The 72,089-nt window shown below is 38.3% G+C and overlaps 3 protein-coding genes across 3 annotated transcripts; 2 read left to right on the top strand and 1 right to left on the bottom strand.

The window, feature by feature from the left end:
- Positions 1-44,305: 44,305 nt before the first annotated feature.
- On the top strand, positions 44,306-46,876 carry LOC118484011 (MDIS1-interacting receptor like kinase 2-like; the record flags this gene model as incomplete). The annotated part of the gene is made up of 1 exon (XM_035979882.1): positions 44,306-46,876. A coding segment is annotated over exon 1 (2,571 nt), but the record flags the coding sequence as incomplete, so codon positions are not given.
- On the top strand, positions 46,869-47,655 carry LOC110888271 (MDIS1-interacting receptor like kinase 2). Its single transcript, XM_035979249.1, has 2 exons — positions 46,869-47,050; positions 47,142-47,655. Exons 1-2 carry the CDS (start codon positions 46,879-46,881, stop codon positions 47,447-47,449), a joined length of 480 nt encoding a protein of 159 aa, XP_035835142.1. The 5' UTR covers positions 46,869-46,878; the 3' UTR covers positions 47,450-47,655.
- Positions 47,656-66,965: 19,310 nt separating this feature from the next.
- On the bottom strand, positions 66,966-67,656 carry LOC110888273. Its single transcript, XM_022135805.1, has 2 exons — positions 67,209-67,656; positions 66,966-67,132 (listed from the first exon to the last, which is right to left on the bottom strand). The coding sequence occupies exons 1-2, from the start codon at positions 67,654-67,656 to the stop codon at positions 66,966-66,968; spliced, it is 615 nt and encodes a 204-aa protein (XP_021991497.1).
- Between the last annotated feature and the right edge of the window lie 4,433 nt (positions 67,657-72,089).

Genomic DNA, 72,089 nt, shown 5'->3' with positions numbered 1-72,089 from the left:
GTCGAACAAATCGACGATCCTGGGCAGTTCATGGCGATTCTTAATTGTTGCCAAAATAGTGTTGCGGCAATCAATGCATAAGCATAATGAACCGTATTTCTTATTTAATAATGCTGAACCTTTAGAATTATGATTCAGGCTTTAAGAACCTTTATCTTAAAAACTCATCTAATTAGGGTTTCTATTATTCCCTAATTGGTGGTACTAATCGACACGGAGATCTCACAATACTGCAACCCTAAGCGGGATGTTAATCTTAACTCTACTAGTCTTCGGAGGTAAACAGGGTACTTCTTTGGGGAAGATAGTCGAGACACAAGGAGATTACAGAGATTTTCCAAATCTTAAGCTCCGGTTCATCTATCTTTGTCTGTGTCAAATAAATGACACATTTTCTTTACGAAGCATTGATACCCTAATTAAAGACACTTACATGGACATTTCTATACTGGATATCTTCTTTAAATACCATTAGCCGACTTTAGTACAATATGACCATTGGGATATTTCAGTGGTCCCGTGCATTAAACCTCCATACTGATCAAGCATGGAAGCAATCTATGGAACACATTAAGATACACCAATCCTCATATGGCGCTTTTATCATACAGTCTGGCATTCGCAGTTGATAGAAATCAATGAGATAATAAAATAAAATAACATATATTGACGTACTCCATCTGGAGAAGGAGTACTCTAGAATTTTACGAATAAAGATTCTGACAGGAAAGAAAGAAATGGTTCCTATGATTTCGCCTGTAAGTTTTACCTCACACTTGATATTTGGGGTTCATACGGAAAAATCTTAAAAGTTTTCTAAGCTTGCGGTTTTTATGAGAGACTCAGTAGCACCTGAATCCAAACATAACTCTTAGCAATAAAGTCACAATAAGGGGTTTATCTGGTGTCGTTATTTATGTGAACCGCCTCTATTCATTCAACAGAATGGTTAGGCGCCTCCATTCTTAATCCTTCTACACTTAGCTGTAAAATCTTTGACAAATTTTAGGGCAGTCTCAGCTTTGACTGGTTTATTTCTTAATCTATATAACCTGAGTAGCTGAGATAGATCCATAATGGATTTATAAGAAGCAGACTTTGACGTTTTAACATGCCTTCTTATTTCCAATACTAAACCACCTATATATATATATATAGGACAAAGATCCGTTAGGATCCACCTTTTACTGCGAGAACCGCGAGAACCAATGTGAACACAACCAAAAATGCCTAAAAATAGCTAAAAAACACACAATTTTTTTTATAAGAAAATCGCTACTTTTAGTAGGCAAAAAAATTTTTTTTTGGCTACTAAAAGTAGCGATTTTAACATAAAAAATATTAAAAAAAATTAGATTTTTGTTTGATTTTTTTATATTTTTTTAGGTTTTTTGGGGGTTTAGTTTTTAGCATTTAGCTTGGGGGGGGGTGGGGGGTTTAGGTTTTTAGGGGGTGGGGGAGGGGGGTTTAGGTTTTTGGGGGGGGGGGGGTGGGGGTGGGGTTAGGTTTTTTGGGGGTTTTAGTTTTTAGCATTTAGCTTGTGAGGGGGGGGGGTTAGGTTTTTTTTTTTTTTTTTTTGGGGGGGGGGTGGGGGTTAGGTTTTTTTTTAGGTTTTTTTTTAGCTATTTTAGGTTGTGTTCACATTGGTTCTCGCGGTTCTCGCAATAAAGGTGGTTCTCGCATGAACCTTACCCTATATATATATATATATATTGCATTATGCTTAGATTCTGGGTTTACTGAATGGGTACTATCCCAGACAAAAGCTAAAGTCTAAAATGTTCTGATTACGGTCTAGATCCATCATGGTGAGAATCAGGAAATTCTTATTCCACCTTTTCCATTCTAAGTTGTAGACAACTTGAACCATCTCCAATTGTGTAGGAGTATTCTTTCTGAAATTTCATTAAAGTCTTCCACCAATTAAGGGCACTGCCCTTGAATGACTGTGATACATATCTCACAATGTCTCTCTCAGCACAATCATTGATGTCCATAATGGTTTCTGTTTCATCCAACAATTTTACGCAACCAATGGCCCCTTTTTCGCCATTGAAGTCTCTTGACTTGCAAGAGACAAAGTACTTTTAAGTACATCCTTCAGAGGAACACGGCTCCTTGCTATATGTCATCTAATTTGGGTTGTCCTTTGCATTCGAAGTGTGAGCAAAGCTCTTCTCATGAGCAGGGTAGTATGATTTAGAGCAAGTAGCATTCGGCTTTTCGAACCTTTTCAGATTCTTTCCCATGGCCTTTCTAACAGCTGCATTAATCACAGCTTGGAGATTATCTCCATTTAACCTTGAGGTTCACCTTTGTAGCATCATTAGCATTTGTCGCATCATCTGTATTGTGACTGTTATGTGTCTCATCCAAGTTTGCCATACTCGAAGCTCAGCACTAAACACCAAAATTAAACAATTGCTAGTCATCATCCTGATGACCTGACATAGATTAGCCACGACATCCATAAACCGTATAGGCTATTACATTCCGAACATTCTTAATGAGTGTTATTTGAATGTACATCCATTACATTTAGCCTAGGTCACAAAAGGACCATCAATGGCAATTAAGGTTTGGAGCGAGTCCATTTCCTATTTGACAGAGGATCATAATGTCACAATTGTCCTTGACAAGAGATTGAAGGCTAGCCTTACATGACTTTTATTATATATACACATATGGCATAGAAGCCCGTTGCGGGGGACGTAGAAAGATATGGCATAAAGCCTAGTCATGTAGGACATAAATGATTATACGGCACGAAGGCCTCGTCGCAAAGGACATTTAGATATGGCACTAAGGCCTGTCACGGAGGACATTAATTTATAAGCCGCAATCTTATTAGATTAGGGGTTTTAAGATTTGGACCTAGTTCTTCACCGTTGGACAGGGAGTCATAGACTACCATTGTCATCGTCTTTGAAAGGCGATTTATTTCGCCAAATCCTAGGGCATCGTTAATGAATGCTTACATATATACATATATGTATATATATAATTATCGTCATTGAGTATATCAATCATGATCTTATCGATCTTGTAGACTTTAAGGCTTGGGCATTACCCATCACCTTCGACGATGTACCAATATAGTATATAATTTGTAGGTGATATAGCTCCTATCGGTGATTCAGGATAATGCCACGAAGGGAAATACAATAAACACACTTATATATAGGAAGTACCAGCGGCGTATCCACCATGTGTTTATTGTATTACTCTAGTTTCGTTATCTAAATCACCGTCAAGATACATATAATCATAACCATCGAGTCGAAAAGTACTTCTTGAAATCTCACTATGAAGATAGGAATACCTAAGACTGTACTTAAAATATCCTATAAAATAATATGATCATCGTATTAGATGATATTAATCATGATCGCACTGATCATATAGACTGTTAGGGTTGGGTATAACCCACTACTTTGAACAGGGGATCATAAACACCACCACTAACTTTGTCTTATCTCCAATAAAATGAAGTATAGCCCGTAGGCATTTCATCACTAGGGATGTTAATATTATGATCATCATACTGATGATATTAGTCAGGATCACATTGATCATATAGACTATGGGATTTGAGCATAGCTCACCCCCCTTGGGCAAAGAATCACGAAAGATTACAATTGCCTCGTCTCAATTGGACAATATAATATAGCCCTTAGGCAAAACATCATTAAGGATGTTAAATTTTTTTTAATCATCGTACTGATGATTTTAGTCATGATCGTATTGATCATATAGACTATTAGGCTTGAGCACAACTCACTACCTTAAACAAGGGATCGTAAAGATCACAATGTCTTTGTCACAAATGGACAATATAATATGGTCTGTAGGCGAAACATTACTAAAGGATGTTAAATAGCATGATCATCGTATTAGATGATATTAGTCATGATCACACTGATCATATAGACTATTATGTTTGGACATAGTCCAACATTTGTAGACAGGGGGTCATAGACCACAACTGTCATTGTCTTATTAGACAACAAGTATAGCCCGTAGGCACTCCACCACTAATGGATGTTTATGGTATGATCATCATATTGATGATACTTGCCATGATCTACTCTGATCATATAGGCTTTAAGGCTTGGATGCAATCCAATACCTTGACGGCTGGTGTTGTCTCTCATGTCACACTGCCAGGAGTGTTAACATGTCCTCAGATGTTAACAAGATTAATTTGTCTTAATGGTTACACAATATTACCATGATCGTATTGATCATACAGGTTTGGAGGCTTGAACATAGTTCACCACCTCTAGATAGAAGGGGTATCTCCCTTAACTATCATAGTAGAAGGAATAATCATCCTTAACTACCAAAAGTTTTGGCCAATTAATGTGGACTTGCCACTTGGCAGGGGTAAACCATTAAGAAGATCTTTTGAAATTATTTAGCTGATCGATAAAGTTCGAATAAAATTCACACTAATGGATGATAAGGGACGATATGAATACCTATTTAAAATTTCTGAAATTTTTAATAAATCATTAGGAAATTGACTATAGTGCCTTAAACAGGACTTTTAGTATCATATTTGTCCATAGAGGACCAAAAAGAAATTACAAGTCCGTATAGGGACTATATTAAAATAGTTTGCCCATGAAGGGGCTATAACGAAAAGTCATATTTACAAAGAGGTTATAATGAAATATCATGTCCACTAAAGGACTTATAATGAAATCTCTTGCTCACGAAAGGACTATTTAGAAATAACATATCCCCATAGGGGTTTAATGAAATAATACGTCCATAAAAGGACTTAAAAAAACAAGTTCATTAGAGAATTATAATAAACAAACGTCCACGTATGGACTACATAGGAAGATAAGTCCTTATTGGGACTTTGAGGTAATACTAGTCCATGCAGGGACTAAAAGAAAATAATAGTCCGTAAAGGGATTATAAAATATGTCCGCATTGTGGACTTTTAGGATATAACATGTCCATGAAGGGACGTTAATAAACAATTGTCCTCGTAGGGACTTTATGTCGAAAGGTACGTCCTCAATGAGACTTATTAATGAAACAATATGTCCTTAAAGGGACTATAATAAAATATCATATCCATAAAGGATTTTATTGGAATAATATGTCCACGAAGGGACTATGATGAAATAATACATCCTTTAAAGGAATGTAATGAATTTTTTTTTATGTCCGCCAGGGGACCTTGATAAAATATTATGTCTACGAAAAGACTTTTAATGAAATATTGTGCCCATGAAAGGACTAAATAGCAAATGCCCATATAGGGTCTTAAGTCAAAAGGTATGTCCATACAGGGACTAAAATAGAAGAGATAGGTCCTTGTAAGGACTTAAAAGACAAAGAACATTATGAAAGAAGGATTCTCTAACGCCTCCCTTGCTCCATTTTGATTGTTTCTCTTCTTTGTTTACTGTACACGGTAGAGATACTGAAGATCTCAATGAATAATGTAAATATTCCAATCAGGATTCGTTATAGAAGTAGAATTCAAGGATTCAATGGTTAAGGAATGATATGGATCACGGATTGGGTTTTAACCGATACAATCCAAATCTGGGATTTCAAAATTTAAAGGTAACGAATAGGGATTATCAGGATCCATTGGTATTATTTTCAAAACGCGAGCCTCAAGGACCACCTGGTATGGACTCCACTGGCGCAGACTTTAAAATTTGAGCCTCAAGGACCTCCGGTATAGACTCTGAAGTCTGATTGCAATTCAAATGGGTTTGGTTTTGAGAATGAATCTATAAAGGTCTTCCTCCAAACCGGTCGCACACTTATTCTAGCCGTATTATGAAACTTGGCATTTCTTGGCTTCGGATGAAGAGAATCTCTATCAACAGCCTCCTTGCTTGGCGACTTATTCAAAATACATAAAATCAAAAACAACGTTTACTTAATAGGGATGGGAGCATTCCTATGTTAAGTATAGACTCAAAAGGATCTAAGGAATGTGCTACTGTGTCATTGAGATTAAACACAAAAGACTAGTGTTTAATTCACTCAATGTTGGCTCTGATACCAACCTGTCACACCCCGATATTTCCACGTATTACCGGTGGGCCCGGTGGGGAGTATCGTGACGTAGTTGATATCATCATGGTCAAATTATCACAGTTTAAATGCACAGCGGAAGTCGAAAGATAAATATATTACAAACCGAATGAAAAGTAATATCAAGTATTACAAACGGAATGTATTGGATCCATAGGCGGATCAAATAGAAGATAATTGTTCAACAGATCTTAAGTAACCAAGCTTGCAAGACTTTTATTTATTCACTCAGGAGTAGCCAGCCTATTCCGTCTAGTACATACACTTTAACCTTTTGGAAAATACGTCAGTTTACACTGGTAAATACAATTAACTGACTCATTTTGAAAAGAGTTTAAGAAAATTGATTTGAATGCACAAGGCACAAAATATCTTTTATAACTTGGGACAATTATTTAAAAATAATCTTGTATACAGTTTTACTTATTTGTCGTCCGTCAGGGCCGGTTAGAAGAGCCGGACAAGATTAACTGACACGCCATAGGTATAATGCCCACAAGGTTAATTCCTTAAAGTGGGTTACCACTTTTTACATATACAACTATCAGGTGTATGCCTACACCCCGTGCTTAAGTCGTGGCCATTTCAATGAATGATGCCAAGGATGTCCGGGACATGGTCATTAACCCCCACGGGCCATATACCAAATAAAACAGATTAAAACGGGTTATGTAAATATATTAATCACAATCCGATTTAAACAACTACATACCCGACCAAGCGGTATTATTATAATACCGTATCCCAAGCCCGTATAGGGAAAATAAGTTAAAAGTATTTATCCGAGGCAAATATTCAAATTTATCTCAACCGTATTCAATCAACAAGTGCAGATAGCTTTTACTGGGCTCCTAAATCTGGAACGAAGGTTTTTATAACCTATTAGATTCCTAACGGGTCTTAATTAAGCCTAAACTTAGACCGGTTAGTTTTAAAGGAAGATACGGTTCAAAACGCACGATTAAGCGAAGACCGGATTAGAATGTGGTTTAGACCCGACAAGTTTGTATACTCGCTTAATATGGGTAAACTAAACACATTCTGGATTTTGAGGTAAAAATGATAAGGTTTGACCCGTTTTGGCTAATTTATGCAAACTAGTTACATAAACCGCACCGAACGCGAAAATTGCATAACGGGTAACCAAATGAGTCATTAACAGGTTTCCTAAGTTAATATGCCTTACATATGTTGTGATATCAGTAGGATACCTTCCATCCTGCCCAAAATGGATTTAAACTCAAATTATGCCCCGTAGGGGTATTTTGGTCATTTTAAATCTTATAAAAGAGTTTAAATATTAATCTGAGATTCAGGTCTGATATAATCAGTAAAAATACTTAATTTAATAAGTTATATCAGTAGGGTATTGCATATATGTTAAGTTTATCATTTATAACCAAACTATGCACCGAAGGGGCATTTTGGTAATTTCACATAGGCTTTAAAAGGTCAAATCTGGAAATCTGGGTTTAAAACTTTTGCTTACTGTTAAATTATAAAAATTTACTTAAAACCTCAGTAGCAAAAGGTTTGGTATCAAAAGGTTATGTAAAACTCATTTTATGAGCATAAAGGGTATAACCGACAATTACCGAATCAAAGCTAGAACCCTATGTTCCGCTCAGCTTAAAAATAAATAAAAATCTTAAAAAAATCCCAAAATATTATATCACATCAGTGGGTAAAAATTTTGGTATAAAAATTTGGGTTTAAATAGGTTATATGCTAATTGTGCCGTTTAATTAATAAAAAGCTTCTTAATTACGATATTGAGCATAACTCCTAATCTAGGCCTCAAACTGATGTCAAATTTTTAGGACATGTTTATAATTTAGTAACAAAGGTTTTTGCCCTCTCAAATTTTCAAAAAATCTTGTTTTAAGGTCAAAATGGCATAATGGTCAACATTTAGGCATATAACGGAAACATGCAAATGAATCGGATAAATTAGGAACCAAGTTGTATAATCATAGAGGGTTATACTAACATATAACCTGGTCATAAAAGAGCTCTAAGGCATATCTAAACTAAGCTAAATCGGATCAGAACTGAAAGTCAAAGCAAAAGTCAACTTTTACGACTTTCGGTTCCGAACCGAGCCTAAACTCAGAATTGTCGGGTTGAATATGCTTAGACATGTTCAACTAATATTTACCAAGTTATTAAAGTGAGAAACCTGATGTTATGGCTTCTATGTTAATAGTTATGAATTTTATTTAAAACTAACTCGTTTGACTTTTATTTTAATTATTTTGACCCGACAATTTAACTAAGTAAACGTGGTAATTAGGAGGTACCCTTATGAGGGTTTAATACCTATCTAATTATGGTCACGTAGCAATGTTCGTTGCGAACAATGGCTTAACCATTTAAAAGTCAAAACGTTTATCGAAAACGCTTGACTTTTCGGCTATAAACGCTAAATAAAACAAACTAGTCACGAAAGGACACTTACAAAGGTCCAATGGATTGAAAGAGGTTCTCAAGAAGCTCGAGATCCTCACAGAATTCAGAGAGCAAGCAGAATAGAATGATGGTGTGAAAGAACAAGTGAAACCCACCTTCTTTATATAGTTTTCGGGACCTCAAGGGATCGTGACAAGTGTCGGAAGGTGCAACCAGATCAAAACATGTGTAAAACCACTTTTAAAATCAGTTGGCAGCCCATAGAATCGAGATATGAGAGTATGGAAACCATTTTCAGCAAAAACCAGCAACTAAAACCAGTTTTCTGCATCTGATCTTGTCTCGCGGCTCGTGTAGGTGATCTGTGTGGCCTTACGCGGCCCGCCTAAGGTTCTGGTCTAGTCCAAAGTTTGGTAAACTTGCAGAAATGGTCCCTGTCATCATATAAGTGTGTTTCTGACACATCTAAGGCCTGTTAACCTTATTTCAAGGCTCTACTATGATGCATAAATATAGGGGACATGAAACAAGCTCAAAAACATGTCGAATGTCGGTCCGTTTGGCCGTACGGTCACGTTGTTCGACTAATTACGACGAAACACGAACGGACGCGAAAAACGATCCAAATTACGCGAGGAATGGAATTTTATCAAGCCAAACACTAAAATAAAATATTTTAGTGGTTACATAAATTTTTTGATGTCCGGATATATTCAGAATGTAAGATATGCGCGAAAATGAAAACTTTTGCACTTTTTGACGCTTTTAGTCACTGATTGACTTAAAAGTTTATTTTTGTGCACCAAACACCTTTAAGCCTATATCTAAGCTATGTAAAGGATATTTAGGGCATGTTTAACTCATGATCATATTCCGGAAGGTTCGATATTATACGAATCGATAGACTTTTGCAGTTTGACGCAATTAGTCCCTTAATAGCACAAAGTAGCGCGAAATGTCGTTTATTGATATCCAAGCCTTCCATGGCCCATAATGGGTATTCCCAAGCATGTGTTTAAATATTTCTACACTCTCATTTGCTTAAATGGTCACCAAAAGGCGTAGATTCAAAAGTTGACGCTTTTGGTCCCTTTAATGCGCAAACTTGCGTATATCATCGTTTAATAGCATCGAAGCTTTATCTAATCCATATTAGGCATTCTTGGGAGTATTATAAAACATCACGATGCTTTGGGTTCGTTAAAAGGCCATTCAGAGGTATAATTAAACATATTGACGCTTTTAACCCCTTAAACTTGTGAAGTTGCGCGTAACGTCACTTAAAGGCACAAAAGCCTTAAATGACCAATAATTGGCATTCCTGGGAGTATAATCAAATATCATGAAGCTTCCGGTTTGTTAAAAGGTCACTCAGAGGTAAGAATTAATATGTTGACGCTTTTAACCCTTCATTGTGCAAACTTTCAATTAATTACGCAAACGGCTATTCTTTATCAACAAGTGGCCCCTATCTGATTAATGATTACTATGCAACATTACTCAGAGGCTTATAATAAGGATGTTAACACTTACAGTCCTTCTATAATCAAAGTTTTTGATTTTTCGCAAAATTAGTCCCTCAAATTCAACGTTCGACTTTATTAGGGTTTATTACACGTGTCAATACATTATTGGACGTGATTTTACGAGGTGTTACACGGGGGTTTTCGCATGTGGTATTTTGGGGGTGTGACAAAAACCCTTTTAAAAATAGAAAGTTTAGAGGATTAAAACCTCTGAATTTGTATGAACCTTGTTTTTAAGCATACTTAATCATAGTCTTGAATAGTGGCATAAGGACATAGGAATGTATGAAGAAAACATTAGTTTTCTTCCAAAAAAAAAAGATAAAAATGAGCAGAATTATAGGTGCACTTTGGACCTCAAAAATGGTGAGGTTTCACCTTAGTTTACCCAAGCGAACTTGTGAAAACCTTCCTAGAGGTTATCCAAGTGTTAAGAAGAAAGAAACAAGAAGAAAATTGAAGTAGAAGTGAGTTAAAACTCACTTTTTATGGCTGGAACTTTCAAAAACGTGGCTGAAACTCAGCTGAGTTTGGGAGGGATTTTGAAGTGTTTGGAGGCTTGTAAAAGTGGAATAAGGAGTGGGGAAGTGCTTATTATATAGGGAAGGGATTAGGGTTTCAATGGGTTGGGCTTTGGAAGTGTTTAGAAGGGGTTAAACCTTGAAACAAGCCCACAAAACCCAACATAATGGGGCTGTTTGGCGCTGACTTTAGGGGCTGCCATAATCTTTTTTTTTAACAGTATAATGTACATTTGAGGTGCATTTTATATAAATAACATGTTACATAAAGTGTAGTTTATATCTCACATGTTATCAAGGCCCAAAATGATTAATAAGCATGTTCTAATTACACAAACATGTGAATAAAATAAGTGTGTGAAACATAACATATGTAATAAGTATGAATGATTCATATTCAGGTATTAATCAAGTGAAGGTTATGTAACTTAATCTTATAATCGAATAACCATGTGATTGAATGTATGGAAGATTTACGAATTACAAATACACGATCGTCGTTTATGAGTTAAACTTATGTTTAGGGGGATTATGTAACAACAAACGTACGTATCAAAGTATAAACAATGTATAAATGATGTACAAAAGATTCATTTCATTACGATCAATGTCTCGGATTTACAATGGCTTGAGACGAAATACGGTTACAAAGGAAACAAGTTTCCAAAAAATAGAATTACGATACAAACTTTCTAAAAACGGAAAGCTGCGAAAAGCGAGGCGTTACACAGCATGTAACGCGTAACGGGTGAATCAAGTAACTATCAACAATGATACAACCTAACCACATGATTGTGAGTAGAGTATGTGCGATACATGTTCACCAAAGCAAACACATGAAGTAAAGTATGTGATCCTTAGCAACCCCTGAACAAACAGGTGCTGAGTCGAAACTATAGTATTATCGTTGCTAAAGGCGGCCGGGCAAGTAATCATTGTGTAAGCATAGCAACAAGCATTCAGCAAATCACGTATAGGATGCGGGAGCGGTTAGCGTTTATAAAAGTGTTAAGCGTTATGTGTTGTGTTTTTGATAGAGAACGTATGTAACACCCAAAAGTGCGTTAAGAGAAAAAGGGTTCGAGTATACTCACAGTGCGTGTCTACTAAGTAAACACAGCCTGAGATGGATTGAAGGGAGTGCCGTATCAGCATGCGTGCAGGGACAGAATGCGTAAGTCTTCCAAAGTGCTGAAACGGTCGAAAATTGGAGTGTCGGTGGGAAACAGAAGCTTTGTACGAAGTTGTGCCTTCGTACGAAGGTGGAGTCTTCACACGAGTGTTGCTTCCATTGTTCAAAATCGAGTGTTCTTCACGTCTGTCTTCGAAAAATCGAGTGTTCACCCCTTCAACCTTAAGGTACTGATTAAACTTAGAGTCGGAGAGGTCTTCGTCTGAGTCAAGTATGAGAATCGGGCTGTGATGTGTGAAGTCAGGGCCTTCGTACGAAGGCAGCCATGTATGCCTTCGTACGAAGGCAGCCATGTATGCCTTCGTACGAAGCTAGGCTTCGCACAGAACAATCCAATTCACAAACGTGGCTGTTTTTGGCGTTTGGAGCAGTGTTTTCGCTTGAATCGGATGTAATTTCGAGTCCTATTCAAGCCAGTTTCGACACTACCTCATCCCACTATCCAGTGAACGAAATACATGTCTTTTTAGGTCTGTTTTAGTGTAAAATCGAGTTTGAAAATGGTTTCCACTTAGAACTAACACTCGGTGAGTGTGAGATCTTCAGATCTACAACTTGGGAAGCCGAAGATAAACCCAAATCACTCATTCAAGTGTAGATCCGTGGTAAATGAAGAAGATTTGATGAAAAAGATGAAGAGTTTTATGAAAAAGATGAAGGTTTTTGTAAAAAGAAGAAGTTTAGTTGAAAAACATGAAGTTTCGATGAAGATAGAAGAGTTTTGATGAAATCGAAGTGAATCTTGTAGAAAATCGTAGTGGAAAACGTTGTGTAATCCCATAAAACTGATAAATCTTACTTGCAAACAACCGGACAACAATTCGGCTTCATTTCGGTGCAACAGGTAGCAAGTGACTGAAATGGAGAAGGGCTTGGCTATTTTTGGAGGAGGCTGGCAACCTTTGTTCGTAGCTAGCTGCCTTTGTATGAAGCTGCTGGCTTCATTCGAAGGTGCCAGTTTGGTGAGAAAGTTCTTCGTTTCGCGTATAGGATGTTCGTTTAATGCGTTTTGTTGCGTTAGTTAGTATTGGTACTTTAAGTATTTTAGCGTAACATTGAGTATCGAGTCGCGTTGCATTTTAGAGTGATAAATCGAGTTTTGCGAGTAGCGTTTGAGCGTTTTGATCGATGTAATCAACACATATAAAGCACACACAAGTAAAGCATACAAGAACACACAACATAACATTACTACTATTAACAACGTTTGCGATTTAGCGTGAAAAGCGAGTGCGAAGGCGAGAGTGGTTACCGAACAAACAAACACACTCGGCAATTAAAGTAGCATAATTCTATGTGATTCATGCGTTAGCGTTGAGCGTTTGCGATTATAAAGCGTTTAAGCGTGCAGTGGTGCTGTGTGATGAAAATGTATTTAGTATAACATAAACCTTTATTTATATCGAATCTCGGAGTACAAAACGGTTACAAATCGAAGCAAGTAGTAAACGGATAACAATCCGAAAAGTCGGGTTGTTACAATTGGGGTGTTCAAAGCTGCCCTGGGCATCGTCACCGGTTGATAGGGATGAGATTTTTTACCGAAATACCGGTACCATACTGGTACTGTACCGATGCCATACCGTACCGATCATAAACGGTACCAGTATCGGAAATAGATTTTTCGAAATTCGGTATCGGTAAAAACGGTATCGGTACCGGTATTTTTCGGTAAATACCGGTATTAATACCGAATTTAATAATGACTTTATGTATTTTGCTATTATCTTAGATCCCACTATGAAGTTATATTTTCTTAAACATTGTTTTACAAAAACCAATATTAAAATTTTTTTGTTTGGTTATTTTTAATCAATTATGATGATTTATTAGACACGTTGAAATTTAGATGTTAAAAGTCGAACCCATGAATGTTTACCTTTTGTTTTTTTTTACTACTTAATATGTTTACCCTTTGTTTACATTCCTCTATATATTACTCTAGTTCAATTAATAATGGAGGGATGGCTTACACAAGAATTTTTTTAGGTATAACAATGGATGACACCAAGGCGGTACCAATATGGTAAAGTACCGAAATACCGGTAGCGATACCGGTAGCGATACCGGTAGCGTACCAATACCGAATCTATAAACACGGTACAGTAATCGGTATCCACATTTCCTCAATTTCGGTAACGGTATTTACGGTAGCGGTACCGGTATCGTATCGATCTCATCCCTCCCGGTTGGTGAGGTGGTGTGGACATCGCCGTTGTGAGGGCCGCTGAATACAACAGGGGAAACTGGAAATTGCCTCCTGGTGAGAAATACTGTGTTGCCGTCACGTCCGCGGTCGTGTAAACTGGCTGGGCTGGTCTGTAGTAGTGACTCCTTGACCCTGAGGTCGGCGTAAACGCAGGGGAACCAGAACTTAGGGGTACCCCCTGTGTTGAGACGGTCGAAACCGCTGTCATCACCGCCATAGTAGTGGGAGACAGCGTGGTCCCTGGTATCGAGAGAAGGAAACCTGCTCTTGAAGACGTTGTGTCCACCGGCCCCCGCTCATAACCCGGGGGTAATTCTGCATCAGACTCGAGTGCCAAAGACCTAGTGACCACAGGGGCCGAGATTGTCGTCGTAGTATTCGTCGTCGTTGTGCTTCCTCCTTCAGCAACAAAAGTTAGCACGGTGCTAGAGATTGCAATACCGTTGTTCGGAGCACTCATCGTGGTAACAGGTTCTTTAGTATTTGCAAGTCTCATGGATGGCGCCAATATAAGAACGGTACCTGAACACATCCCTGAACTGGTTGATCCGATAAGAAGTGATTCGATCCTTGGTTTGCAAAACAAAACACCGTTAGGACTCGTTACAGGAATGGGGTTATTCCTGTAACCACCCTCCGGCGTGAGAATAAGTATATGCTTTGTGGGAGTAAAGAGAATGTATTAAGAGAACAATGTGTCTTACCTTCGTGATGAGTCCCTCTATTTATACTTATGGGTGGTTTTAGGGTTTCCACGTATTTTGGGAAGTCAGTTTGGCAACTCCTATTTTATCGGAGATTTATATGTATGGAGATATGTGAGAATATCTTCCCTATTTATGACTTATTTAATGGTTGGTGTTTGACCCGGAATGACCGGATCGGGTCATTCCTCCACATTATGTTTAGGGGCAAAGGTTTATTAGGGTCGGTGTGTCCCCCCTTGTTTTTTTTACTCGTAGTGTTAATTTTATCAAAAAATCTGAAAATGTTTTTTTCGCTGTGTGAAATACTTGATTTTGAGACCCCAACCCCCCTCCCACACCACACACAGTAATTTTTCATTCAAGCTCAGCCACCGGTTATGCTAGTTTTTACGCATAAAATGCATTCTCTTTTTAGTGTTATGCTAATTTTTCCACATAAAATGCATACTCTTTTCAGGTTAAGCTAATACTTGACTCTATATAAAATTTGTGCATTCTCTCACTATCAGCCGTGAGGAAGGTTTTTTTTTTTTTTTTTTTTTTTTTTTTTTTTTTTTTTTTTTTTTAACAGTGAACTTTATGTATAGGTTACCGCACTCTTCAAATCGGAGAGTCCCGTATTGCTTCAATTTGGCCAGATTATGTTGTTTTAACCGGGCTCACGCTAGCTTCAAAGTTTGGCTTTTTTGGGCGTTCCCCCAGGAAACCATACCGCCGGCTGCCACTTGACAGTCGTTGTGTCACCATAAGAGTAGAACTCTCTGACGTAACACACTGTGGGACGAAACCCGGTTGGGCTCGGGAATCGAACTGACAACCTCTCACAAGGCCTAGTCCAAATCCTTTATTCACCCCAATATGACACAAGTGGGAATTGAACTTGAGTCTTCATTGGAAAACCCAAACCTCCTACCACTATGCCACAAGTGGGGAGATAGGCGTGAGGAAGGTTGGGCACCCGGGTTACGCTTCTGTGCGTAGCTAATACTCTTACGTGTTTTTTCTCGAAGACAAAATTTGAGATAAATTGTTGAAAAACGGGACATCATCTCAAAGTATACGTTATGAATTTAATGACCCTGGTCCATGTTAAATATTAAACAAATAAATAAAAAGATTTGAATAAATATGTGGAGAAGTCAAGTATTGCAATATTTATAGTCAAATGAATATTTTGGTACACCGTTTAATCAACATGAATCTTTTGATTATTTTCCGTAAATAAAGTTTGTAAATCCTGCAAAGGGCAATTTAGCTGTTAAAAAAAGCAGTTTGTAAATAAAAGTTCTTAAAGAAAATGAAGTTAAAAAAAAACTTTGTAAATAAAGTTCGTAAAGAAAATGAAGTCATATATATGTTTGAATGGTAAAACATGTTAATTCCACAAAAGAAAAATATCTTTAGTTACAATCTTGAAAATTAAACGCGTTTGAGAAAGCATATATACCATTCAAAATGATGAAAACAAGCAAACCGAACCCAAGACATACTCTAGTTGATAAAATGAAATCCAAACTAGTTGCTGTTCTATGTTGCATCTTGTTGATTTTAACTGTTTTAGCAACTGTGACCCAAGGATCTGCATGGAGGGCGTTCAGATTTCCTCAAGGTTTGTGTAGATATATCTTTTTGCATTCTTAATATTGTCCATGATTGACTGAAATAATCTTTTCTCTGAACTGCAATACTGCATGATCCAGATTTACAGCGTATACTTGAAGTAGAACCACCTACAGATCTTGGAGCTGACCCACCTTCATATTTACTGACGCTTATCGCCCATCCACCGTCAAATGGATTTGCCGAATACGAATACGTAGAGTCTCCTCTGCCAAATAACTAATTTCATTAGATCCAAAAGCCAATTATTATTATGTTCATATTAAATAGAAATGAAATCTTTTGATGTTTGTGGTTTCGGGTTGGTGTTTTCAGTTTATGGGGTTGGTATTTTCCTCTTGTTTTCCTATTTCATCTATCCATGTTTCAGACAGTATTATACTGTTGTTGGTTGTTTATTTGTTGCTGTTATTTTGGTTATGTACTTTTCATATAAATAGCCATAAGCTTATGAACACAGAAGTGCAGAACAGAATAAACCAACTAAAGAGCGTATTGTCACACCCCATGATCAGTATCTCCCTCCTACTCAAAGACGAAAGGGTGCAATTTTAATTTACTGAGTAAATGGCATGATTAGATCAAACATATTCATATTTAAATCTAATTGGAAAAACCCGATATCCACACTAAAATGTGATGTTTAATTAGTTTAGAAGCCATGTCATACACAAAGTACTCTATTAGGATTCACCATATGATCATATAACATTAAATTCACAAATTTAGGTCTAGTTTAAATTACAACGGGTTGGATCAATTTCAATTTCAAGTTGAACTTGTAAGCACATTTAGCTGAACCTAATGGTTTTTGCGGATACAACTGTCTTCGAGGGTTCATGTGTCTGACATGATTTTCGAGTTCGCAACTTGGCATGATTTTCTAGTTCGTAACTTGGCATCATATTAAACCAGCTAACCCGTGACATGGCCAATCTAACATCTTAATTCCTTCGTCAAGTTGCCGATTAAAACCAAGAAAACACCAAAGAGGACCAACAGCATAGGTAAAACCACTCGGCATATTTTTTACGTGTCACCATAAAATATGTAAAATGGTATATTCTATGTGCAACTAATATCTATGTTGCAAGTTGCAACATGATACGTTGCCTGTGGTGGGAGCTGCAACTTACATAGAGACTTAGAAAGTTAATTATTTACTTGAAAATGTAAACAAAATAGTGCATCTATAAAAACAAGGGTAAATTACACTTTTCGTCCATTATGTTTATATAGAATTCCAATGGATACTTTTTAACTTCAACAATTACAGTTACAATCCTTTATCCATAAAACTCATTACACCCTAGATCCTTTTGGACTAACCTGGTTAAAATTTTAAGTTAAGTCTGGTTATATAAGGGTAGTTTAGTCCTTTTACCTAATAATTTAAAGTATATAAATAAAAAATAACATTTTAAAACTTAGAGAAAAAAAATATAAAAATACACATCCCCCAGCCCCTTCCCCTCTCTCGGTGCAAATCACCACCAACACTAGGGGGCCGAGTCGAGCCGAGCTAGACCCAGCTCGAGCTCGGCTCGAACTCGATTCGAGCTGACTCGGATCGAACTCGAATTTCAAATCGAGCTGAGATTTGAGGCTCGAGATCGACTCACCATATGATCATATAACATTAAATTCACCATATGATCATATAACATTAAATTCATAATATGATCATATAACATTAAATTCATAATTTAGGTCTATGATCATATAACATTAAATTCATAATTTAGGTCTAGTTTAAATTACACAGGGTTGGATCAATTTCAATTTCAAGTTGAACTTGTAAGCACATTTAGCTGAACCTAATGGTTTTTGCTTATACAACTGTCTTCGAGGGTTCATGTGTCTGGCATGATTTTCGAGTTCGCAACTTGGCATGATTTTCGAGTTCGTAACTTGGCATCATATTAAACCAGCTAACTCGTGAACATGGCCAATCTAACATCTTAATTCCTTCATAAAGTTGCCGATTAAAACCAAGAAAACGCCAAAGAGGACTAAGAAATGGTACCCAATTCCAGATCATGGGTGGTGTAATTCTTTTCGTGCACCTTAAGTTGTCGTGATGCATAGGCAATCACCTTGCCCCTTTGCATCAGTACGTACCCTAATCATGTGTGTGAAGCATCACAGTAGACTAAAAAGTCTTCAATACCATCAGGCAAAGATAGTACAGGGGCATTACTCAATTTCAGTTTAAGAATCTCAAAAGATTCTTTCTGTTTTGGCCCCCAATCAAATTTTGCATTCTTGCGAGTCAATGCAGTTAAGGGAGTGGCTATTCTCGAGAAGTTTTCAATGAATCTTCTATAATAGCCAGCCAATCCTAAGAAGCTACGAATTTCAGATGGAGTCTTGGGTGCTTCCCAATTCATTATAGCCTCAATCTTAGCGGGATCCAGTTGGATACTGAAGGGGTATGGTCCCAAAAACCTTGCGCAAGCACATAGGACCATACCTTAACTTCATTCCAAAAGCATCTTAAATAAGACCCTGTGCGGCCACGCAGCGGTTCTAAACAAGATTTGGAAAAGAACAGTCTTCGATGACCATGCGCCGGAGAAAAGAAGGACAAGTACTCAACTAACACCCTTATGCGGGCTCGCGCAAGGGCAAAGTTAGGCTTGAAGATAAACTCCTAAACATCTCCGCGCGCCTGAAATCAAGACTTGAACAAAGGAATCTTTTCTGTTATAACCGAATGGATAGGTGGCAAAGGCACAATGGTTTACGGCTATAGATCTTCTAGAAAGCCTTAAATGCTCATCGTGCATGGTCATTCAGTTACAACTGAATGTGACGTGGCACAATCTTAGACGCTCATCTAAATCGCGATGATGGCACCAACTTGAAGAAAGATCTATACAAAACCACTTTCCATGTGGCATCTCCCCAGTCGTTGATCAAACCCATGATCCTTGTGCATAGATAAGGGGTTAACTATTAACGGGAAGTGAGGTAACCGCCAACGGAAAAGTGCCTCCCGTTACTATCTCCGTTACACCATTTTCCCGCCAAAATCCGGGTATAAATAAGATACACCAGGTATGATCTCATAAGTTACTTCACTTACTCTCACACTTACTACTTCATCTTCTTCCTTTGAGATCACTGTACTTATTCTCACGCCGGAGGGTGGTCATGGAGAGAACCCCCATTCTCCCCGTGGCGAGTCTAACGGCTTTCTATTTTGCAGCGATCGCCAGAGAAGTAGTCTAACTAACCTCTGAATCGACGAGGAGATTAACCCTTTTTATGCAGAGACAAAACCCCCCGATCTAATTGATTCCGGTCAATTTAGATCACTGTTTCTCCATTGGCGCCCACCGATTCTTCTACTTTCATTTTCATCTTCTCGATTGATTCATTTCCTCTTCACTTCTGTTTTCAATGGCAGAAGCCCCGTCGAATCATCCACTAGGCCCTCGACCAGAGAACAGTAGCAATTTTGCTCATGCTCGTGTCGAGGGGATCGTGGAAGAAGCATCTGATGATAACGATGTTCAGAACAACGTTAATAATCCTGGTACGCTAGGAGTACAGCCTGAAATCCCGATCAGCTCAATTTTACCTCCTGGCGAGACTCCAATCTCTTGGTATGTTAAGTCCCAAGGTGCGTTGAACGCCGTTTATGCACAGCTTTGTGCATAAACTGCTCAACCAGCATCGCAGACGCGTAGATCTGCAGCTCAGGTGCGAGCTCCATCTGCACCTCGAGTGTTGCATTATGATTCACCGTCACACATGTCGGTCGACGATACAGAAGTTTACTCCCAGTCTAGCACCAGATATGAGTCTACTCATTCTAGATCTAGACGACGAGATCACCGTGAAGAGCATTACTCTCAAAAACGCCAATCGGTTCATTCACGGTTGGGCCAGCGTTTCTCACAAAAGCGGGACACCCAAACTGATGAATACGATAGAACGTATAATGAAGACGACAACACAAGCATTTTCAATCGGATACAGAAAGATCATGCAAGTTACAAACCAAAAATATGTGCGGTTTATAACCCAGAAGCGGATTATGACTACAATCTGATTTATCAACCAGCGGAAGCTGTTGAAAACTCAAAGTTTGTCAGAGAGATTGCACGGGCTCCCCTCGAGCGGGCAAAATTACCTTCAAATGTAGGAAAGTTCAATGGATTGTTAGATCCTGATGATCACCTGCGCGTGTTCACCAGCGCCGGGGCTAATTGGCGGATGGACTCTACCTATGTGTTGCCACTTGTTTGTCCAAACCCTTACAGGCGTCGCGCGCCCTTGGTTTGGCAATCTATCAGTAGGTAAGTTAACATCCTGGGTTGATCTTAAGGAAAAATTTCTAGTTCATTTCAGTCAGCAGCGACGTTCCATTCGAGACTCCGTGGATGTCATGAACATCTGGCGAAGGGACGATGAATGTTTGGAGGATTTCATCACGAGGTATAACAAGGAAGTTTTGGAAATTGGTGATGTGCACGAATACTTAATCCGCGCACTGTTTAAATACGCGGTGAGATGCGACGACATGATCAAGGTGTTGTCGGGAACTGAGTGTTTGCCGAAAAGCTGGGAGAAGTTGATGGCAGCAGCCAAAGTCTATGCTCAGACTGAGCGCAATCTAAGCTCCAACAGACCACCATTTCCCCAAAACCGCCCTCAAGACATTGAGCGAAAGCAGTGGTCGAAAGTTCAAGAAAAGCTGGAAAGACTCAACTTCAAGCGCATACTCTTCAGAGGATGCCCGCGCAACAATCAACAAGATCACAGCTCAAAAGGAAACCAGGCAAGAAAACCGCGAAAGACAATGGACACCTCTCACCAAGACGCCTGCGGAGGTACTCAGCACCGAAAATTACCAGTTCAAGACACCACCTCAGATGAAGAACAAGAGAGGACAAGATCCAAACCTCTACTGTGAGTACCATAAGGACAATGGCCACACTACGGACAACTGTATCAGTTTGCGCATTGAAATCGAAAAAGCACTCAAGAGTGGAGAGCTTACCCATCTAGTTCAAAACGTGCGCAAAGAAATCAAGCAGATCACCCGTGGAGATGAAGGGCCAAGCAACAAAAAAACTAAGCAAAGCTAAGGGTCCAGGGCAGTTCAGCGCTCATGTAATCATAGTTTCCTTCATATTTGGCAATATGAATTGGACCTCTCTAAGCCAAAACTCGCACTTAGAGAATTTTGCAAAAAGCTTTTCTTGCTTTATCAAATTAAGAATACATCTAAGATGTTTCTCAGGAGCATTCTTATTACGAGAGTAGATAAGTATGTCGTCTACAAAGACAATGACAAACTTATCCAAATAAGGTTTGTAGACTCTGTTCATGAGATCCACAAACGCTGCCGGACCATTTGTGAGCCTAAAAGGCATCTCGAGAAATTCATAGTAGCCGTATCTGGTTCTGAAAGCAGTCTTGGGAACATCTTCACTCCTTACTTTCAGTTGACGATAACTAGATCTCAAATCAATCTTTGAGAAATAACTAGCTCCTTGTAACTGATCAAACAGATAATCGGTCCTTGGTAGAGGATAATGATTCTTGATCGTTATCTTATTCAGCTCAGGATAATCAATGCACATTCACATTGAACCATCTTTCTTTTTGACAAACAGAATGGGAGCTCCACAGATCGAGGAACTTGGCTAAATAAAGCCTTTCTCCAAAAGCTCATCAAGTTGTGCCTTCTGCTCCTTCATCTCAGTGGGTGCTAAGCGGTACGGAGCTCTAGTTATAGGAGCCGATCTAGGTAAGATGTCGATTCTAAACTCGACTTGCCTATCCGGGGGCAGACCGGGTAAATCTTCTAGGAAAACATCAGGATACTCCGAGATGATTGGAATGTCTTCAATCTTCGGCTTCGGTTCGTCAATAGTCACCTGTGCCATGTAAATGACACATCCTCTTTTCAAGCACTTGGATGCCTTAAGCAAATATGCTTTCTCGAGCAACTCATAAGTATCTCACCGGACGGGGATTTAATTTCGATAAGTTTCTTATCACAAGCAATGCGGGCTTGGTTATGAGCTAAAAGTTCTATGCCTAAAACTATATCGAATCCCGCAAGATTCATTGGTAAAAGACTAACAAGGATAAATTGGTTCTTGATGGATATTGCGCATCCATCAAGAATCGTGGAAGCTATTTCTATGCTACCGTCGGCCATTTCAACTTCATATGTAATGTCTAAGGTTCTTAGGGGTAGGTTTAGAAGCTTACTAAAATTATGGTCTACAAAACTCTTATCAGCTCCAGAATCAAACAAGACTCTAGTAAATATATCATTTATGAGAAACATATCATAATGACATTCGCGTCTTTAACTGCTTCTCTTGCAGTTAATTGAAAAACTCTTGCATTCGGCTTCCTTGCCTCCCCATGCTTAGGATTTCCCTTAGCAATAGGCTTAGGGCAGTTAGTCTTTATGTGGCTTTTCTCACCGCATCCATAACAAACAACATTTTTCAAATCCCTGCGTTTATGGGACTTGTGACCAGTCCTCTTGCAGATACCACACTGCTTTGGCTGCTGGTCTGCCCGACATTGTCCCCAGTGTCGTCTTCCACAATGGCCTATCATCACTAGGTCTTTTTTGGTTCTTGTTGAACCCAAATCTCCATTTCTTTGAATCCTGGAAACAGTTATCCTCACGCTTCCTTTTTCCATCAGTTTCAGTCTTGACTGATCTTAATCTCACCACATTTCGAGTAAAGGAGAGAGATAGATCTACAGCAGATCTAAAAGTAGTGGGTTTGGAGGCTTTAACCATACCTTTAATCTCTGGTGCTAATCCACCAATGAAACGCGCAATGCATTTTGATTCCGGAGTAATCAGATACGGAACCAATCCGGACAAAGAATTGCAGTCAGACACATACTTTCAACAGTCCATGTTCTTCATGGTGAGGGTCAGAAAATCGGACTCCACTTTCTCTACCTCATGAGGAGGGCAATAAGTTTCTTTAATCAGGTCCACAAACTTGGACCATTTCATGTAGTACAGGGCACTTTCCTTGTTGACTGAATCATGGCCTTCTACCATGTCAGGGCATCGGCCTTAAATGATTGAGATACAAATTTAATCACATCTTTATCAGTGTGACAACCTCAAAATTCCATGTATTCCGTACAACATATTAATGAAAATTAAAGTGCTTAATGACTGTGCTGAATCATTTAACTGCTTTCTGATATCTGTGTTATACTTACATGTGCTTGTTAACATACTAGTAGTATACAGAAAAGTTACCAAATAGTCCGTTATGCTTTCCTGAGTGTTGAAAATTAAAAACGTTATATGTATGACACTTTACGGATTAATTAAGCACTTTAACGGAACAACACCGAACCGAACAACCGGACTTTACCCAGAACACCAAAATATTGTCAAACACATTGTTCTTATTTTTCTGAGCTAGTTAGGGTCCCCGAACACCCTAACACACTATATAATTAATAATACACATAAGACACTAATTTAACACTTGAATTCTAACTAGAACTTGTAACTAATACTTATAACCCAACTCTATACCCCCCCCCCTCTTGAAAACAGTTACCATGGGTGTCCCCACCCATGGATTTGTTTAATATTTCATTTGATTATGTTGGTTAGTAAGGAACATAATATACAATGGTTAAATGGTAAGAATGGGTTATAAGAAGGCACTAGGGTCATAACCTTTCATACTCATCTTCACCAACAACTTTCCTTCTTTCTTCCTCTCCTCTTGATTAGCTGAGAACAACCACCACCATACCACCACCCTCACTTCATCTTCCAAGCAATCCACATACATCTAGAGGTGCAACAGATCATACAACGAAGCTTGGTGCTCTCGGAAGTGGAAGGACATTCTTTATTCGCTTTTAACCACCACTTTTCTACACTCGAACTCCCCTAGCCGTGAGCTAGTGGTAAGAACTTAGATCCGTTCATATTTCATGTTATTTAAGTGGTTAGTAGTTATTTGTTGATGAGAATCCATGAAACTCTAAAGAACCTTAAACAAGTCTTGAATATAAACTAGTCTAGTGAAGAAATGATGTTAGAATGATGTTGTTATGATTCTTGTTGATTTTCTAATGATTTGTTGGTTAATATTGATGTTTGATGTTGTTTCGATCACTAAACATGTTAACGGAATCAATCGAACACAAGTTAGAAAGTTAAAAGCAGAAACAGTAGGCTGTTTGGGTGATTATAGCCAACTTCAGTTGGCTGTAACAGGATGATAACTTAACGAAAAATGTATTTTCTGAAGTCTAGATTTATGTATTATGAAATACGGTTCTAATGGCACTAGAATCATAATTTTTTGACTTCGTTTACTATTTTTAAAGACCCGATTTGTAACAGCAGCTAAAGCTGAGTTTTTACAGCAGTAAATGGGTGTTATATTTTCAGTCATAACTTGAAACCTGGGTAGGATTTGATCATGAAATTGGTACTGTAGATGGACACTGATGTTGTAGTAATTGTCCCACTTGAATTTCGTCAATCCGACTTACAATGAATTTTTAATGAATTATTCCGTGGGCTGCAGTCAGAAAATAATGAATCTGATTGCAGTCTGGAAAATGATTTTTGATAAAATATTGGTGAAGAATTAGATCCCGAGATTTTTTACACAATAATATTTGGATCATTTAGCACTTTCTGTAAAAAGTTGGGAATTTTTGAAGTAAGATAACTATTTTATTAAAATGCCCGAAAACAGCCCAGTTTTGAATATAAAGCTGAAACGACATAAGTAGTGATTTGCGTGTCTAAATGTCGGGTAGGTTATCCGAGAGTGATATAACATGTTATATGTCTATAAAAATATTACGTGCAATATTGTATGTTTATTTATGAGTGGGGAATGGATGGGAAGCTTATATGGGCATAAACCGTTAAAGTGATGCATGTTATGTGGTAGATGCGTGTAGGAACTTTGTGCTTATTTGAAACCACTAAATGACTAACTGGTAATCATATTAGGACGTGATTAACCGACCTTGACTGTTAGCTATATTTGAGAATCTAACCGAGCTAACCGAGGTGAGTTCACACACTTTCTAAGGCATGGGATTCCCGGTGGTTGGGAATGGGTAAAAGAATTTAAAACGGAATCTACATATCCTCCTTGGGTAGGATATGTACGGCCATCCTCCATAGGTAGGATGCCAATATTAATCCTGCGTATTCTCCTTGGGTAGAACTACGTACGTTCGTCCTCCTTGGGTAGGACAACAACCTTAAACTTACTAGACAAAACTCTATCATGAAGTCCCTCAATTTATATCGACTTAATCGCCGAGGCCAATGGCGAGCTGGTCATTAGTTAATAGCGCTATTAGGTTTAACAAACCTCACACCGTGCCAGTCGGACGGGCGTGTACTAATGGACTATGGCAGACTGTCAGTGATGATAGACACTGACATAGGGCATAACTTATTTGCGTTGGTGGCCGATATGGTAAAGTCTAGTGGTTCACATGGGGAAGCCCCCACTGATCATGGATATGGTTTGGGTAATAACCAATGAACTGGTTAATTTTACTCTCAACTACGGGGTAACCCCCACGGCAATTACGCCAACGAGAGACAAACCACGTTTTCAGAAACAACTTAAAACTTAACAACCAACCGTGAACTCACTCAACTTTGTTGTTGACTCGTTGTTGCATGCCTTACAGGTCGTTAAATGCTTGGAGCTTGCACGAGGAAGGAGTCGTTGTGGGATACGGACTGTTATGTTCTGTGTTTAATATTTAAATCCTTATGAACTTATTAAACTTACACTTTGGACTTTAAACTTATGAGCTATGGACTTATATTTTGGGTTTTACTTTTAATGCTTCCGCTGTTTAATTCGAACTTAGTTAACTAGCTTTGGTCACCAATTGTATTGTGGTTGGTTTTATTTACTTAAGTACGTTGTTCAATATGATTGGTGGCTCGATCCTGGTCACGTCACGCCTCCAAGCGGTGGTACTCCGCATGGTGGATTTTGGGGGTGTGACAGATTGGTATCAGAGCCATTGGTTATAGTGAACTTGGTTTTAAAAGGGGAAAAGCTTTGGGATAAAACCAGACTATAACCGGTACAGTGCTCAATGATCCACAACGACGCTTCGCTCCACGTGCAAGACTCGGCACAATAGGTGGTATGATCTATGTTATATTGTCGGTTAGATAGTTCACACTGTGCATTAGATAATGTGATAATTGCTATTTGAACCTTGTGTGCTTACTCCCTCCTGTCGTCCCACACTTACGCACTTTTGCGGCACTTTCCTCACTTACGTTGCTTCATTGTGAAGATCATGAATGGACGCGGAGGACGTATCAACCTAACTCAAGCCCAGTTGATGGCTTTAATCAATGAACGAGTTGCTGAGGCACTCGCAGCTGTCCCTGCAGGAGGTCAACACGCTCAGCCTCCTGTGTGCACGTTCAAAACCTTCATGGATTGCCGGCCTAGTACTTTTAGCGTCACAGAGGGAGCTGTAGGTCTTCTTCACTGGTTCGAGAAGCTTGCGTCTGTTTTCGAGATGTGTGAATGCCCTGAAGATCGTAGGGTGAAATATGCTACTGGAACACTCGAAGGAGCTGCGTTAACCTGGTGGAAGGCACAAGTTCAACTGCTTGGGTTGGCGGTTGCTAATGCCACCCCATGGAACGGTTTCAAAGAACTGATTAAAGAGGAGTACTGCAGTCGTGACGACATCCACAAGCTAGAGGTGGAATTTTTCAATTTGAAGATGACGGGGTCTGAGATCGAGGCATATACGAAGAGGTCAAATGAGCTAGCTATCCTGTGCCCCACTATGGTGGATCCTCCCATCAAACGTATTGAGCTGTACCTCAAGGGTCTTGTACCAGAGATTCAAAGCCATGTAACCTCAGCTAATCTTGGCACCATTCAGCAAATCGTCAAGTTGGCTCATCGCCTCACTGATCAGGCGGTTGAGCAAAACAGGCTGCCCAAGCGTATTAGTGCTACTACTTCTGATGCTCCCAATGATAATAAGCGCAAGTGGGATGGAAATTTAGGTAAGGGTTCTGCTTCAGCTCAATCCCAACAGAGAAAGAAAGACGAGTACAGGAGTCCCAGTCAGCAGTCTTCTAGGAATTAAGGTCAGGGTGGGTACAAGGGAAATCACCCTAAGTGCAATCGATGTAATTTGCTCCATAGCGGGTAGTGCAACAAGGGTCGTTGTCAGAGATGTCACAAGCTGGGTCATGAAGCTAAGGATTGCAGGAGCCCACGTCCTGCGAATCAGAATCGCCAACAACAACAACAACAACAAGCTCCACAGAACCACCAGCAGCAGCATCAGCAGGGCAATAAAGGATGCTTTCAGTGTGGCGCTGAAGGCCACTTTAAGAGGAACTGCCCCCAACTAAACCAGAATCAGAACAACAACCAAAGAAACGGGAACCACAATGGAAATAACAATGGAGGCAACAACGGAGGCAACAACGGAGGTAACAATAATGGCAATGGCGCTCAAGGCCGAGTGTTCGTGATTGGTAAGGGTGAAGCAAGGAACGATCCCAACGTTGTGATGGGTAAGTTTCTTCTGGATGATTTCTTTGTTACTGTTTTATTTGATTCGGGTGCCGATACTAGCTACGTGTCCTTAAAAGTTACTCAGATGATTAAGCGTACTCCAACACTTTTGAACACCAAGCACATCGTAGAGTTAGCAAATGGTAAAAGTCTTGAAGCCACACACATAGTTAAGGGTTGTAACCTCGTCCTAGCTGGTCAGACCTTCTCCATCGATCTTATTCCTATCGTTCTAGGTAGTTTCGACATCATTATTGGGATGGATTGGTTATCTCGTCAGCAAGCGGAAATTCTTTGCAACGAGAAGATTGTCCGCATCCCTTGTTCTGGTAAAGAACCCCTCGTGATTCGAGGCGACAAGAGTGGTGCTGTTGTAGGCATCATCTCTTTCCTTAAAGCCCAGAAGTGTTTGCGAAAGGGCCACACCGCTATTCTAGCCCTCGTTTCTGATTCATCCGCGGAAGAAAAGAAGATAGAAGACATACCTACTGTACGTGATTTTCCTGAGGTATTTCCTGAGTAATTACCTGGTCTTCCGCCTCATCGCCAAGTTGATTTTCAAATCGAGCTAGCTCCTGGAGCAGCGCCCATAGCTCGAGCACCTTATCGTCTAGCTCCATCAGAACTTGAAGAATTGTCCACGCAACTACAAGAACTCTTGGAAAAAGGTTTCATACGTCCTAGCTCTTCGCCTTGGGGAGCTCCAGTATTATTTGTGAAGAAGAAAGACGGTACCTTCAGAATGTGTATTGACTACCGCGAACTCAACAAGGTAACCGTGAAGAATCGTTATCCTCTTCCACGCATTGATGATTTGTTCGACCAGTTGCAAGGGTCGAGTTATTACTCTAAGATTGATTTGAGATCGGGCTACCATCAGTTGAGGGTCCGAGAGGAAGACGTCTCCAAAACAGCATTCAGAACTCGTTACGGCCATTACGAGTTTCTGGTTATGCCTTTCGGATTAACGAATGCACCTGCAGTCTTCATGGATCTCATGAACCGAGTGTGCAAGCCTTACCTGGATAAGTTTGTCATAGTGTTCATCGACGACATCCTGATCTATTCTAAGAGTCAGGAGGAACACGAGCAACACCTGAGGCTTATTCTGGAACATCTTCGAAAAGAGCAGTTGTATGCCAAATTTTCGAAATGTGACTTCTGGCTTCGCGAAGTCCACTTTCTAGGCCATGTGGTAAACAAGGATGGAATTCATGTGGATCCATCTAAGGTTGACTCGATCAAGAACTGGCCTGCACCCCGTACACCAACAGAAATCCGCCAATTTTTGGGTTTGGCAGGGTATTACAGAAGGTTTATCAAGGATTTCTCCAAGATTGCGCAACCTCTCACTTCACTGACTTAGAAAGGTGTCACCTATCGTTGGGGTGATGCACAGGAGTCCGCATTTCAGCACTTAAAAGATAGACTTTGTAGCGCGCCTATCCTCTCGTTGCCCGAAGGCACAGATGATTTTGTGGTTTATTGCGACGCTTCCATCCAAGGACTTGGTTGCGTGTTGATGCAACGTGACAAGGTCATTGCCTATGCATCACGCCAACTTAAGGTTCACGAAAGGAACTACACTACTCACGATCTGGAACTGGGAGCAGTCCGCGCTTAAGATATGGAGACATTACCTGTACGGTACCAAGTGCACCATTTACACCGATCACAGGAGTCTCGAGCATATCTTCAAGCAAAAGGAGTTAAACATGCGGCAACGCCGATGGGTCGAACTTTTGAACGACTATGAATGCGCTATCAAGTACCATCCGGGCAAAGCCAATGTGGTGGCCGACGCCCTCAGTTGAAAGGATACTATACCTAAGCATGTACGTGCATTACAGCTTACCATCCAATCTAACCTTCCCACTCAGATTCGCGATGCTCAGGTTGAAGCATTGAAAGCAGAAAACATCAGGGCTGAGTCCCTACGAGGATCGAGGCAACGGCTAGAACAAAAGGAAAACGGTGCCTCCTATGTTAACGGACGCATCTGGGTTCCACTTTATGGAGACCTACGCTAGCTTGTGATGGATGAAGCACATAAGTCTCATTATTCAGTACATCCGGGTTCGGATAAGATGTACCACGGCCTAAAGACTACATACTGGTGGCCTGGTATGAAAGCCAGCATAGCAACCTATGTCAGTAAATGCTTGACTTGTGCTAGGGTCAAGGTCGAATACCAGAAACCATCAGGTCCACTTCAACAACCAGGTATACCTAAATGGAAATGGGAGCAAATTTCCATGGATTTTGTTACTGGCCTGCCCAGATCTCAACGCGGAAACGATACCATTTGGGTGATCGTGGATCGACTGACCAAGTCTGCACATTTTCTGGCTATCAAGGAAACGGATAAGTTTTCTACTCTAGCAGACATCTACCTAAAAGAAGTGGTATCAAGGCACGGAGTGCCAACCTCTATCATTTCTGATCGTGATGCTCGTTTTACCTCGGAACTGTGGCAAGCCATGCACAAGTCTTTTGGCTCACGTTTAGATATGAGCACCGCTTATCACCCACAGACGGATGGGCAATCTGAACGCACCATCCAGTCTCTTGAAGGCATGCTTAGGGCATGCGTAATCGACTTTGGTAACGGCTGGGAAAAGCATCTTCCGCTAGTAGAGTTTTCATATAACAACAGCTACCACACCAGCATCCAGGCCGCTCCGTTTGAGGCATTGTATGGACGAAAATGCCGATCACCTGTCTGTTGGGCAGAAGTTGGTGACAGTCAAATCACTGGCCCAGAACTCGTAGTAGATACAACCGAGAAGATTGCTCAGATACGACAACGAATGGCGGCAGCTCGTGACCGTCAGAAAAGCTATGCCGATAAGCGAAGAAAGCCACTCGAGTTCCAGGTTGGGGATCGAGTGCTACTCAAAGTCTCACCTTGGAAAGGTGTAGTTCATTTTGGCAAACGAGGCAAACTCAACCCGCGGTATGTTGGAACCTTTGAAATCATTGAGAAGATTGGCAAAGTGGCCTACAGGTTAAATCTACGTGAAGAACTCAGCGGAGTTCACAATGTTTTCCACGTGTCAAATCTGAAGAAGTGTCTGTCAGACGAGACCCTCATAGTTCCTTTCAAGGAGCTCACTATCAACGACCAACTGCGATTCGTCGAAGAACCAGTAGAGATTACGGATCGAGATGTTAAAATTCTCAAACACACCAGGATACCATTTGTCCGAGTTCGTTGGGATTCCCGTCGTGGCCCAGAGTATACCTGGGAACGGGAAGACCAAATGAAACTCAAGTATCCCCAGCTGTTTAAGAAAAGTGCAACCACTACTGAGGCTGAAGCTACTGCAGAATTTCGGGACGAAATTCCAAATCAACGGGGGGATGATGTGACACCCCAGGAAAACCAGAAAACCAACGCAACATAACTAGCTTCCTCAGTAATCATGTGCTAAATTTCGAGACGAAATTTTCTTAACAGAGGGAGAATGTGACAACCCTCAAAATTCCATGTATTCCGTACAACTTATTAATGAAAATTAAAGTGCTTAATGACTATGCTGAATCATTTAACTGCTTTCTGATATCTGTGTTATACTTACATGTGCTTGTTAACATACTAGTAGTATACAGAAAAGTTACCAAATAGTCCGTTATGCTTTCCTGAGTGTTGAAAATTAAAAACGTTACAAAAATATATATGTATGACACTTTACGGATTAATTAAGCATTTTAACGGAACAACACCGAACCGAACAACTGGACTTTACCCGTAACACAAAAATATTGTCAAACACATTGTTCTTATTTTTCTGAGCTAGTTAGGGTCCCCGAACACCCTAACACACTATATAATTAATAATACACTTAAGACACTAATTTAACACTTGAATTCTAACTAGAACTTGTAACTAATACTTACAACCTAACCCTATACCCCCCCCCCTCTTGAAAACGGTTACCATGGGTGTCCCCACCCATGGATTTGTTTAGTATTTTATTTGATTATGTTGGTAAGTAAGGAACACAATATACAATGGTTAAATGGTAAGAATGGGTTATAAGAAGGCACTAAGGTCATAACCTTTCATACTCATCTTCACCAACAACTTTCCTTCTCTCTTCCTCTCCTCTTGATCAGCCGAGAACAACCACCACCATACCACCACCCTCAATTCATCTTCCAAGCAATCCACATACATCTAGAGGTGCAAGAGATCATACAACGAAGCTGGGTACTCTCGGAAGTGGAAGGACCTTCTTTATTCGCTTTTAACCACCACTTTTCTACACTCGAACTCCCCTAGCCGTGAGCTAGTGGTAAGAACTTAGATCCGTTCATATTTCATGTTATTTAAGTGGTTAATAGTTATTTGATGATGAGAATCCAAGAAACTCTAAAGAACCTTAAACAAGTCTTGAACATAAACTAGTCTAGTGATGAAATGATGTTAGAATGATGTTGTTATGATTCTTGTTGATTTTCTGATGATTTTCTGGTTAATATTGATGTTTGATGTTGTTGTGATCACTAAACATGTTAACGGAATCAATCGAACACAAGTTAGAAAGTTAAAAGCTGAAACAGTAGGCTGTTTGGGTGATTACAGCCAATTTCAATTGGCTGTAACAGGACGGTAACTTAACGAAAAATGTATTTTCTGAAGTCTAAATTTATGTATTATGAAATACGGTTCTAATGGCACTAGAATCATAATTTTTGGACTTCGTTTACTATTTTTAAAGACCTGATTTGTAACAGCAGCTAAAGCTGAGGTTTTACAGCAGCAAATGGGTGTTATATTTTCAGTCATAACTTGAAACCTGGGTAGGATTAGATCATGAAATTGGTACTGTAGATGGACACTGATGTCATAGTAATTATCCCATTGGAATTTCGTCAATCCGACTTACAATGGGTTTTTAATGAATTATTCCGTGGGCTGCAGTCAGAAAATAATGAATCTGATTGCAGTCCGGAAAATGATTTTCGATAAAATATTGGTGATGAATTAGATCCCGAGATTTTTACACAATAATATTTGGATCATTTAGCACCTTCTGTAAAAATTTGGAAATTTTTGAAGTAAGATAACTATTTTATTAAAATGCCCGAAAACAGCCCAGTTTTGAATATAAAGCTGAAACGGCATAAGTAGTGATTTGCGTGTCTAAATGTCGGGTAGGTTATCCGAGAGTGATATAACATGTTATATGTCTATAAAAATATTATGTACAATATTGTATGTTTATTTATGAGTGTGGAATGGATGGGAAGCTTATATGGGCATAAACCGTTAAAGTGATGCATGTTATGTGGTAGATGTGTGTAGGAACTTTGTGCTTATTTGAAACCACTAAATGACTAACTGGTAATCATATTACCAGTTAGTTATATTTGAGAATCTAACTGACCTTGACTGTTAGCTATATTTGAGAATCTAACTGAGCAAACCGAGGTGAGTTCACAGACTTTCTAAGGCATGGGGATTCCTGGTGTTTAGGAATGGGTAAAAGAATTTAAAACGGAATCTACATATCCTCCTTGGGTAGGATATGTACGGCCATCCTCCATAGGTAGGATGCCAATATTAATCCTGCGTATTCTCCTTGGGTAGAACTACATACGTTCGTCCTCCTTGGGTAGGACAACGACCTTAAACTTACTAGACAAAACTCTATCATGAAGTCCCTCAATTTATATCGACTTAAACGCCGAGGCCAATGGCGAGCGGGTCATTAGTTAATAGCGCTATTAGGTTTAACAAACCTCACACCATGCCAGTCGGACGGGCGTGTACTAATGGACTATGGCAGACTGTCAGTGATGATAGACACTGACATAGGGCACAACTTATTTGCGTTAGTGGTCGATATGGTAAAGTCTAGTGGTTCACATGGGGAAGCCCCCATTGATCATGGATATGGTTTGGGTAATAAACAATGAACTGGTTAATTTTACTCTCAACTACGGGGTAACCCCCACGGCAATTACGCCAACGAGAGACAAACCTCGTTTTCATAAACAACTTAAAACTAAACAACCAACCATGAACTCACTCAACTTTGTTGTTGGCTCGTTGTTACATGCCTTACAGGTCGTTAAATGCTTGGAGCTTGCACGAGGAAGGAGTCGTTGTGGGATACGGACTGTTATGTTCTGTGTTTAATATTTAAATCCTTATGAACTTATTAAACTTACGCTTTGGACTTTAAACTTATGAACTATGGACTTATATTTTGGGTTTTACTTTTAATGCTTCCGCTGTTTAATTCGAACTTAGTTAACTAGCTTTGGTCACCAATTGTACTGTGGTTGGTTTTATTTACTTAAGTACGTTGTTCAATATGATTGGTGGCTCGATCCTGGTCACGTCACGCCTCCAAGCGGTGGTATTCCGCATGGTGGATTTTGGGGGTGTGACAATCAGCCCAGCCGCTGATATCAACAATTGTCTCCATTTCATCGAGCCACTCCATGGCATCGATAGCTCTTTTTCCCCCGTGAAGTCTCGAGGTTTGTAAGATACAAAATACTTATATGTACACCCTTCCTTAACAGTCCGGGTTTCCTTCTTGGCAGCACACTTGGGTTCACTCCTCTTATTCGAGGAATAGTGTGAACCTTTAGATTTGTATGTGGAAGATGGAGGGATTGATTGGGATTTTGGATGGGTTAAGCTTGATCCTTTAAAATTTGCCATGAAATTTTCCATAGCTTTGCTGACTTCCGCATCAATCAGGGACCGAAGTTTATTTCCTTCACCCTCGCGGATAACGTGCTCAATGTTATCACGCCCGCCATCGGCACCACCAGAATTTTGGTTCGCCATAATATTTGAAAATTTAGACTACAGGCCAACAATAGATTATTGCTCAGTGCAATATATTGAATGTTATAATATAAATGGTCATCGAATTTGATGACTTGATAATGATGTCAGTTGTGGTCTCATTGGACCTTTTCGGCCAGTGTGCACATTGTCACAACTGTTTAAATATAATTTAACATTACATTGAATGTTAAATGAGATTAATCATTGAATATTAGCCGCAATCTCATTGGACCATAAGGGCTATAAGGTTTGGACATATGTCATCCACCTTTTTCGGTCAGTGTGCTTCTACATTGTCACACTACCTAATTATAATTTAACATTACATTATATGTTAAATGAAAATAATCATCGAAGTTATGTCTCAATGATTTGATAATATTATTAGCCGCGATCTCATTCGATCATATGGCAATAAGGCTTGGACATATGTCCTCCACCTCTTTGGCCAGTGTGCTATATGGTCACAACTGCCATTAAAATTGTCATATTCGAGAATAAATTATTGCTCATAAGCAAAACATTTTAACATTACATTGAATGTTAAAATCAAATGATCATCGAATTTGATGATTTGATAATAATATTATTAGCCATGATCTCATTCGATCATATAGGCTATAAGGCTTGGACATATGTCCTCCACCTTGTCGACCAGTGTGCTACCTCCTTGTCACATCGCCAAAAATATTAACATTACATTGAATGTTAATATAAGAATAATAATTGAATTATGTCTTAATGGTTTGAGTATAATATATATATATATATATATATTGTTATCTGTGGTCTCATTCGACCATATGACTATAAGGTTTGGACATATGTCCTCTACCTCTGTAGTCAGTGTGATTCCTCATTGCCACACTGCCAGTAATCATTGCCAATAATGTAGGCTTTTCCATATGGCTAATTAAACCATTAAGAAGATTTTGTTGAATTTTGAGCAGATCGATAAAGTTCGAAATTTGAGATGTACGATTGAAAAAGGTGAAATAAATATATAAGATAATTCAAAATTATCATTAAATTAAGGAAATTACAATACTAATCCAAATAGGGACTTTTGAAAGAAATTACAATGCCAGTCCACATAGGGACTTTTGAAAGAAATTACAATACTATGTCCAACATGGACTTTTGGAATTGAAATTACAATAAATGATAAAAAATTACAATCTTCATTCATCTTTCTTTCCTTCGATGATTTTGGAAAGTTTCTCGAATATCTTGCTCGTTCTCCGTTCATTCTTTTCAGCCTGTCGCTGAATTTGTTCCACTCGTTCCAAGGCTTGATTGATAGCCTCGAGTTGTTGCGGTGGTTGTAGAACAACCGGATACTGGTACCTATAATTAGGATATACAGTATTTGGATATGCAGGAGGGAAAGGTGACGGATAAAGAGCATTATGAGCAACCGCCTGTAAATAGGGGTCGTATGACAGAGCCGAATAACTATAATCCATAGGGGCTTCCGTGTAAGAAGCATCATATCCAGTCATATCTAGATATGTAGGAATAAGGAAATAAAAACCCATAGGTGGTTGTTGAGGTGGCTCAACAATTGGTTCAGTATTAGAGGGTACACCCATTTGTGGGTCATCTGGTATAGTTGGATAAGCTAGGGGTAAAGGTGGAAGCGATCTTGACCATTGCCCGACACATATCGACATACGTGCACCACTGCGAGGCTTCCTCGGTTGTGGTGGTGGTTATTGTTGTTGTTGCTCCGCCGGCTCCATTGGTCCGTCCTCTTGTGGAGGTGGCGGTGTTTGCGGAGGTGGATAAGTTGGTGTTTTGTGTTCAGGGGTGTTGTAGAAGGTAAACTGGTTAAAATATTGATCCCATTCATCAAGACCCTGATAAGGAGAACCTGCATAAGATGTAGTATCACTTAACAACTCAATAGGATGCAAGTTGGATCCAGATGGTGGCATCTCAGGATCAGAGTCATCGTTCTGTTGGTTTTGGCTAGGGGGTGGTGAGTTTATGTACTAGTTTGGATCAAAACAATCATGGTGTGAGTGGAACGAGAATGATGTGAATGATGAGAATGTAAGGAATGATGTGAGATAGAATGTCTCGTTGGTTGTGATGAGTGTGACTCATTCGAGTATTGGGGATGATCAGAACTATGCGATTGTGATGGTATTTGTTTTGACGGTCCTCCCCACATGGGACCTTTTCCTTTTCCTCCGTATCTTGGCGGCATAGTTACATGTTAGATATCAAAACCAATAACATAACTTAAATAGATATGAGTGGTCTTAGGTTAATGCCTAGACTCGGAAAAGTTTAAGGAATATGATAAATGTGATATTTGAGTTTAGACACAAAAGGTTAGTGTCTAATTCGCTCAAACATTGGCTCTGTTACCAACCTGTCACACCCTGATTCCTCGACGGGCCCAGATTTGGGGTTTATGCATGACAATTGATATAGATATTCACATTAACACAACGAAAGTTTTGGGAGTATAAAATAATTATTACAAAGTACAAATGTCCAAAAGTTCAAAAATAATATACAGACGAGAGTGTACTAGAAGATTCCTCGGCGGATCGAATAACAAATGATTACATAAAAGACTACTAGGCTTTTTGCTTGGAGTCGCAAATTTCAATAAGCAATTACCGGGCAGCTTCCAGCCTATTCCGTACTTTGCAAACCTGCGCTTAGTCTTTTGAAGATACGTCAGTTTTCACTGGTAAATACAATTAACCGGCACGTTTTGAAAATATTTCAAAATCATTTTATATACCATTTGGTATATCAATTTTCATAAATAACTTGGGACAAACTATATCTCTTGTTACCAGTATTACATGCTTGTCAATACATATGGGGCATGGAACTAAACTTCGATACATGATTAACTGACACACCACTTTAATCCCCATATTGGGTAAGAAAAATATTTTATCATAACATTAGCATTTGTCAGGTGTATACCTACACCCCGTGCTTAGGTCGTGGCCACTTGCAGTTAAGTGAGCCGTGGATATCCAGGACACGGTGGCATTAACCCTGATGTTTAAGTTATCAAGTATAACGGATTAAAACGGGTTATTTGGATTTTGGACACATTGGTCATTGATCCCATACCAGACCAAGCGGTAATAATTTACCGTATCCCAAGCCCGTTTAGGGAAAATAGGTTAATAGTATTTACTTAAGTTATATCTTTGCAATCTAAAGATATATGTTAGCACAGTCGCTTAAATCAAAATAACTAACAAGGTTGCAATTTACTAGACGCCCTTAGTCTGGAATGAATGGAATTATGATCCATTAGAATGTTAACAGGTCTTATTCAAGGCATATGACTTGGACCGGTTAACTTATAATAAAATCGGTACGGTTCGCTAGATTAAGCGGAGACCGGATAAAATGTGGTTTGTACCCTCACGAGTACTATGACTCGTATAATATGGGTCAAACAATAACACATTCTGATTATAACTGATTTTGAAGAAATTTGACCTGATTCGTTTAACTTATATAAACTAGGCTATATAAGTCAATCGTACGCGCATAGGCGGCATCGGGTGATCGGATGGGTCAATGTCAAGTCCATTATGCCAGAATACTGTAATATCATGTTATATCAGTTTCAAAGTCAAATTATATGTTCAATATGTTTCAAAACCATTTTATGCACAGAAGGGCATTTTTTGGTATTTATAAGGTATAATACATGGACTTGCATAAAACGCAACAAACGATATGATCAAATGGTATAACCTTAGAGGATTATTCTATACATTAATATGAGAGTAAATTGCCAAAATCGTCCTTGAGGTTTGGGCACGTTTGCCAGTTTCATCCAAAACAACTTTTTTGTACTATATTGCCCTTCACTTTTGAGCTACTTTTCTATTTTCATCCAAACGTCTATTTTTTTTTTTTTTTTTTGCTAAAATCATCCCAGAGGTTTGGAATGTTTTGCCATTTTCATCCAAATATCCGCCAAAAAAAATAACCCAAATTAGAAGTTTGGATGAAAATGGCAAAAAGTCCCAAAAGTGAAGGGCAATATGGTAGAAAAAAGTTGTTTTGAATGAAACCGGCAAACATGTCCAAACCTCAGGGACGATTTTGGCAATTTACTCTTAATATGATCATAATACAACTTCAAATCAATAGCTAACTTAGCTTAACGGGTCAGAATCGAAAGTCAAAGTAGAAATCAAACAGTTTGACTTTCGGTTGCGAACCGGGCTATAAGCAGGAAATGATGGTTTGGACATGATCTAACACGTCCTAATATGTTATACCAATTTATATAATGTCAAAAATTGATGTTTAGATACTTAGAAGTTCATTTAATCATAATTTGCGAAATCTGCGTTTTGACTTTTATTTTAGTAAAACTTTTGACCCATTATTTGATCAACTTAACATGATCTTCAGGAGGTGCCCTCATAGGGGATTATCACCTACCTTATTACGATCATGTAGCCATGTTCGATTCGAACATTGGCTTGACCGAAGTGGTCATAACCGAAAGTCAAAGCAAAAGTCAATTTGCTTGACTTTCGGCTAAATACTAGCATATAAATCGAAAAAGAACTAAGGAAGAACACTTACAAGTGTTCTAGGAAGCTTATAACTTCAGTAGGAGGCCTCTATAAGCAGACGCAACTCCAAGAGTGATTAGAGAGAAAGAATTTGCGAGGTGTAAGTTGAAATGGTGCAAATGTACCTCTATTTATACTTGCACAATGTTAACAAGATCATGCCAAGTGTTAGCTATGATCTCCAGATGTTAACTAGTGTCCATTGAGGTGTATGAAGAAGGGAGATGGTGGCAATTCACGGGTTATGTGTCACAAGGTGCAGGTTGCCATGGCAGTCTGCACATACGGCCAGCGCACCCCTTACAGACCGTAAGGGGTAATGGCTTACGTTCCGTAAGGACCTTAGCGCGCCCATGGTTTCAAATACCTTACGGTCTGTAAGGCATAAGACTTATAGTCCATAAGGGACTATCAGAATTAATATTACTAACTGCCTTAGGGTCCGTAAGGATCACTCAGAGGCCAAACTTTGGCATTTTATCACAAATGATCCCTCCACATCCAATCTTCCCCAATTTTACATATATGGACCCTCTCGTCCAAACAATTTGGCCTATTTGAAAGTTGATTGGACACGTGTTGCCATATTATTTGTTATAAATTTTCCGAGGTGTTACACTACACCAGAGTGAAACATAGTAGATTCGCGACTCATGTCTTGTGGAACTTGGTATCCAGATGAAATTCTTGAAGAAATCAGCATTCGATCTTAATTTTTGGTATTAGATCGTGATTGGAGAGCTCTAGAATGGATGATAATGATGGATAATGATCCCCCAATGACTACGTAACTCCCCCCAATTTTAATAAATTCCCCCCAAAAGAATCATTAAAATCGGAATTCAAGGCACTTTTACCAAATTTGCGATTTTGACCAATGCAGTGTGTCGTCGACGCCATATACATGATTCAGCGACGCGATAAAAGTGTTGACACCCTTTCTTGTTGCCTACGGGACTACTATGGCATCGCTGGCGGCATATACTTGAGTCGATGACGCTATCTTGAACCACTTTCGCCCGGTTATTCGTTTCTTCCACTCGGTTCCTCCTAGCTCCATTCTAAAGACTTGCTTAACTCCAAAAACGCACCTTAAATCTATCAAGACCTGCAAAACACAAACCATATCAAAGTAGAGCATTCGAGAACTAAAATTCACATAAAACACAAATTTAAACACGAGAAACAAACGACTTTCAACCAAGTGTCAACAAGCCAAGATAAACATAATTGTCTGAAAACAAAACGACATAAATAAGGTAATTGGGCTACCACTGAAATAGGGATAGCCTTCACTTTGATACATCGACGTCGATAGGATCCACGAACTATCATGTCATTAACCTAATGTGTATATTAAAAGTCAACTACATTGGATGAGTTCTAGCTTTATAATCATCACATGGCATACATTATGTTATAACGTACTTTGCAAGAGCATGCAATAATAATTTACTAATTCAAAGCTTCAAGTGTCTAATTTCTGGAACATAGATGAACCATTAGTCGTAGCCACAGTTGTACAACCGATTAATAGACATGCCAAAGGGCACTGCCCTTCATAACGATGGTTATCACCATCGGGTCCTGGACACTTTCACTAGAACATGTCAAACGTGGTAGCTGTCACTACCGGATCCCAGTCTTAGAGCAAGTCATTATTATTCATACCTATAGTTGTCACTACCGAGTTTCAAACATTCACCGAAAAAATACAGAGGTTAGACAAGGTGTTGAATTTTAAAACATTAAATCATTCCAAATTCTTTAACTCGTGTAAACACATACAACGTTCACTAACCTTCCCTGTATTTACGCCCGGTCATTTCGTTTTTTCGTGTCTTCCTTTGGGTTTCTTGATCATCGATTCTAATCTTGTCTTGATTTCACAAATTATAGACCAAAATGAAAAATCCAATTCTATTACAAAAAAAAAGCTTCTGAAAATAGTGGAATAAATACAAGATAAATGAAATCATGCATACATAAATACAAAACCCATCACAACCTAAGAATCCAAACACCTTTGAATTCTACTCGGATGACCACCCGAAAACCAGTTTCAACCAGAGATGGCAGCGGTGGTGCACTACAAAAAAAGGGCACCTTTAGCGGCGCCAGGTGTCGCCGCTATTGCCCTATTTTGTCACCACTATTAACCTTTAGCGGCGACATGTGGCCGCTAAAGGGTCGCCGGTATAGCTGGGCCGTTATTGCCCAGTTTGGCGCCGCTATTGATGCTGTCGCTGCTAATGCTCTTGCCGGAGAATTCGCAGGAAAGATCGCCTGAGAGAGATTGCCGGAGATTACATAACGTGTGGAACTGATAAATCGTTTATCAAAAACTTGTCGGAACTAATATATTTAAAGATTACATAAGTTTTCATTCAAATTCTCATCTCAAAAAATGGATTCTTGAGCTTGTCGATATAACTATACATTAACTATACATTTATAATACAAATTCTATACAAAACTTTACACAACTATACATTTTCTAAACAATAAAACAAAACTGGCCGGAACTTGAGCTTGATGATGGCGGTTCAACGGTGGTTCAACAGAGGTTGACAGAGCTTCACGGTGGTGGTGGTGCAGCTTGATAATGGTGGTAGTGGAGCTTGATAATGGTGGTGGTGGAGCTTGATGATGGCGGTTCAACGATGGTTGACGGAGCTTGACGGTGGTGGTGGTGCAGCCGGTCCAATGGTGGTGGTGGAGCTTGATGATGGCGGTCCAACGGTGGTGGGTGGAGCTTCAGGGTGGTGGTGGTAGCTTCACGGTGGTGGCGATCCGGTGGTGGTGGTAGCAGGTTGTTGTTGTTGGTGAAGATGATGGAGTTTGGTGATTGTGTTTTTGAGTGATTGTGTTTGTGGGTGATTGTGTTTGTGGGTGATTGTGTTTCTTTAAGGTTGAGAAAGCAGAAAGGAGCCCAAACCGTTGGATTATCCTCTCATCAAGGGCAGAGATCAGCTCTTTTCAAACTTCACACGGATTGACTTTTAGCGGAGGCAGCTGTCGCCGCTAATGCCTATTCTCTTGTTGCCGCTAATGCCCTTTAAATCCTCAACCATTAGATCAGGATAAGGATCAACGGCCGGGGTTTAGTTTCAGACTCTGGGACGCGGATCGACCAATAGCGGCGACATTTCGCCTGTCGCTGCTAATGGTGTCGCCGCTAAAAGTTGTAGTTTCTTGTAGTGGTGGTGGTGTAGGGTGGGGCCCGTGACGGTGCTAACCGGTGGTGGTGGTGGGGTGAAGGCCTTGGTGGCGATGCCAATGCATGGAAGGAAGGGAGTAGATTTTCAGCCTTTTGTACAAATTCCAAATAACCCTATACCTCTATTTGTACGCCTCTTGCTAGGGAGAAAGTTTGGGTTTGATTCATATTACATAATTATCAAATATATAGTTTGGATATTATAATTATCTCCATATTTATATATTTAAGTATTTAATCATAGCTATCAAAACTTTGATAATTAAATGAATAATAATTATCTTAACTAATCATTAACATCTAACAATTAACTAATTAACTTGTATTCAAATTACAACTAACTAATTACCAACCTTCAAGATTATTTACACAAAATTATGCCCCTAACTTAGATAATTATTCATCTAATAATTTATCCACACTCACACCTTTTTGTGTTAGAATATTTAACTTTTTAAATATTCTTAATTAATTTGTTACATATTTTATATTTTATGGATCATACCTTATTAGCAATGTTGATATTTGGATTGAACAATCCAACAATAGTGATTACTTTAGTTTAAGTATAACTAGCAGGTGTCCACCCTGCATGTTGCGGTGGGGACGCGACAGAAGTTCGGTCGATATCAGTTCATTTGTTACGAGGTTGCCGCGTGCTATAGTAAGCGAAAGAGTATATGTCTATGATCAAAACAACATCTACACATGTTCGATTTGTAGCAACGACTACATTATTAACATTGAAACGTAAATAAAAACAAAAAACGAAAAAAAAACGTAATGTAAAAGTGCGCAAAGCGTGACACATCCAATTTTATTATAATTAATGAAAATTTTCACTCAAAAACTATTGATTTAACAAAAAAAAAAAGCAATTCTAATAATTATGGTTTTAGAAAACATATCAAGATTATATTTCGATGTATTTAATGTCCAAATAATTTTATCCTTGTGTTAAAATAATGAAAAAATTCAACCAAAACTCTAGAAACAAAACAAATAAAAAAAGAAAGAAAATAAAAGGAGGGGAGAAGCATCGGCCAATCACATATCACTACCATCACAATATTGCATTTAGTATTTTATAATTTATGGAGTCTTATTAATTAATAGTTTACTTTTTCATTTGCCAAACAATTTTACTTTTAGTACTAATTCATCATTAGTTTCTAGTACAGTTAAATAGATTTTTCAAGGCGTCCATATATCATGTATAGTAAGTCTTGCATGCACCCACCGATGATTGAGGCCTATATTTGACGTATTAGTCAAAGTAGTACTTCAACGTATATTAGATAAAATCACAATAACCATCATAAAAGGTATATATTGTATTTTTAATTGGTCACTTCCTAGTTGTAAGGATGAGGCGACCCTCTTTTATACGTGAAAAGCATGTATTCCCTAATAAAATGTGTTTCCTAATGAAACCTGGTACTTTTTTGATGCTTCAAATTAACATCTGTATGTGTTTCCTAATAAAATGTGTTTCCTAAGAAGGTTGCAGTTTTGCTTCATTAGATTTTGTAAATTTCCACAGTTCAAGGAACATTGGACTCACCTCACATTCCTTATATACGAATTGTTGTTTGTATAATAACTTGATATAAAACTTTAAAAATTTGTTGACAAATCAACTCTATGTAGATTATACAGGTTCTTTCATTTCATTCTTGACTTCAGAATTAATTGTCTTCAGTCCACAGGAGACTAAGATATATAGTAAGTCTTCCTTCATTTAGTCCAACCTGGAAAATTATGTTTGTGGAAGATTAGGATATGACCAAGTCTTCAAAAGCAATATATATAAACTAGAGCATGGAAACTATCTCGTAGACAACCATAAACACAAAGAATGGCACCTCTTTCCCTTTCAATCATCTTACTTGCTACATTTACTGTTTCGTATACCTTAAACGTTGTTGGTTCTTCAAATGAAGTCGATGCTCTCCTAAATTGGAAAGCAACTCTCCATAACCAAAATACGAGCTTCCTTCTCCCTTCATGGACAAATGATCTTACACTCAACTTTTCTGATGATAAAACAGTGTCTCCATGCAACTGGATTGGTGTTTCATGTAATGAAAATGGCAGCATAAACAGATTGAACCTTTCCTCATCCGGTTTAATTGGTACGCTCGATCACTTGTGCTTCTCCTCATTCCCGAATCTTGCATATTTAGATCTTAATTTAAACAACTTTTCTGGGATTATCCCATCTGATATCCGTCACCTGTCAAAGCTTGTTTATCTTGATTTCTCCCGTAATCAATTCACTGGATTAATCCCACCAGAGATTGGCAAACTGAGAAGTCTTGCCACCCTCCATTTGGCTCGCAATCAGTTGAATGGTTCTATTCCGCAAGCTGTATGTCAAATGAGACAACTTGCTATGCTTAATTTGGGTTATAACAATCTTCACGGTCCAATTCCAAACTGTTTCGGTCAGTTATTGCATTTGCAGTATGTTTATCTGGAACTTAACAAAATTTCTGATTCAATTCCAACCTCTTTCGGTCAGTTATTGAATTTACGTCATGTTTTTCTGAATCGTAACAGTATTTCTGGTTCAATTCCTCATGAATTTGGAAATCTTTATCATCTGGAGGAGCTTCACATGAACAATAACCATCTAACTGGATTTATCCCTGAAACTTTGGTCAATCTAAAACATCTAACCATCTTAAGTCTATACCAGAATCAATTGAATGGATCAATCCCTAGAGAAATAGGTAAGATGACTTCCCTCAAAAGGGTGGAGCTACAATCGAACAATCTCACTGGTCCGATTCCTGCCTCTCTAGGTGAACTTAAATCCCTTCTTCATATTAGTCTCTACTCTAACAAACTTTCCGGTCCTATCCCACAAGAGTTAGGAAACCTGACATCCCTTTTAAATCTCTTTTTATCATTCAATGAACTCAATGGTTCCATTCCATGTTCATTTGGTAACCTACAAACCCTGGAAAAATTGGATCTTGGAGACAATCAACTTTCTGGTCCTATTCCACAGGAATTAGGAAAGCTTAAGCTGGTTAGATTTATAATCACCAACAACAATCTATCTGGTAGTTTGCCTGATGAAATCTGCAACGGAAGGAAGCTTATAAAACTTCACGCTGGTAATAATCAACTAACAGGTCGAATTCCTAAGAGCTTGTACAACTGCTCGAGCTTATCACGAGTCTCTTTTGATAAAAACCAGATCACGGGAGATGTTTCAAAGAGCTTCGGTATCTATCCATACCTCAATTACATCAATCTCAATGATAACCAGATTTACGGGGAAATCTCAGACAACTGGAGTATGTGCAGAAACCTAACGACAATTCAGATGGGAGGGAATCGAATCCGAGGTAACATACCTCCTTCCCTTGGAAACTCGATTCAGTTGGGAATTCTTAATCTTTCGTTCAATGGTTTGGATGGAGAGATACCAAAAGAATTTGGAAAGATGACTCGCATGGAAAAGCTTGTTTTAAGCAACAATAAACTTTCTGGTGTCTTGCCACAAGATCTAGGATCACTAGCTGAACTCTTGATTCTTGATCTGTCCATGAATAAGTTGATTGGGTCCATTCCATCTTCCCTTTCTCTTTGCTCCAAACTCTTTTCTCTAAACATGAGCAACAATGAATTGAATGGCGAAATTCCTGTCCAGTTAAGTAAATTGATTCAGTTGTCTGACCTTGATTTAAGTCATAACGAACTTACTGGGTATATTCCTAAGACTTTTGAATCAATGAATTCGTTGTTGAACATTGATCTTTCATATAATCACTTACGAGGTCCCCTCCCCAAAAGCAAAGTCTTTATGAATCTTTCAATACAAGCACTGCAAGGGAATGAAGATTTGTGTGGAAATGGATTGAAACAATGTGAATCAGAAAGCCCGGCGCCAAATCGGAATCACAAACTCGCACTAGTCATTTCCCTTCCACTTCTTGGAGCCCTTCTACTTGGCGTTCTGATGGGAATGTTCATTTTCTATAGTCATGGTTCAAAGAGTCTACCATCGACACAGCTTGTGAGCCAACATAAACAAGGGAAGAATTTCTTTTCAATTTCGACGTTCGATGGAAGAGAGACATACAAAGAAATTCTAAACCAAACCGAGGAGTTTAACGAAGCATATTGCATCGGAATGGGAGGGTGTGGAAGTGTGTACAAAGTGAAGTTGTCATCTGGTGATACAGTTGCTGTAAAGAGACTTCACTCGTCTTCTGAGGTGATCAATCACAATGAATTTCTAAACGAGATTAGGGCATTGACTAGAATACGACATAGAAACATCATCAAACTACTTGGCTACTGTTCCCATTCTCAAATCTCATTTTTGGTTTATGATTATCTCGACGGGGGTAGTCTGGCGGATATTTTGAGCCATGAAAGTGCTCAAAATTTGGATTGGAATACGCTTTATCGTATATGCATCATGATTGTTCACCCCCTATCATTCATCGTGACATATCAAGCAAAAATATTTTGCTTGATTCTGAGTACGAAGCTTGTGTTTCCGATTTTGGTACATCCAAAATTTTGAATCCAAATTCTTCGAATTGGAGTAGTATTGCGGGAACATTTGGATACCTTGCGCCAGGTAACATATTTTTAGTCCATAATTACAAATTATCTCCTCATCTCTATAAACTAAACGGAATACATCATGTTAATTAATGTACTTTTTTCAGAACTCGCTTACACAATGAAGGCAACAGAAAAGTGTGATGTTTATAGTTTCGGCGTTATGGTATTGGAAATCGTCAAAGGACAGCACCCAGGTGATATCATTACTTCTCTAGCATCTACAACAACCAAAGAGATCAAACTCACAGATTTGGTGGATCATCGTCTTCTCGCTCCACTACCGGAAATCAAAGAAGTTTTAACGTCATTATTGATTCTAGCCACTAAATGCATTAATTCGAACCCTGAAATAAGACCTACAATGAAAGATGTTTCTCAAAAAATTATGTGTATTATTTGCGACATGAATTAAGGCAATGATGCTGTGTAGTGTCTGACGGTTTTCATGGTGGCTTCCGTTTCAGGTTCATCGGTTTCAGTGCTACGTGATGAGATGATTGTTAAATATAAGCATATACATGAATCAAATGTAATAAAGTATTGTATTTTCTAAGCGTAAATGTGTGATTAAGGATACCATATCTAATGATGTATCATATATCTTTTGATACATGTAACATATGCCACAATGATATAAAAAGAGGGGTTTATAGTTGCTTGGGGTTTTTGTTATATATTAACTAGTGGGGAACCCGCACGTTGCAGCGGTGTCGACAATACACGGCCGCAAATCCCTTTCCAGTCAATATATAGTGCCCTCAGTTATTAAATCCAAGTTATTTAGTGCCCTAAGTTATTAAATCCAAGTTATTTAGTGCCCTCAGTTCCAAACGGGTCGCTTCTAGCCTATCAAGTTACTTAAGTAGAACTCCACAGCAAAAATGCACCGATAGCGTCGATTGAACGTTAACATGCACCAGCGTACATACATTAACGTTGACAACAAACACATAAATAATAGCCGATAATGAAAATCATAATTTAACAGAGCCTGAAAGCGTCGATCATGATAAACAAGTGTAAGAGTGAAATATATAATGATGATAACCGAGTAGAGAACTCAAAAGTATTGATAACTTTATCATGACTGAGCTTGAAGTTAAAGGCTTAGATCTCAAGTCGAATTTCGAGTTTAACCTGAGTTTGGCAATGTTCAACCATGAATTCTAATTTATCATTTCCCATAAAGAAGAACCAATCTCAACAAAACACCATCTGTATATAACATCCATCACAAAACGCATAAGTGGTACATATTGTCCATTCTAGAAATAAAACTTGCATGCTGTACTAAATTTGCAGCACAACCAAAAAAAAAACAGAATTTAGCAGTATACCAAATAATCAATACTCTAAATGGCTCCATCTTTACCAAACCTTAAATCTATGAGCCTAACACACATGATACAACCACGGTATAGTCCAAGAGCGCGATCTAACTTCAAGAATTCCCGTAAAGTTTTGCATAGACTCTCTTAGTCCTATACACCACAATCATACTCAAGACAAATGCCATGAGACAAAGAACTGACAAGATTCCGCAAGTGATGGAATAGCATATGGTTCCATAGCACGTCAGTGCTTCGCCATCTGTGAGCGTGTTAAGGTTTGTAGCCCTTTGAATCTTGGCTTCATAGTCATAAATGGCGTTAACAATGACACCTGAGAAGATTAGTGAACCAGCCGGGCTAGCAAGTGTAAGAAAGTTATACAACGCACCAAAACTCTTTAGCCCGAATAGTTCTAACACAGCAGATGGCACAATGGCCCAATGGGCCCCGTAACATGATCCCATCACAACTGAGACAATGTATATCACCCCTGGTGCATTAACGGCATAGTAGAGAAGTGAACACGACATCACTACTTGAACCGCAGCCATTGCCACTGTCTCGGGTATGCATACTTCCTGTTGCCATAATAGTTTAAAAAGTTAAACCGCTTGGAAAAATCAAACTTATTTACATGTACATAGAGCTGCAAACGAAGCGAACATGTTATGGGTTACCAAAAAAACATAATATACCTTAAGCACCCTTTTGCCTCTAAAGCTTAACTGCTTGTCCTTAATCTCATGTTTAAGAACATTAACAAGATCCAATGAGTTGTCCCAGGATTTCAAAGATGCTGCAAAAACATCAAAGTTAGATTCTAGACACTCAAATATATCAAAAAACATGATCTGGGACGCGCTCAAAGTACGTTACATGGGTGTTGAACAAGCTGCACGCCACACGCCTTCAAACTTTACAATCAGAATTCGAAGATATGAAGATGAAAGATGGAGAAGCTATCGAAGACTTTGCTGGACGCTTAATCGATCTGGTCTCGAGCGCAAACAGCCTTGGGGCTACGTTTGAAGACACCAAACTTGTTAGAAAATATCTTGGATCTGCTCCTAAACTTTGTTTTACCTATTATTGCCTCTATTGAGCACTTCACAGATTTAGAGAACATGCCCTTTGAAGAATCTATAAGCAGACTCAGAGCATATGAAAAAAAAAGAATTTAAGAATGGGAAAAAACAAGTGATGATCATGGAAGACCGTTGTGTACTCTATCAGATCAGAGTCGAAGCAAGGGTTGCTCTCAAAAAAAACCTCCGATGTTTTTTTTTATTTTTCTGTTGCTCGATATCCAACACAAAGTATACTTGCGGTCCCGTTAGTCCCACCCCTTTTAAGCCCGTTTGTTTTGTTTGACCCATTAGCGACCACGCGTTACAATCTACAAGTAAATTTTCACTTGCTGACCACAAGCATACCTATTAATATGTAATTGGGTAACAGGTCGAACGGGTAATTTTTGTACGGTTTTGACCCATTCCCCGTCTGAGAGTTTCTTTTTTTCTCCAACTCCATGTAATCGCTATACCCTCCCTCCGCCCCTTTCAATCTTCACAATATCAAGCCATGTTCCTGGGATTGTCTTCTTCAGCATCCTGCCAGAGTCATTTTTCCGAACGTGTTGCCTGTGAGATTAAATATATAAATGTAATATTTAATCTTGTAGCCTATATAATCATTTATATTATATTAGATCAAAATATATTTATTAACCTATTAATAATTAGTTGGTAATTGTTGATGGACCATATTACCCTTATTAACTAATTGGGTATCCTCTTGGGTGTATAAATAAGGGGCTTATTAGAGAGTTAAAGGGTTACACAGTTACACACATTACACAATCAAACCCTCATAACAACATCAATTTCGTCACTCTCTCCCCTAACCGAAATTACCCTAATTTCGGTTTCATCACCATCATAACTTACACCCTAAGGAGGAACCAGATCATCCTGACAATCATGTCGAACTCAATGGCTGCATCTCTGACTGGATTCTCTGCTGGCCTGTCTGCTGTAGCAGGTATTATTCATGTTTTGCATTACATTTAAACAGAACTGATCCAACATGTGGTATCAGAGCATATGTTGATAAACCAATTCTGTTTTGTATCCATTATTCTGGGATCAAAAATTCTGGAAAAAAAAATTGTTAAAGCCTTGAAAAATCAAAAACTGTTTTCGAGTTGTTTGTGACCGAAATCCCTGTTTTCGGAAACTGCTAATTGATAAACCGACTCGAAATTATAAAGGATTAAACTTATTGTCACGAAATCCATTACAAAACCATTAAAATCAGGTTTCGGATTTCCAGATTGTGTTTTTATTTTTAGGGTTCATCATAATGTTCTAAGAAAATTCGAAAAATTCCATAAATTTTGGAATCTAATTTGGATTAGTGAGTGTTTTAATGATTTTGATCTTAATTTTATCTATTAAGTTTTCGAAAACTGTTAATGGATTTTCAGTTATTATTTTCGAAATCTTTTGATAAGATTAGATCAGAAATAAAATAGGAAACACTATCCCACAATCCCTCAAATTTCGATTTTCAGTTAATTATCACAATGAACAGCATTAATAGTGGTTTCGAAATTATAATCGCACAAGTCCCTTAACAGTCGCACAAGATCAGATATGATCTGATCGCACAAGACATTCGCACAAGATCAGATCTCAAAAAAAAAAAAAAAAAAAAAAAAGAAGGTCTGATCGCACAAGGGAAATCGCACAAGATGTGTGGATCGCACAAGACTTGTGGATCGCACAAGACTTGTGGATCGCACAAGGCATTACTGATCACACAAATTATTTGGGCCTTACTGATCGCACAAATTATTTGGGCCTTACTGATCGCACAAATTATTTGGGCCTCACTGATCGCACAAGGCCTCACCGATCGCACAAGTCCTTACTGATCGCACAAGTCTTGGGCCTCACTAATCGCACAACACTTGAGCATTACTGATCGCACAAGACTCGAAACCTCATTACTTTAGCTGTTTAATGTGACCTAACAGCGAACTCACCGCGGAGTTCGATCCGCGCTAACAGGTGGTTTGCTATTAAATACTTGGTTTTGTTAACACTAAATTAATTTATCAGAATCAGATAATTTTTTTTTACAAAACCAAAATAGCTTTACTTGAATGAGCTTCTGATGTATTAATTCTGGCCAAAGCTGATTTAATACATCTATTTATTGTTCAAGTATTATGAAAGCTATGTTAAGTATGCATTACAAACCTGAAATGTCTTAATTCTGGCCAAAGCTGATTTAATTCATTTATGTTTAGCATAACTTGACAAGTGCATAATTAAAGTGATTGTCTCATTTCTGGCCAAAGCTGATTTGTCACAATTACTTTGCACACATACTTAAATGATTACACTTCTGGCCAAAGCTGATTTGTCTGCCTTAGTATAACCATGCCCATTAGATCACATTAGGACTTCTTCTTTTGTATCATAACTTGCTCATCTTATTTCCACTATCAGCACCCAATTGCGGGATTCCACCTTTGACTGGTGATAACTTTGCTGAATGGAAGGATGCCCTCATGCTTACTCTAGGATTGCTAGACTTTGATTATGCTTTGAGAGAGAATAAGCCAGCGGACCTTACCGCTACAAGTACTGCTGCTGAGCAGATAGTCCATGATAAATGGACTATGTGCAACCGCATGTCTCTCATGTTCATGAAGCAGTCCATTCATAACTCAATCAGAGGGGCCATTCCTGATTCTGAAGATGCTAAAACCTATTTGGCTTCTGTGGAGGATCATGTCAAGGGAACATCAAAAGCACACGCCGGTACTCTTATCCTCAAGCTGGTGACAACTAAATATGATGGGAGGAGCGGCATTCGCGAACACATCATGATGATGCATGACATGGCCAATAAGCTGAAGGGCCTTGAGATGGAAATCAGTGATGGTTTTCTTGTTCACTTCATCATCACTTCGCTTCCTTCGTCCTATGAAGCATTCAAGATCAATTACAACACTCAGAAGGACAAATGGACGATGAGTGAGCTGATCGCTATGTGCGTGCAGGAGGAAGAGCGTATGAAGATGGATCGCACTACTGATGTTGCAAACTTCACCACTTCCAGCTCAAAGAAGAGGAAGAACTCTTATCCAAGAAAGGATGCTTCTAAGGTTCAAAAGCCAAATCCAAATCCTAATACAAGTACACCTTCCAGCTCTAAGAATTCCTTAGGCAAACCTTATTGCAAGTTCTGTAAGAAAACAGGACATAAGCAAAAGGAATGCCCTGACTTTAAGGAGTGGCTGGCTAAGAAAGGTAACGATTTTTTCATGATACTTGAGTCCTTTAATTTAAATGTTCCTGCTAATTCTTGGTGGTTTGATTCTGGTTCTATGGTTCATGTTACCAATTCACTTCAGGGATTCCTTACAATCCGGAAGCTGGGAAGAAACCAAAGAACACTTAAAGTTGGGGATGATCGGGAATTAGAAGTGAAGGCCATAGGAACATTACAATTATTTTTGAAAACTGGTTTATGTATTAAACTTTATGATACCTTATATGTTCCTGAGGTAACTCGGAACCTTGTATCAGGACCAAAGTTAGACATGGACGGTTTTGTCGTTTCTCATGGTCATCGCAAACTCTCTATTCTCTATGATTCCGTTGTTTATGGTACTGGCATTCTGGATGGTGGTCTCTATAGATTAGAACTAGATGATAATTTTTCCAAATCTTTGTTGTCATATAATATTAATGAATCACTCACAAAGATGGAAAAGAAACAAATTCGAGACTTAGAGACTTCATCTATGTTGTGGCATCAACGTTTAGGCCACATCTCAAGAGAACGATTAAATCGTCTCGTAAAGGATGAAGTCTTACCTCCTCTCGATTTCACTGATTTTGGAACATGTGTCAAATGTCTTAAAGGCAAAATGACATCAGCGAATAAGAAAGGTGCCACTAGGAGCTCTAATTTATTAGAACTCATTCACACTGACATTAGTGGTCCCTATCAAATCGCTGGCATCACAGGACATACTTCATTTATCACTTTCATTGATGATTATTCTCGTTACATGTACTTGTATCTTATAAAGGAAAAGTCTGAATCTCTTACAACTTTTAAAGATTATAAAGCTGAAGTTGAAAAGCAATTAGATCGTCAGATTAAAGTTGTGAGATCAGACAGAGGCGGTGAATATTATGGAAGACATACTGATGTGGGTCAAGCTCCTGGTCCATTTTATGAGTTTTGTAAGGGCCAGGGGATTGTGAACCAATACACCATGCCTGGTACACCTCAGCAGAATGGTGTCGCTGAACGAAGAAATCGTACCCTTATGAACATGGTGCGCAGTATGTTAGCCAACACTAATTTACCATTATTCCTCTGGACTGAAGCGTTAAAAGCAGCTGTTCATATACTCAATAGAGTTCCTTCTAAGTCTGTCCCTAAAACTCCTTATGAACTTTGGACAGGAAGGAAACCGAGTCTTAAATATATGAAAGTATGGGACTGCATTGCCGAAGCAAAACTTTACAATCCTTTCCTAAGGAAACTTGACCCTAAAATAGTTACCTGTTTCTTTATCGGGTATCCTGATCATTCAAAGGGTTATCGTTTCTATTGTCCTTCCCATGTCACCCGTATTGTTGAAACCAAGCGTGCTGCGTTCCTGGAGGATTTCAAGGTCAGTGGGAGCAGTACTAACCCTTACGAAGAATTGCAAGAAGTACAAGACGCGGGGGGGAGAGACTCGTCGCTTACCATTACTCCGTTTACTCCTCTTGTACCCCATGCAACTGCACCTGAAGCCACTGCACAAACTCCATCTCCACAACCAGAACTCATCATACCTCATAACGAAGGCACATCAAACGCTCAAAACCAAGACAACGCTCAACCCGAAAATCAGCTCAGGAGGTCATCTAGGCAAAAACGGCCTACTAATTGGGATGATTATATTACATACCTGACTGAAATGGATGCTGGAAAGCTCAATGATCCTATCTCTTATAATGAAGCCATTAGCAGTGATCAGTCTTCTGAATGGAACAAAGCTATGATTGATGAGCTTGAATCCATAAAGAAAAATGACGTTTGGGATTTGGTAGAATTACCCAACGGTGTCAAACCTGTAGGTTGTAAATGGGTGTTCAAAACAAAACTAGATCCGAATGGGAACGTTAAACGCTACAAAGCGAGATTGGTTGCAAAGGGCTACACTCAGAAAGAGGGAATTGATTATCAAGAGACGTTTTCACCTGTCTCTCGTAAAGATTCATTAAGGATCGTTATGGCTCTAGTAGCTCATTTTGATTTAGAGCTACATCAGATGGACGTCAAAACTGCTTTCCTTAACGGAGACTTAGACGAAGATGTTTACATGAAACAACCTGAAGGCTTTAAACCTGAAGGTCAGGAGCATCTAGTCTGTAAGTTGAAGAAATCCATTTATGGGTTAAAACAAGCATCACGTCAATGGTACCTCAAGTTTGATGAAGTCATGAAGAGGCACGGTTTTATGAAGAATCAAGTGGATCAATGCACCTACCTCAAGATGAGTGGGAGTAATTTTACTATACTTGTCCTTTACGTAGATGATATTCTATTGGCAAGTAATAGTTTAGACATGTTGCATGAGTCGAAGCGGTTACTCTCGCATAACTTCGACATGAAGGATCTCGGAGATGCTTCTTACGTCATTGGCATCGAAATTCACCGAGATAGACACAAAGGGATCTTAGGATTGTCTCAAAAGACTTACATAGATCGTGTCCTTACACGCTACAACATGCAACAGTGCAAACCCTCCGTCGCTCCAGTAGTTAAGGGAGATGTTTTCGGTTCATTCCAGTGTCCGACAACAGAGGTTGAAAAGGAGCAAATGAGCCAGATACCTTACGCGTCAGTAGTCGGGAGCCTGATGTATGCTCAAGTCTGTACTCGCCCAGATATCGCTTATATTGCTGGAATGCTAGGCCGTTATCAGACTAATCCTGGCCTAGATCACTGGAAAGCAGCTAAGAAGGTCCTCAGATATCTGCAAGGGACGAAAGACTATAAACTGACTTATAGAAGAAGTGATCACTTAGAAGTGGTAGGTTATTCTGATTCTGACTTTGCCAAGTGCAAAGATGACAAGAAATCCACTTCGGGCTACATCTTTATGTTAGCAGGCGGACCTATCTCATGGAAGAGTCATAAACAACAGTTAACTACAACTTCCACAATGATGGCAGAATACATTGCTGTTTACAACGCAACCTGTCATGGAATGTTGCTTAGAAATCTGATCACTGGACTCAAAATTGTTAATTCCATTTCTAGACCATTGAAGCTTTACTGTGATAACTCAGCTGCCGTTAGTTTCTCGAACAGTAACAGTTCGACTGGAGCTGGTTTATATCTCGATACAAAATACTTGTTCGTACGTGAACGAGTTGAGGAAAATAATCTTTGTATTGAGTATATTAGTACTAAAGATATGCTAGCGGATCCGATGACTAAAGGTCTCCCACCTAAAGTTTTCGAAGAACATGTATCGAATATGGGACTTACTAAAGACCTTGTTTAATGGCATATTGTACTAGCTTATGTTTTAATTAATAAAATTTCCTCAGTTTGATTTTGTATGTCTCTAGCATATGTTCTGCCGGTGTAATGACATATAGACAAATATAAATACAAATCAGACGCTAAAGGGCTTATACATATTTTGATCGTAACTATTAGGTTTTAAATTGAGGCTATAGTATGACTAATGGGGGTCCTGAGTCGAATGATGATTCAACGGCTGTATTTCTCTGCTATAGTTCTTGGTTTAAAGCTAAAATGAGTGTTAACTCCTGGCCAGGCTTACCTAATACTCATGATAAATGATTACTTGGCTAAGTGGAAGAATGTGAGATTAAATATATAAATGTAATATTTAATCTTGTAGCCTATATAATCATTTATATTATATTAGATCAAAATATATTTATTAACCTATTAATAATTAGTTGGTAATTGTTGATGGACCATATTACCCTTATTAACTAATTGGGTTTCCTCTTGGGTGTATAAATAAGGGGCTTATTAGAGAGTTAAAGGGTTACACAGTTACACACATTACACAATCAAACCCTCATAACAACATCAATTTCGTCACTCTCTCCCCTAACCGAAATTACCCTAATTTCGGTTTCATCACCATCATAACTTACACCCTAAGGAGGAACCAGATCATCCTGACAATCATGTCGAACTCAATGGCTGCATCTCTGACTGGATTCTCTGCTGACCTGTCTGCTGTAACAGGTATTATTCATGTTTTCCATTACATTTAAACAGAACTGATCCAACATTGCCATCTTAGAGAAATGAACAAAACAAACTTTGTTAGGCTTATAAGGCCTGTGAGGTGCCTACAATATTTAAAAAAAAAAAAAAGTTTGATTGCTGTTTTCAATGTTAAACGTTTGCGCGCCATCTGAATACTTTGAATAATAATATTTATGGTTTTTATACAAATGAACAAAACAAACTTTATGGTTTAAGCGGCTTATTATGCATATACTATATGACTTATCTTTGCTATTTATTTTGTCTATTTGGCCATCACTATGTGAGCACTTCAAATATTGATGGGTTTTACCCAAATTCATGAATTCTTTTATTTGAGTTAAGTTAGTCAATAAAAACAAACGAATCAACTTAATACTAATTAAAATATAGAATTACCGGGAGGCATTTGACACATGGTACATCACATTGAAGCCAAGTGAGATCACTGCCACTGTCAATGTCCAGCCAATAAGGTTTCGGTGGATTCCCTATGTTCACCGTCACATGATAGTACCTGCACATACAAGTGAAATTAATCCCTTTAGCACATTCTACAAGTTGTACTAAAAACCATCGTTCCAAAATGACATTCCAATATCAAACCATGCTCCTGAAAAGCTTAGTTAGGGGATGAGAGCTTTGGCAAGACCCATTATGCCATCATGGCCACGTGTCATCTTTTCACTCTTTTAGGACGCGTACCCCCCTCAAGAACAAACTTGCTAATAAGTTTATAGCATAACTTAGCAAGCATAAATTCCAACATTGGAAGCAAATTTCAGGCTCCTCTTCACATAGGTTGTATTGGTGTTTTAAACTAAATATAGGTATAGGGGTCGTTCTGTAATTAGTAGATAGTTAGTTTATGTTATAATTCGATTAGCTAGTAAGTGCGAGGACCGGATGCGACAAAGTGAAAGATTAAAACCTACATATTGGATGGAACGACATCTCGTGGGGACACACCCCTTCAGATCGGCGCCAACAAAACAGGAAGCAACAGACACAACGTTTCAAGCAAGAGGCACATCGATTCATGAGGAGACGCAACTGTTCAATCGCATCTATTCGTATAGTATATATAGGGTTCATGTATGTCAATTGTAATCATCACTTTTCATTCAATACAAGCAAGTTTATTATTCTCGATTCTCAATTCTTTTATATTCAAACCTGTGATTCGTATGTTCGATTACCAACAGTGGTATCAGAGCACCACGTTAATCGATCCAGGAAGCAAGAAAGAAAAATCTCAGTGCAAGATTACGAGCAAGAAACGATAATCGAGGTTTGTCGTTTGAATCAGAGAACCGGGCGACGTGTTTCGATTTCGTAAGTGTTTTTTTTTCTTTTGATTTAATCGAACCGCAAGAAAGGAATCAATTTTCAAAGTACGTTTGTTGGTTAGGCTTTATTCTTCTCAAGATTGAAGTTTGAATTCTTTATTTACATACTTCGAGATTAAAGGCAAAAGTCAAACAACATTCTGTTTGTTTTTCATTTTTCAAGGAATTTAGAAAAACCTTATTTTAGTATTGAAAGGAAGGTAATTGGTTCCCATCATCAGTTCATGTTTTTTTTAGAAAGAAGTAAAGTTTTATATTTCAAAAGAAAATCAAGTTTTTTGTACGTTGAAAAGGGGATCATTAGCATGTTTTTAAAGTAAGCAAGTCAATTTTCGAATCATAAACGATACGTATAGCAAGAAATCGAACCCGTATCGGTTCTAGCAAGTCAAACCGATTCTTGGTTCAAATAGCAAGTTCCGGATCGTTTAGTTCAAAATAGCAAGTAGCACGTCGAATCTTCACGATTCAGTCAAGCAAGAAAACGACCATTCTTGGTCAAAGCAAGAAAAAGCAAGTACAGCGGGTCGATTAAATTAAGTCCAATTAGCAAGTTGGTTGGATATTTTTTTATCACTCGCAATAGCAAGTTAGCAAGAATTTGATCAGCAAGTCGGTCAGAACCTGATTAGCAAGTGGGTCAGGGCACATAAAAATCTGATTAGCAAGTCGGTCAGAAACGCAAGAACCTGGTTAGCAAGTTGGCCAGACGCAAGTACTACGTAAGAAATTTGATCTACGCGGTCAAAAAAAAGGATCATCCGATCACAAGCAAGATAGGCAAGAAAAGCAAGGCGAGAAAGAAAAGAGGCATGACAGAAAAAGAAGGAAGTGCATCAACGTCACTCCACGAGCAAGGGAATGTATCTCTTCAGTGCCCAAAATTGAAAGAGGCGAATTATACCCAATGGGCAGTTATGATGGAAACTATCTTGAAGGCATATAGTCTTTGGGAAACAGTTGCTTCAACGGAAGGGATAAATGAAAAGAAGGCGCACACAACGAAAGCAATTATCTTCCAAACACTACCGGAAGATGTTTTGATGCAAGTTGCACAACACGAAAAAGCAAAGGAAGTATGGGATGCAATCAAAGTTCGTTATCTCGGAGCAGATATGGTTCAGAAAGCACGTCTACAAACTTTGAGGAGCGAACTAGAAGTCTTAAAGATGGATGAGAACGAAACAGTAAGTAGTTTCGCAAGCAAGTTGAGTGGTATAAAAGCCAAATTTAAAACTCTCGGTACCACTATCAAAGACAAGAAACTCGTAAGGAAGTTACTCATCTCCGTTCCGAAGAAGTTCCTACCCATCGTGGCAAATATCGAACAATATTCAGAAATAGACAAAATGCCATTTGAAGAAGCAGTGGGAAGAATAATAGCTTTTGAAGAACGTCTCAAAAGTCAAGACAAGCAAGAAGATAATAATCAAGGAGGACTCATGATGGCAAATACACATAATCAGTTTGAAAGTTTGCATCATGGAAAGGGTCGTGGTGTTCAAAACCATGGCAAAAGTCAAGGACAAGGATCTTTCAAAGGAGGAAGAGGACATGGAAAAGATATGAGTCCAAGAAACCAAGACATGAGCAAGTTCAGATGTTATGATTGTGGAGAACTTGGTCATTTTGCAAGAGATTGCACCAAGTGGAAGGAAAAGGAGAAAGACACGCAACAAGAAGCCAATCTCGCATTGGAAGAAGAACCAATGCTACTGCAACTCAAGCAAGTTGAAGACCTTTGTTAAACTATATTTAGTTTACGGGGGAGTATTGGTGTTTTAAACTAAATATAGGTATAGGGGTCGTTCTGTAATTAGTAGATAGTTAGTTTATGTTATAATTAGATTAGTTAGTAAGTGTGAGGACCGGATGCGACAAAGTGAAAGATTAAAACCTACATATTGGATGGAACGACCTCTCCTGGGGACACACCCCTTCAGATCGGCGCCAACAAAACAGGAAGCAACAGACACAACGTTTCAAGCAAGAGGCACATCGATTCATGAGGAGACGCAACTGTTCAATCGCATCTATTCGTATAGTATATATAGGGTTCATGTATGTCAATTGTAATCATCACTTTTCATTCAATACAAGCAAGTTTCTTATTCTCGATTCTCAATTCTTTTATATTCAAACCTGTGATTCGTATGTTCGATTACCAACAGGTTGAAGAATAGCTAGATTCTCAAAATAAAAAAGTAGTTAAGTTGATACTAAATGCCCATATTGACAAACGTTTATGTCGTATTACTTGATGGCAGTAATTTTGCAAGCTAAGAGGAATTTCGCGATCGCTTTTGAGGATCAATTAGAAATTATATGAAGTTATAAACCCAGATTTGATCATTTTTGTAGCATTCTTACTTACATATAAAGGCAATTCAGGTATCCACATAATCCATTTGTGTTTAAGAAAAAGGACTCCCCATACACCTACAGAATACCTAAAATTGGCTTTTTCTCACATGCATAAAAGTGGTATACTACATAAGCCTAATAATATCAGATAGATATGGTGGACCTGCTTGATCTAAAAGGTATATAGAAAAAAAGGTCCTAGAGTAAAATCCTCAACCAAACCCTAACAAATTCACAATAACAATAACAGAAGAAGATGAATTGATGAACATACACAAAACATAAGGCTTACTTCATGAAGACTGAAGTTGCCTAAGACCACATTTTGTTGATCCATACCTGTAATATACATTGTATTAATTAAATAAAACAAGTTAAAAATATGAAACAAAACAATCCCCATTACTCATAGTTGAGTTGATTTGGACCGTGCTTTATATAAAATTGGCCAAATTAAAAAATTAGCTAGAAAGGGATCGTGCAAATAATAATATGTTTCTGTAAAGTGATCTTAAAGGGATTCACGACATGATTATCATTCAACTTCTAATTAACAACGCAAACAAAATTAACGGATTAGTACTCAAACCCGTTTTCTAATTTCAAAATACAAAAGTTTTAGAACTTGATTAACTAAACAACACGAAGTTGAAGCCGCTTACCGGTGCATATCTTCTCTCATCCGGCGTTGTTTACAAAATCAATCGGCTAATCCAATCCAATAACTCGGCCGTCATACTCCAACCCCAATAACCAGAACCTGTTCAGACCGTCTGCGTTGCTATCATCCACAATCTTCACCGTACGAGCGATTGAAGGTTCATGAAAAAGGGATGGACCGATCATCTGGTTCTTTAGGGATTTAGGAGGTGGTGAGATTGATTAGTGACATGAATGTAGGATGAAATCTCTATATTACCCCCAGACGTCTTAAAAGTTTTGGAAATGTGCCACTTTGTCCCCTCTAAATTGGCTTGTTCCTTCTTGTACATGATGCTTTCAAATTTATACACGTAGTAAAATTACAATATTGTACATTAGATTTCCTTTATATAGTATTATAGATTATAGATTATAGATTATAGATTATAGATACTAGTTTAAAAACCCGTGAATTTCACGGGTTAGTAAAAGAAAATATCTTCATTATCAGCATCGACGAAAATATTATGATTTTATACACATTATAATACAAACAAATATATTAGAGTACAACGACAAATTGAAATACATGAATATGCAACAATCACAATTCTTTGAAAATCTCTTTATAAAGCACATTAGTTGTTTTGTTTGTAGGTTTGTCGTTGTTGTCAAGTATTAGTAGTTTGACATAAACCTTGAGATTATGAAGATATTTTTTTTTTAATTTTCTTCTTTTATGTAATAGAAAATGGAACCAAACATTCACCGATACTATTGGGATACTATTGGGACCTGGTGAAAAATGTGGCATTGTGAACCCCATTCAACTTGGCATTCCTACATGCATGATACATAGGAGTTGGCTTCGAAAACTACTTGATATCCATGAGCATGTTTTACCCTCACACAAACAAAAGAAACATATTTAGAGGTAAGTGGTTAAAATTTCCACCTTTAATTAAAGATTTTATACAAAATTACATTAGATATCTAATGGGCTTTTTAAGGTGTTAATTAAAATGCCTTTTTAGGGCTTATCAGATCTCGTTTCTTTAGATCGGTTTATGACGGTTTATCCTGTTTAAAGCGGATTTTGATTATTTGGTAACATGGTTGACCTTGCATGAACAATAGTGACTATGTTACCTTAAAAAACATTAATCAAATCGAAGGGCTAAATGGGTTGTAGATACAAAAAATCTAAGTGCCAAACGTCATTTACACCGACGAACCAGAATTGAAATTGTCGGCTACGCCAAACAAACCAAAATCGAATATCTACACCTAGATTGGAAATCGTTGTATGAAGCAAAAGCGAACGAAGCAAAACTAAACGAACTAAAATCTGAAATCGCCGTCTGATTGCGTGATTATGAGAGAGAGATTGTCGTGAAGGAAAACCATATGCATCTGCTTTTTTTTAAATAATAAAAAGAGTAAAACTGAAGATTTCATAGGTGGAAGAAATAAATAAAACAATGGTATGGTTACACAACCACCCAACAGTGATCTTACTTAACTAAAGTCTAAGGAAGGTTTTATTAACATACCGAAGATTTCTACTTTAGGGTCGATGGGTTCAATAATAAAGAAATAGAACTACCATCACTCCTTAAAATTGGTTGTTAACAACTTTAACACAGCTATAAAACCGCTTCAGATCCATCATAGCCTTCTCGATCGATCTGGACTGATCGTATAGAAGATGCTGTCGTAACCTCTGCCTTGAACCACTTGTTCGACTCAGCTGAATCTAATGGTGAACCCTGTTCACTGGTCACCGAAAACCCATTGGTTTTGGTTTTAGGACTATGGGATAATGTTTGTTGTTTTTTCTACTAAAAAAGCAAAAACAAAATTATACTCAACAACTTAAGAAAGTAAGGATCATTTTTTTGCCAAATTCAAGAAACATAAATTTAGTTACCTGGTGTAACTGAATGCTTTTAAAAGACGGGCGCCCCGGCGAGAGTTGGGGTCCTTGAAGAAATCCAATGAGGAATGCTTCTGTTGGGCTCATGCAATAGAGATCTTAATTAACCAAATACATACATCACACCATTGTTTTGCACAACATTCATAATATCTAGAGTTCATTGGACTGGGAACTTTTCAAGATGCTATTTTTTGCCCAAATTATTAGATCTATGTTTCGAAATCAACTATAAATTATGACCAACACTAATCACCGAAAAGACATATAAAAGCATGATAACTCAACCAGCAAGGGTCCATATAAGCTACTTAAGTCCCATATAATTGTGAGCTCGTCATGAAGCGAATCATAAATTATAACAAAATATCAATTTACCAAAGTTTTTTTTCTTTATATATTCCGCGACATCCTTCTCCACACTACAATTCTCAAACACCTGCATAAACGTAGCCAAACTCTAATTATACAAAAGATAATTTCATTGGGACTGAAGTAATATGAGATTATAAATGTAATGAAACAAAGACGATTAATCACATAAATGACGATCTTCACAACTCTATATTGTGTTTCTTCCTTCATACCAGTACCCTTGATTATGACTTTTCTGCTGCTGGAATTAGAGGTGGCTAATGATCATCTGATGAAAATGTAACAACCAACAAGGATTTCTTCCCCTCTTAACTCAGCTCAAATGCTAATTTAAAGAACAATTTAAGTACAACTTAGACAAATATATCAAGCCATTTTAAAGAAACTAAAACCTTCATTTGTAACTCCTAACCCGGCCGGACCTATCACACCCCAACTGATGGCGTAAACATCGGAGTGAGACGAAATAGATTGCTCGAGACATCATAACACTAGTATTTGCGACAAGTATTTAAATATTAAATTTCATTTCATTTCTAAAGAGTCAATTACAATGATTGAAATCAAATACAACAACTTGAAATAGAAAAATTACATTACAATAAGTATACAAAATTTAAAATGAGTATCTAGGCATCCTACTATGTTCCATGCATCATCAACCTCATCATTAAACCTGCAACATGTTTTAAAAGCATAGTTCAATACAACGTATTGGCGAGTACACTAGTTTTAGACACCTGACGTAAGTATAAAAGTATTTCTCAATCTAACATAGCAATTTGATATACAAGGTCAAACTATCATGCATAACTAAAAGTCAAACCCAAGTGTCCACAAGAATTATATGTGTCCCTCGCCACAAAAGTAACGAGACTAAGTATGAATAATATGTGTCCCTCGATACCGAAGTAATCGAGACTATAAAGAATATAACTTAACAAAACCCCGTCGGGTGGTGTGTTACTCCTATAGTGCTATAATTGTTAAGGCGGGCTAACAAGTAGTATGAATTCTAGCATGAATCTAAGCATAACAAAGCATGTATAACGGATTAAGTGAATAAAGCATGTTTGTTTGAATCGTGCATTTTAACAAGTAAAACATGTCACACCCAAAGTATATTAAAAGTAAAAGGGGTCAAGTGTACTCACTAAATTGCTAAGTCTTCCGATTATCCAAGTATTGCCGAGTTTAATGAGATTAGGAGAAGGAATGTGTTCGGATTGGAGTTTAAGGAATGTTTATATTCGGGATTTAGAGTACATAAAAGTATGTATATGAGAAAGTAATTATCTAGACTTAATACTTGTTTTTGACACTATAAAACCCGTATGGGTTAGAATGATTTCATAGGTTAAGATACCCATTAGAATCGTAACGAGAAAATAAGTACTTAGATGATGTAACTTAGTACCATGACGAATAATCATTTGATTATCATCAAGGGTTCGGTTATTATATATATATATTATATGTTTTATATATTTTATATAGTATATAGTATAACTATAAGTCCAACACGTATATCATAGAGTATCATAGAAGTCATGTATGGAGGAGGAGGAGGATAAGCTTCCTTTAAAACCTCTTTCGTAAGATTCACCAATGCACAAGTTGTGACAAGGACAACAAGGATGGTCATAAATGAAATGAAAAAGAAATGAAATGTACATACTACTCAAGGGACAAATCATCAAGTGAGGTGGTGGATTGAAGGTAGGATAGCCAAGGCTTCCAAATAATCACACACAACCAAACACAAGTCTTGTTTCAAGAACAAGCTTAGAAGGATACAACACTTGTGGGTTAAAAACCCTTACAAAACAGAAAATTTGGAGTGAATAAACACCTCCGAATTTGTATGAAACAACCTTAGTTAGGCTCACTAATCATAGACTTGATTAGGAGCATAAGAAGATAGGTTTGTTTGAAGAAAACTCAAGTTTAAAGAAAGTTTACAAAAGTTTTTATCAAATCAGAAAGTTTCTTACACTTTACACCTCAAATATGGTGATGTTCCATCTTGGTTTTCCATGGAAAACCTATGGAAACACTCCTAGAGGTGTTCCAAGTGTTAAGATGAAAGAAACAAGTAGAAAAGTGAAGTAAAAGTGAGTTAGAACTCACTTAGAAAGCCTTGAACTTTCTGCTTAGAATCTAATTATTTTGTTGTAGTTAGAGAGTGTTTTAGTGAAGATTGAAGTGTTTGTAAAGTGGTAAAAGAGTGGGAATGAGGTGGGTTTTATAGGTGAGGTTTAGGGTGAGTTAGGTGATGAATTAACGTAAGAAACACAAAATTGACCAACCAATGTTCAGCTAACAACTTTCTGCGGTTCGAGTGTCGTCGCGTGCCGCAACCATGGACTCCCATCCCCGTCGCGTGACGCGACAGGTCATATCTCCGAAATAAAGTTTGTTGGTTGGCAGGTTGTCCCTGTAGTTTGTATTTGGCATGATTTAATGAGTTTTAGGTATGAAATGTATAATATAAGGTGTTTTCTTGTAATTTGGACATATGGACAAGTATATGAGTTGTTGATTTTTTAGGATAGATTTATGGTTACGGTGTCTTTGTGTTTAAGTATGATTTTTGTTAGACTTTCCAACTTACTTTAGGGCTGCTTACGCTAGAGGGTGTGGTTGGAGCCCCCAAGAGGCTTTGTCAGTCCACCTAAGCTCCACGTCAGCGCCATGTCACCCCTGGGGCTTTATCATGCCCCCCCCCCCCTTTAATTTGCAGGGTGTGGATGGAGTCCCCGTCATGATTACCTAATTATTTATTTATTTAAATATTTAATTTTTTAAATTAAATGGCCATTTTAATAACTGGAAAATTAAAAAAAAAAACATAATTTCATTACAAAAAATAAAAACACTACATAATTTCATTAAAAAAAATAAAAACACTACAAAGTCATTAAAAACCACTACAAAGTAATTTATAACTCGTCGTCTGTGTCGACTCCTCCTTGTTCACGATAAAACCATAGGTGCTCGGTCAGATCGACTCGAAGGCTATGGTGTGTGTGCCTAGCCCGTATCTTCGCTCGGGATTCTTCTTTCTCAGCGTATGTTAGTATTGGGTTCGTCGGTTGGTTACTTTCATCATAGCTTTCTCCACAAAACGCTCTCCCCGAGTCCTCCAATATCATGTTATGCAAAATGATACACGTATACATGATGTTTCTCATTTTACTTTTTTCAAGTATCCTCGACGGCTGGGCAATGATAGACCATCTTTTTTTAACACACCGAAAGCCCGCTCGATATCTTTTCTTACTGGCTCTTGTTTTTTCTTGAAATACAATCTTTTTCGTCATCTGGACACGAAAGAGTTGTTACCAACGTCCACTCGGGATAAATACCGTCTGTGAGATAGTAGACATACTTATACTCCACGTCGTTTGCATAGAATGAAGTATCTGGTGCAACCCCGTCTACGACATCGTCGAATAGATTCAAGGACCTTAAAACTGCAATGTCATTGTTCGCACCAACCATGCCAAAGTACGCATGCCAAATTTATAAACCTTAAGAAGCGACCGCTTGTAATATTAGGGTAGGACCATCATGGTCACCACGATGATATTACTCTTTCCAAGCGGTTGGACATGCCGCCCATTCCCAGTGCATGCAATCAAGACTACCCAACATTCCAAGAAACCCGTGTATGCGCTGATGGGCCTCGTATAGAAGTGGAACGTCGGCTGCGGTTGGCATCCTCAAATATCGTCTCTCGTACAGAGAGATAACACCTAATAAACTAGTGTTAATTAAAAAATAATAACGATGTAAATAAAAATAATAAATAATAGTGTTTATAAAAATTACCTTCACAAAAATTTTCAAGAGACTCACGAGACATTCTTGAAGACATCCTTAAATATTCATCCCACGCATCACTCGTTGTGCCGTACGCTAGTTGCCTAATTGCTGCTGTACACTTTTGTAGTCCCGAGAAACCAACTTTGCGACTTGCACTTACTCTTTGCGTGAAAAAAGGGAATTCGCCCGCAAGATCATTAGAAATTTTAACGAATAGTCGTCGGCTCATACAAAACCTACGCTTAAACTGACCATCATCGTACAACAGATTTTCACAAAAATAATCTTGCACTAGATGTTCATGAGCACCTAACCGATCCCGTTCAAGAGGCGGTTGTCTGGTACGCGATGCAGAGGATTCGGCTTCTTCTCGCAAATAATTTATCGCCTCCTGCGTAATTGTGATAACCATATCGTCAAGAACACCGTCGGATGAGGAGCTCAAAGAAGACATTTTTTAGTTGTGATTGGTGTGTGTTTTAGTTGTGATTGGTGTGTGTTTTAGTTGTGGTTGGTGAGTTATTTGGTTTAGGATAGGTGCTCCTGCGTAATTGCGATAACCATATCGTCAAGAACACCGTCGGATGAGGAGCTCGAAGAAGACATTTTTTTGTTGTGATTGGTGTGTGTTTTAGTTGTGATTGGTGAGTTATTTAGTTTAGGATAGGTTTATATATATAATTGAATTAAAAAAGGTCTTTTTTAATAATTGACCGTTGTCAAACGGTCATCTTTGACCATTCATCCTCGTTCAACGCGTTTGGAGCCCGTTATCATCTTGGTGAGCCATCTATGGCGCCCCGAATTGAATTTGTGGGTGTGGTGTGATAGCGCCCGGGGGCGCTATAGAAGGTGACATGGCGGGGGTGGCGCCCCCACACCCTTCGGCCTTACAGCCAGGTTAGACATGATATATTTTGTTTTTTTTTGTTGCTTAGTTTATTCTCTTGAGTTTGGCTAAAGATGAGAAATGGGCATGAATTTTCTAACCTAGACCTTTAGGTTTATTCTCTTGAGTTTGTTTAACCTAGACCTTTAGGTTTATGTAATTGTGCTATAGTTTATTTGATTGTTGGTTGAATGTGTTTTTTTTTTCTTTTTGTGAATTGTGGATTTGTGTTATGTTTATTAGTTTGAAGAAGAGCGGCAAAGAAAGAAAGCCCGAAAAGGGGGGAAATAGGCTCCGGAAGAGTATTGGTCTTGGATTTAACCCGAGAGAGGCTATTAAAGGTATTATTGTTATATAGTTTTAACTAGTGTTAATACCCGTGAATTTCGCGGTGTTGAGAAATGATATGTTCTTTTTTTTTAAATTACGTTATACTAATCATAAAGAAACTGTACGCATGGACTTATTATGAAAATCTGAAGTTGAAGATTAAAATATAACGAAGCATCGTACTACAAACCTAAAAAAACCGAAAAGATAAGTAAATGAAGGAAATACGTTTTTCTAGTTTGATATATAAATTGAAAGCCTATTACTCTAATACTTCTACTTGCTCGTAACCAATAATCTCGAATTCGTTTTTGACTAATTGAAAAAACAATCATCACCTAACGAAATATGTTCGGCTTCAATTATATCATGCCATCCAACAACACCGTACTTATCGTAAACAAAATATATGAAAAATTTTATTAGTAATATATTGAAATATGTTGAAAAATAAAGTAAAATAAAAGTAATAAATAGCATAAATAATCGATTGACAAACGTTGTTTGACCATCAGTATTCTCTGTACCAAGATTCTTAACCCAAGTATTTCCTTCAACATTGATCTTTATTTCAGAAAACTCATCTAAACCACTTAAGTCAGTAGTTAGTTTGAGAAGGATCTATTTGATAACAACATTAAAATTTGTAAATTTTATTAAATAGAAAAAAAAATAGTAAAAGATAAAAAAATTAAAGATAAAATAGGATAGTATAATACCAAATGATGAGTTACTGTCATTGCAAAAAAAAAAATAGATAGTTAGGATCGTCACTAACTTGTAGATAACCTTCGACATTGCTAATATGTTCGTATTCTTGTTGAATCAAATGAGTGTTATTTAACAAAAGTTGACGACCATGTTTATTGAATATCATAATATTAAAATGTGCCGCATCCTTGAGTTCAAAACAAAAGAAGAGCACATTATATGGCTACTTGAAGTTGTTAACGCGGAAATAAGATCACTAATATCTAACGTTAATAATAGATGAATTTGAATCAAATGGATTGTTACATTGAAATGTGGATTGATTATTTGTAAAAACTAGAATACATATTGGATGAGGAGAATGTATATGTTGTATCTATTGTTTATTTGTTGGTTTAATGATTATATTTTTAGAGTAATTTCTTCTTATTGAGTTAGTTGTTGTTGGTATTGGAAATGTATCTGCCACTTACTAATTACTATTGGTGTTACTACATCATTTTGACGTTTTAAAGTGTTTGACATTGTGACAACCCGAATTTTCAAGGTAGTGTTATTTTGTCTAGTAAATCTGAGTTCTCTTTATTCTTTTTCGTTCCTTATGTGATAAATCTTTAAACGCTCCTAGCCGTGATAAACGGGTCTAATGTAAAACGTATCGTATGGGGTAGGTTGAGTGTGTAGTTGGGCTATCCTTAGTGGCTAATTGTTGAAGTTTGGGCTGCACTTGATAGGGGCCACATACCCTCACCTCGGCCCACACACATGCCAGGCCCGAAGTGCTCGAGTCCAACCTCCATGGGTTTCGCATACTATTAAGTTTAGGACGTAATCATATTTTGTTTGGAATAACCATAACAACCCTAGACTCCTCCAATCCCTTGCATATTTGACGGCAACCTTACCGCCCTCTTGAGATCGGAGCAATTTCCATCTTATTCATCTCGGTTAGTACATGATTTATATTGTTAGACTTCACTCTTTGTTAACTTGGATTGCATGATGCTGTGATGGTTTGGTTGATTTATTAGTGCATAGGATTGCATGATGGTAGGGTCTTAATGAAACCATAATATTTACCAACTATTAACTCTAAGGGTATGCATGAAGGAATAATAACTTGATTAAAAGAAATCGGTGTAAATGGTGGTGATTATGTTGTTAATCAGAAATCTTTTTTTAATCAATAAAGACAATCCACTAAAATTGAGGTCCAATAAGCTTTTAATCAATTAAATGTTTATCGGCCATATTGAATTGAATTGATTAGGGTGTAAGGGGCACTCCCCTAAGAGGGGAGTCCCCTCTCTTACGCATAACCAGTCCTCGTGTGCCATGTCAACTCCCCTCTTAAACTCCCCTAACACCCTAAATTGATGGCGGCTCTCCCCTCTTAGGTGACTTGGTTTTTTATTAAAAAAAAAAAGAAATTTCTCATTGGTCCAACCCTTCCCTCTCTCCTCCCTCTCTTCGGTGAATCCCCACCAATTTTGGTCCCCTATGTTGGTCACCGATTGATCGGCGGCACCACCACTCTTCGGTGGAGGAGGTCCCCTCATGGGGTCACCGACTACGCCCCGATCACCCTTAGAAATAATCAAAAGCATTTAATACATTGTCAGTTTTCATTCAAGTTTACTCGGATCAAAACATTTGCTATCAACTAAAATTGTTTTGTACAATAATTATTAATCATAAAGTGGTTTTTAATGTGAGTTGAAATATGGTTTGTATTGTTTATATATGACAGTGATTCTGATGTGGATTTAGGGACGTAACTACTTGACTGATGTTATAATCTGGTAATTGCATGTTCGAACCATAGTTCTGAATGGAATGATAATATGTATTTGTGGGAATAACTAAAAGTGCTTGATCCGATTTGACTAACAAACGTGAATGCATGAACTGTTACTTAATTCTTAGAGATATTATCTTAGGGTGTAGGGAGTGGTTAAACACTTTGAGTGGCAAACTAAAAAATCAACCAATGAGAGTGTTCCATGTCAAAGTGGTAAACTATGCTCAAAATGTTGGCAATGGTTTAGACACTTGGTGAAGTGGTAAACTATTTTAAAAAAAAAAGGAAAAAGGTGTGATTGGTTGAGATTGGATTGGACCCCACCCCACAATACCCTCTCTCTCACATCCCTCCCTCTTCCCGAATCGGCATCCACTCACCGATTTTACCCCCCTTTTCGGCAAATGGTGTTCGGCAAACAAGTTGGCATTGGTTTGCCAATCAGTAAAGTGGGTTTACCACTTTCCACACCGTACACCCTTAGTTGATCCAAGTTGAAATCTGAATTAGTGATATTGGATGTTGCAAAAATTGTGGAAAATAACTGATATTGAACCGCACACGTTGATAGAGTGATTTTAAGATTTGGCCTTACATACACACATTAAACTGGGCTATCTCAACTGGTTGCACAATCTCGGGCATGGACTGACAACAGGTGGGCTTCATCCAGTTGAACCGCACATCATCTTGGGCCATTCCTTGTTTGGGCCACACCTGGATACTTGGCTTAGTTACAAGCAACCGGAAGAACTCAATTTAGTTGGGTTGTGTTAGAGCGCGGGCCGCGGGAGGGTTTATGAAAGGTTGGGCCGGTTGGGTTGAACATTAGTGTAATGGGCCACACACACTTGCTGGCCCGGGTAATCTGGGGGTTTCACGTGACCACAAATAGCGGCCCAGCCACACATATATGCGAATATAATTCATGAACTATCTAGCCGAGTACATGAGATAGGAGAACGCGATACGATTTCGTAGTTGGCCCGGGTATTATTACATGTGATGATTTTAGGTGTGTGATTTGGATAAGCGTGTGGCATGCTTGATTGTTATTAAGTGCGTGACTAATTGTTACTTATTTCATGATGTTATGTGTGAACTACTCGGATACGGAACTAATCTGTCATTAGTCACTACATTAGGGATTGACTGA

This window comes from Helianthus annuus, chromosome 11 (genome assembly GCF_002127325.2).
Source record: "Helianthus annuus cultivar XRQ/B chromosome 11, HanXRQr2.0-SUNRISE, whole genome shotgun sequence".
NCBI classification, from domain to species: Eukaryota; Viridiplantae; Streptophyta; class Magnoliopsida; order Asterales; family Asteraceae; genus Helianthus; species Helianthus annuus.
This window is presented reverse-complemented; position numbering and strand designations above follow the sequence as displayed.

Excerpts from the sequence above, each read along its gene's own strand:
- LOC110888271 (XM_035979249.1), top strand. The coding sequence starts at position 46,879 with ATGCATCATGATTGTTCACCCCCTATCATTCATCGTGACATATCAAGC. Across the intron at positions 47,051-47,141 it reads ATTTGGATACCTTGCGCCAG|AACTCGCTTACACAATGAAG; the intron begins GTAACATATTTT and ends TACTTTTTTCAG.
- LOC110888273 (XM_022135805.1), bottom strand. The coding sequence starts at position 67,656 with ATGTCTTCTTTGAGCTCCTCATCCGACGGTGTTCTTGACGATATGGTT. Across the intron at positions 67,133-67,208 it reads TCTTGAAAATTTTTGTGAAG|GTGTTATCTCTCTGTACGAG; the intron begins GTAATTTTTATA and ends CTAGTTTATTAG.